The sequence below is a fragment of the Impatiens glandulifera genome, chromosome 2, assembly GCF_907164915.1.
Source record: "Impatiens glandulifera chromosome 2, dImpGla2.1, whole genome shotgun sequence".
NCBI lineage: Eukaryota > Viridiplantae > Streptophyta > Magnoliopsida > Ericales > Balsaminaceae > Impatiens > Impatiens glandulifera.
Genome location: NC_061863.1, coordinates 49,979,880 through 50,047,032, shown reverse-complemented (window position 1 = coordinate 50,047,032; position 67,153 = coordinate 49,979,880). Strand labels below are relative to the sequence as shown.

General features: G+C 29.6%; 6 protein-coding genes and 1 pseudogene across 7 annotated transcripts; 4 read left to right on the top strand and 3 right to left on the bottom strand.

The window, feature by feature from the left end:
* The first annotated feature begins 8,564 nt into the window (after positions 1–8,564).
* On the top strand, positions 8,565–15,502 carry LOC124923804 (probable LRR receptor-like serine/threonine-protein kinase At1g53430). Of its 2 annotated transcripts, none has more exons than XM_047463780.1 (24): positions 8,565–8,717; positions 8,886–9,016; positions 10,437–10,608; positions 10,684–10,755; positions 10,837–10,908; positions 10,994–11,065; positions 11,140–11,211; positions 11,282–11,353; positions 11,466–11,537; positions 11,617–11,688; positions 11,766–11,837; positions 11,923–11,994; positions 12,082–12,150; positions 12,238–12,303; positions 12,390–12,452; positions 12,532–12,570; positions 12,662–12,711; positions 12,784–13,151; positions 13,250–13,448; positions 13,515–13,655; positions 13,731–13,849; positions 13,936–14,146; positions 14,225–14,462; positions 14,774–15,502. In XM_047463780.1, the coding sequence occupies exons 2-24, from the start codon at positions 8,914–8,916 to the stop codon at positions 15,327–15,329; spliced, it is 3,042 nt and encodes a 1,013-aa protein (XP_047319736.1). In that variant the 5' UTR covers positions 8,565–8,717; positions 8,886–8,913; the 3' UTR covers positions 15,330–15,502. The 2 variants fall into 2 exon arrangements, with proteins under 2 accessions (XP_047319736.1, XP_047319737.1); XM_047463781.1 differs by lacking the exon at positions 8,565–8,717 and adding an exon at positions 8,795–8,812.
* A 314-nt stretch (positions 15,503–15,816) lies between these two features.
* Positions 15,817–17,458, bottom strand: LOC124926195. Its single transcript, XM_047466379.1, has 3 exons — positions 16,592–17,458; positions 16,382–16,499; positions 15,817–16,300 (listed from the first exon to the last, which is right to left on the bottom strand). Exons 1-3 carry the CDS (start codon positions 17,374–17,376, stop codon positions 16,073–16,075), a joined length of 1,131 nt encoding a protein of 376 aa, XP_047322335.1. The 5' UTR covers positions 17,377–17,458; the 3' UTR covers positions 15,817–16,072.
* Positions 17,459–18,840: 1,382 nt separating this feature from the next.
* Positions 18,841–21,303, top strand: LOC124926077 (protein transport protein Sec61 subunit alpha-like). Its single transcript, XM_047466243.1, has 6 exons — positions 18,841–18,981; positions 19,337–19,691; positions 19,769–20,351; positions 20,432–20,556; positions 20,646–20,781; positions 20,859–21,303. The coding sequence occupies exons 2-6, from the start codon at positions 19,348–19,350 to the stop codon at positions 21,096–21,098; spliced, it is 1,428 nt and encodes a 475-aa protein (XP_047322199.1). The 5' UTR covers positions 18,841–18,981; positions 19,337–19,347; the 3' UTR covers positions 21,099–21,303.
* A 16,997-nt stretch (positions 21,304–38,300) lies between these two features.
* LOC124923631 (protein DELAY OF GERMINATION 1-like) lies at positions 38,301–40,623 on the top strand. Its single transcript, XM_047463593.1, has 2 exons — positions 38,301–38,761; positions 40,259–40,623. The coding sequence occupies exons 1-2, from the start codon at positions 38,330–38,332 to the stop codon at positions 40,511–40,513; spliced, it is 687 nt and encodes a 228-aa protein (XP_047319549.1). The 5' UTR covers positions 38,301–38,329; the 3' UTR covers positions 40,514–40,623.
* A 4,356-nt stretch (positions 40,624–44,979) lies between these two features.
* Positions 44,980–46,249, bottom strand: LOC124924839 (annotated as a pseudogene).
* Positions 46,250–46,733: 484 nt separating this feature from the next.
* Positions 46,734–47,229, bottom strand: LOC124924838 (2S seed storage albumin protein-like). The gene has a single exon (XM_047464828.1). It carries the CDS (start codon positions 47,214–47,216, stop codon positions 46,734–46,736), a length of 483 nt encoding a protein of 160 aa, XP_047320784.1. The 5' UTR covers positions 47,217–47,229.
* A 7,949-nt stretch (positions 47,230–55,178) lies between these two features.
* Positions 55,179–56,373, top strand: LOC124924837 (protein DELAY OF GERMINATION 1-like). Its single transcript, XM_047464827.1, has 2 exons — positions 55,179–55,715; positions 56,125–56,373. Exons 1-2 carry the CDS (start codon positions 55,179–55,181, stop codon positions 56,371–56,373), a joined length of 786 nt encoding a protein of 261 aa, XP_047320783.1.
* Positions 56,374–67,153: the final 10,780 nt, after the last annotated feature.

Genomic DNA, 67,153 nt, shown 5'->3' with positions numbered 1-67,153 from the left:
TTCTTACATAAGACAACACATATAAAATTAAAAAAATTGAAACCTTAAATATTTGACGTAATGGTGTTGTTGTAAACTTTGGATGTATAATATTTTGATCAACCGGTTGTATCTCAGCAATACTTAGTCGATGAAGGAACTTTAGTACCATTGAAATGTATCGAGATACTGTTTGTTTAGAGTGACCAAATGTTATTCCCACACAAGACATACTATGACCATGTGCTAAATATTGTAAGGTCATCAACACTTGTTCCTCAACTCGAATTGAAGATCGTAAAATAGGCAGCCCATACACTTGTACAAGTTGTTCTATAAGTAGTCTAAGACAATGAGTCTCCATTCTAATCATGTTTAGACATTTCTCATTGTTAGACATTAACACTTGTACAAGTTCCATCCTCGAGTAGATGGATCCTTCATTGGGCGTGTTAATGAATAATTGAACGTGTCTCCCAATATCTCCATCAATAATGTTAAGAAAGATAGATCATATTCGTCTAACTCTTGTGGTAAATTAGAATGATCCATTTTTTCCTGCAATATAATGAAAATATAAAAATTAAACTATATAATTATAAAATACATTCATAGATTAACATATAATAATAATATATTAATTATAAAGGTGACACATAATTAAACAAAGTACTTAAATACCTTAAAAAAAATCATACATAATTAATACAATAGTGGTTAAATAACAAATACAACAGATCAATAATCTGGTGGTGGTAGGTAAGGATAGTATGGTGGAAAATTAAGGTCACGGGGTTGATGACTTGGGAGATCTTTACTCATTGTTCTTGGACGAATATGCTTATTTTAATCAACTATAAACCGAAGATAGTCTAATTGTTCTTGATCATCAATTGCCAAGAAACTAACCATTAGATCTGGAAGGGCACTGAAAACATTCACTCCAAACCTGTAGAGCTCTAATCTGCTACTAATTTTGTGTACTTTAAGTATTGTGTCTATACACTTCTTTATAGAAGGTTGAGACCCCACCGATGGATTTACAGAACCGTGTGCAAACTGCATACTATCATTCATGTGTTCATACGGTTCTGATATATTCGTGTAGTCAGATTTCTCTTTGTGCTTATCTTTCTCTTGAAAGAACATAGAAATTACTTTTTTGCAATGAGATAACCATGCGTTCTTTTTTTGATGCATTGGATGAACTTGCTTTTTGTTTGCTCCCTGAACTATCATAATTAGACTTCGTACCTTGGCTTTGGTTACCAACAAGTGGGTCATGAAAACCTTTATCAATGGTTTTATCAGAATCGCCAGACCCCTTGTCTATATTTAATGCATGTTCCATATTTTCACCAGTAGCAGCACGATGAGCCCCAAATTTTTTTTCCAACAAGTCATAATCTGCTATTTGTTTGTTTTTTAATTGTAATAGCCCTTTCCAATTCTAAAAAAAATATTCCAATAAAATTAGAATCCAATAAAAATTTATTATGGATTGACTTTCTAACTTCAATTGAAATATTATTACCTTATGTTCTGTCCACCATTCGTTTGAGGTCATAATCTCTTTTATGTCGTTGGTAAATCCGATTCCAATTGATTTTCTAGTCCGGCATATCAAGTTCCATAATTTTTTTATTCTTGAAGTGGTTGTTGAATTGTTCATTTGTGTGATAAATTCGAAATCTCTCCCAAAATCTTTCAGCCAACATTTCACATGTGTGTTTCCAAAGCCCCCCTTCTACAAGTTTTTTATTCTGTTTTTTCAATGACTAATAGTCAAGAAAGTAGGTTGCTCTTTTGAGACATGCTTCCCACTTCGCAGTATTTGGAGCAATACCTTGCCACTTTGACAAACTCATTTTCCTAACTGAAGGGAGGTTATTATTGTAAAATCTAGCATGTAATATTATCTTCATATACTATCCTATCTATTGTATATATATACATCATTTACATAACTTAAATATTCTACCAAATAAATACACAGATACAATATATACATGTATTATTCTTTTCTATAACCTAAATATTCTAGCAAAACAATACACATATTCATATTCTTTTATAAATTACTTCATTCACAGACTGTGTATTCATAATCTTTTATAAATTACTTCATTCACAGTCATTTACAGACAGTGGTATAATTATATATAATAATAATTATTATAATTTCAATAATTATTATTATTTTTTAATTAACTCATTCACAAGCAGTAATTAATATATGTTTAAACTAAAAAATCTCTTTTAACGGAAGTCTTACTAATCAGCATACAAAATAAAAAGCATATGAGAACAAAACAGAAGACTAACCCGGAGTTGCAGCCGTTCACCTAGAATTAGGATGCGACGAAGATCTTAGATTTTTTTAAATGAGTTATTTACAGGTAACTACAAAGTATCAATGAGCAAGTTTATATAGGGTTGACGAATGATGAAAACTGATCATGAAGGATGAGAACGAATCTTTCCTGCTTCATATTTGCTAAAAATATTCACTAATGTCTGATCAGATTCCTGATAAAAGTTGAGTTGAAAGAACTGATAAAGGTTGAGTTGAAAGAACTGATAAAGGTTGAGTGAGTGGAAAGATTTGAGGAGAAAGGAGGATGTGATAATTTTGGATGAGTAGTCTGGAAAATGAGATCTGATTTGGGTTAGAGAGAGAACCTAAATCATATCTGATATAATGAATCAGTGGAAACTGAGATTTGAGAGGAGATGATAAAATAGAAATAAGTAAAAAAAAATTAGAAGGGTGGAAGAAGAAAAAAACTTGGGTTTTTACCTAATTTGGTCAAACATGAGTTTTTTTAGAAGAAACTCATGTATTATCCTTATAACCCAAAGATCAAACGAGGCATTATGCTTAATTTGGATATATATGTGAGAGTAAATGAATATTTGGATGAGAGGCCCATAAATTTAGAATGGTTAAAAATAAAATTAAAAATGATATAAGTATATTTCGAATTTGCAACCGAACTAAACAAGTACAACTTTTTAAACAACTAGGTAAATAAGACTTTATATTTTAAATTCAACACCAAATTTGAGAACGCAGGACATTTTAACAATATAAGTTCAATTTTTTAACTACTTAATAAATATATATATATATATAATTATGCTTAATTTCAAAGTGTCCGAATTGTCGGGTCGAGAGTTGTGATTAATTTAGATATATATGTGAGATTAAATTGATATTTGGGTAGGATTGTGGGTTGATCCTCCATAAACTTAAAACGGTTAAAAATAAAATTAAAAATGTTATATGTATGTTTCGAACTTGCAACCTAACAAAACAAATACAACTCTTTAACCAAGTGTAATTGTGATGTAATTTGTCGAGGGATAATTGGCCGGTATCAATTGAAAGTGGTTAAAAAATATGAATCAAATATTTAATTAACCAAAGTGAGAGGTCATGCTAAATGTTAAAAAATATTGAATCAAATATTTGATTGACCAAAGTGAAAGTGTAAAGTCACGAGATAAGAGGTTCATTCGGAAAAAATATGTGATGAGATAGGTGAGAAGATAAGTTGTTTTACCGAAGTGAATAAATGAAAGTGTTTTGTTTTTTATTTTAATCTATTATTCATGATTTATTAAAAATTTTAAACATTGAATACATATTAAAATAAAACTATTAATTTTTTTATTTATATTTTTATCCGCGTAAATTGGATAGAATCTTTGTATTAACAATTAATAAAATGGATGTACTACAAGGTGATATTTTGAGTTTTATAATTTTTCTATTATAAGTTTTTTATAAAAAAAACACATCTTCCTATTCCATTAATATATTATTATTTTAACTATTAAATGATTTAATTCATCAATTAAAATACATTTATTTTATTTATATTAAGGTTTAAATATAAAAATATTTTAATAATTCATCAAATAATTTTTTTTTATCAAATAATAACAAGAATCTCCTAAAAATTCAATATCAAACCAAACAACTCTAGATAGAATATAAATTGTATTTGATAACCATCATCTTTACCCATTTTTGTAGAAGAGATTTGTATTCCTGTTTTTAAAAGTAATGATTTTATTTGGACCAAAGGTTTTCTTTTTTCTTTTTAAGATAAAACATATATTTTTTAAACATGTCACATTGATTTTAATATAAAATTAAATTAAATTAAGTACAGTATCCTGTTAGAAAGTAATAGTGATGTTTGACATTATTTTTCATCTGGTCAACCAATAAATGTTGAAAATTATGCCCTTGGCAAAATTATTTTATTTTATTCTATTTTATTTTTTGAATTAATTCTTTACAAATTAAATAAAATACTTGTACAATTTTAATATAGACCAACAACGAAACATGTGTTTTATCCGAGTTTGAATACTCGAATCTCCTATCCATGTTACATTAAATATATTTTTAAAAATGTGTTTCATTTTAACTAATTATTACAATGTTTTTACTATTAATATCTTTATATTTCATATAATATTTTATTACTATTTTATATATCTGTGACAAAAATTAATATTTTTATTTTTTATTTTAGTTGAAATAAATTTTAAAATATTATTATTTGTACGTCTATAATATTAACTACCTTTAAATGGGATTTCCAAATTTATTTAACCAGGAAATATGAATTCGCAATAACAAAATTCTAACAAATTAAGTTTCTTACACAATAATTAATAACTTATTTATATAAAAAAAATTCTTTTATATAAAAATAAGTGGATTTCAAGATTATGTGTATTTGAATTATGAACTTTATAGTAAAATAATATGTATATATGTATATATATTTTTGAGAAATAATGAAGTTTTTATTAATAAAAAAATATCAAATACAAATAAAGAAAAACTATTAAAGAAACTAAATTCATTAAAATATTAGAATAAACAATGAGTTATTTTCTCCTTCCGTCATGTCGGCTTTCCGTTGAACAAACTGAATACTGTTCCTGGTTTGGTTTGAATCTCATTTGATAAGATTTAATATGATAAAAGCAAAACAAACAGGTCCTTAATTTGAGAACCAATAGAAAGTCAAAGTTATTGGTAAACCCGACAAAAAAAATATTTATGAAAAATAAAATGAGCAGGTGACAGCTAGCTCTATGATTTTATCTCATCAAAATTGTATAAAAATAATTGTTTTTTTTAATAAAAAATAATTGGTTTTTGATAGAAAGTTAAGCTTAGAACATTGATTTTTATTTTTATTTTTAATATAAGAGAAAAAAATAATAATTATCGATGATTTTGAGGAAATGATAATTATTTTTTTGATAAAAAGAATTAAAGCTATTAATATATATAAATAAAATAAACAATAAAAATTTAAAATAAAGGATTATTTAATATTTTGATTAATGAAATGAGTGATTTAATTGTTTAAAAATAATTGATTAATTTTTTTTTTTTTTTTTTTAAAAATTTAAATCAACTAAACCTTATATAATATTTGAAGAGGCTGTTTTTGAACGTGATGTAGGGTCATACTACATACAACGTTATATAATAATAATAAATAAATGTTTATGGTATATATATATATAATATATTTATTTGTTGACGTGAGAAGTTGACGTAACATGTCTATATAGTCATACTTTTTATTTTTATTTAATAGGTTTAAGTTTGAATTGAAATATTTGGTTTTTTATAATTCTTCTCACTTAAGTTATTATAATGAGGTTATTATTTTATTTTGTTTCTAAATATGCTAACAACTGCCTAGCCGTGTAGTTATAGCTTTTCACTTAAACTTGAAACATTAAGGGTGAAAAATGAAAATAAAAATATTAAAATTTTGATTTCTTAAATAAGATTTGTATTACTTCCCTTAAATAACATCAATGCTCTTAGACAGATTTATCACTTTTTTTTTTCTCAAAAGTGTACCATGTGTTTCAAATCCTTTATAGTAAAAAGTGAAACAAAATTATGGTGTGTAAGTGAAACAAAAAAAATCATATATATTATATTTTGTGTTTTATTAAATAAATATAATAAGTTTATATTATTTTAATAAAAATAATATTATTTTAATAAAAATAATATAGCCCGTCTAAATTAGGTTTTTTGGTTTATTTTGGCTAAAGTGACAAAAAAAAAAAACATGTATGAAATATGGATAAGTTTATTTGGGTAGAATGGATTTTGAAACATTTAAGTCCCTAGTATTGTTAAAAATTATTGAATGTATCACTGAGTAATAGAGTTTAATAATTTAAAATTTAGAAAAATTGGTAATAGTAAAATGATATTTTAAATAGAGGATGAAGTGAGTGAAAAGATTGAAGTGACGAAAATGAGGAGAGAGAAAAAACTAAATTAATAATAATAAAAAAAAAAACTAAATAGGACATGCCCATACTTTAGTTGGTTAGATAATATGTGAACATATTATGGAGTTCAAACCTTGTTGATGTTATTATTATTATTATTATTTTCTGATTTCGAGTATCTTGTGGGTTGGGGTGAACATTTAGTGGATTAATCCAAAACTATTTTAGATTCGAAGCTTCCCTTTCCACATTTTGCGCTCTTGTTATTTCTGCAACTGCAACTGAAACAGAGGTCATGGGAGGAGGAAGTTTTCTTTTTCTAAATCCATTTCGCCAATTAGAACCACAATCGCAAATCGGTCAAAGGAACGAAGTATGCCTATAAGATTTCTTCCATCTCGCAACAATACAATCAACTTCTTATTAAGATAGCTTGCGAGAGATGTTGACATGTAATATATCTTATGGTCCTACCCATTAAACAATGTCCCCTCGTATTTAATTGTTCTATAAAATTCAAAAAACTACTTTCTCAAAAAACAAGTCCAGATTGGATTATAATTATTCAAATTATTTAAATTATCTACATAAAAATATATATTTTCAATTTATTTTTTTTAAAATTACATTTCAATATAATTTTTTTATACTTATTTTTCATTCGTTTAGTTAACAACATTTTTTTAGATTCAAAATATAAATAAACAAAATTAATTATAAAATTAAAATTTAATATTATTTTTTTTATATAATTAAACATATTAAACATTAATATAATAAATTAAATTAAGTAATTAAATTTTCATAATTCAAGAGGTGAGTATTTAACGGACTAATCCAAACCGAATCCGAATTATAAAATTGAATTCACTATTTTGATTTGGATTAAATTCGGATAGAGTTTAATTCATATTGAATTTGAATAATCTAATTAATTTAAAATTATTGAATAAATTTTGGATTATTCAAATCATATTTCATCAATCCATATCTAATTAATAAAATAATTTAAATTACGAATTAAATAAACATAGTCTAAAATTAATACAAATGGCACAAAAACAAATTGATTCTATCCGTTTTGTTGATCCTTGTGAGTGAGGGGTTCTAGGCCTCTAATTAGCCTTTGATTTCTACTATGGCTAAGTTTTTTTTTTAAAATGTGATAATTTATATATATTATTATTTTTATGTCAATCAACTCAATTACATCTTTTAACAAAAAAAAAAAAAAAAAAGAGAGAGAAAAAACTAATGTACATTGGTATATATTATTTTTAAAGTTTACATTTACTTTATTGAACATTCAAGATCAGTCCTTTAGACTTCTTTTACAGTCCATTTAATTGGGCACTCTTGGCCCACCTAATATTTAACCAAATAGATCCAGGTACATTTAACTCCGACTCTGTTTAGCAAATTGTCAATTTATTCTATTAATTGTTTGAAAACAATCATCAAATTGAGGACGAGTCTTTTATTTATTAATTTTTAATTTAAAATAATTATTTTCTCTGATTGTCATTCATATATAAATTTTAGTTTACTAAAAATAAAATTTGTTCTATAAAAAAAAACATAATTTCTCAAAATATAATCCCCACTTTAATCAATAATAAATAATAATTGCTCTGGAAGGGATTCAAATATTAATATTTATCTGAAACAATCTATTTACTTGTTAAAATGAAAATAAAAATAAAAAGCTCCACTAAACACTATAATAATAATAAAAAAATCAAACAAAAAATTGATACATTTTTAATCCACTAAAATATTTAATTAATAAAATTAAATATTAAAAAAATGTATAAATAATAATTATATTATTCCAAACAAATATAATCAGGAAATAAATAAAATAGACTCCTTCTATAATATATTATGGGAAATTTGACTAAATGATTTTAAAAGTGTCCTTAAATGCGTTAAATGTGATAACTTTAACATATTCCGACGAAATTAGCACGTCGAACAGAACGCGAAAGGCATAATCGTCTCGCGATGAAAAACATTCCGATGAATCTATAATTGCATTATTTTAATAGTGTCGTCGCGAGACGATTTTGCCCTTCCCGTCACCATATTGCCTTTCTCATTTTTTTCTTCGCTATGCTTCGTCTTTCTTCCCTTTTCACAGATTATTCGATCGCGAGACGATTTGTCCATCATCCCGTGTTACACGACTGGAGTAATTTTGTTAAAATATTTTAAAGCGATCATTTACCCCTCAATTCATTTATTTAGTCAAATTTCCCTATAATATATACTGCCGCAGCCATCATCGCCTACGGTTAACTAATTTACCGCTTCATTTTTTTCTCTGTAATCATCGTTATATCCTCTCTCTCTCCTTAATTTTCCTTTCTCAGCCCTAAATCTCTTTCCATTTGCTTCCATCGTTACTACTGCCAGAGATCTGTACTAGTTATTAATGGTAGTAGGTATACACTTCTTTTGTTAGATAGATAGATATTTCAATTTCTAAATTATAAACCGCCATTCTTTCCCGATCTCTCTCTTCTACTCTTCCTAATTGGTAAGATCTTTCTATTAATGTACGCAGAAATCAGTGTTTTAATCTGATGATGATTCTCTCTTATATTTCACAGTTATTGGCTGAAGTGTGAACAAAGGAGGATGTTGAAGCTGCTTCTAACTTTATCTTTAGTTGTTGTTTGCTTTTTCCCTAATTATTCTTTCAGATCGTCCGCTCAATTTCTCCCTCTCCCCGATAATGAAGGTACTACTAATGAATCTCTTCTCTGTTTTACCCCTTTCTCCCTCTTGCTTTCCATTATTGAATACTTTCCATCTCTGATTTAAGAAATTTTAGGTTAATTTTTTTAATATTCTGAATTTGGATTTTTCTTCGGTGGTGGATTGAAGAATAAGATAACTAGTTTTCATTTTCATTACATATGAAGCTTTCTTGCTTGATTGATGTTGGATAATCTGAATTAAAAAAATTAAGATATTTTGAGTTTTTAATAGTCTTAATTATTAATGAATTGATTGGATGAATAGTGTTTTTAATAAAAGATATGTTTCATATTTTTAAATGACATTTAATAATTTAATATTAAAATTGATTTCTTAAAATATACTGCCCATGTTGATTTTCAAATCAATCAGTATGATGGGGCCCATATTATTTATGAGTCATCTGGCATTTTGTAGGGCGGCTGCTGCGTGGTCACATGTCCTACAATTAATAAAGGATAATTATTGATATTTAAGCTTTTTTTTTTTTTTATAAATAAAGGGTATATTTTATTTAAATAATTATTAGTTACCTCTTTTGCCTTTTTAACTGTTGGTTTTGATTATTACATGTAGGCTTTTTGGACCGATATGAGTTTGTTTGTTTGATATTGCGTCATTTAATTTTTATTTTTATTTTGTTTGTACGATTAAAAAAAAGAAGTTTATTTGATATTGTGTTATTTGAATGTTTATTTATTTATTTATTTATTTATGAAGAAGTAGAATATTTGAGTCTTTAATTTGTTAGAATTATTATAATATCTTTTTATAATTTTATAAAAATACTATTAAGAGTATTTTCATATTTTGTTTCATAACTAAATTATTTGATGGATGAAAAGAAATAAGATATTGCAAAGAAGTTATTTGATAAAAGTTCGGAAAACCTCAACAACAAACAAGTTCTTATAATGTTATTTTGTATTTATAGTTAATTTTATAAATACGGGATAAGAAGTGGATATTAACCCTAAGTTTCTGAGTTCGAGCCCGTTAGGCAGTAAGTTAAGTGTCTAAGTTAAGTGTCTGGTTAATGGTTAAGTGTGTTTGCGGGTTACATACTTAATCCGTTGTCTTATTTTTTTATTTTATTTTTAATTTTATAAATACAAAAATAAAGTAATAGTATTTTTGATATTTTAGCTGATGAATTGAATGATTTGAATTCACGAAATAAAAATATAGACATTGTACGAGAGAAAACCCAATATCAAATTAGCTCTTGTGTATGTTGTTTGATGAAAAAAACCTTACCTGCTTCAATTTTTAAGAATAGAGAATTTCAACTGAGCAATCCTTTGAAAACCAATAGTTATTAATCTCTTTAACATATGTCTGACTAAGTTCAATGTTTTTGTTAACTGTTGAGCTTATTTGTGTGCACTCTTACAACACAGTTGAAGCTCTGGAAGCAATATCTACAAAGCTGCAGATTAAACATTTGAACATTAGTCGCGACTTATGCATTACGGGTGCTTTTGTAAATCAGACTTTGGGCGATGTCATTATTGTTAATATTACATGCAACAGTAACAATTGCAATGGGTCCATTTGTCACGTCACTAACATGTATGTTACTCGATGACAATCATTAATTGTGTGTGAACTTATTTTTCTTTCAACTTACTCTAGTTGATAGTGCAGACAGTTCAAGGGTCAAAATTTAACAGGACAATTACCCACAGAGTTTGCAAATCTGACTCATTTGCAAGAGATGTAATTAATCCTGCTCATTTCATATTCATCAAAAGTTAAAAATAAGTTACTTGCAGCTGATTCTTCTATCTTCATGTGCAGAGATCTTTCTCGTAACTATATTAATGGTTCTATCCCCTCAGAGTTTGGGAAGCTTTCTTTTCTCAGGACTATGTAAGCTTTGTGTTCTATGCTGCATCTCTTAGTCAACACCCCACCCATTTTAAGATGTAATCAATTAAGTCTTTTACACACACAGATCTTTGTTGGGTAACCGCTTAAGTGGTTCAATTCCTAAGGAAATTGGTGATATTGCTACACTTGAGAGCCTGTAAGTTGTCATGGTTCAAAATTCCTTTTTGAATGTCTTCGTGTTGGTTTTGCCATGTTTGTGAAATACTACAGGGTCTTGGAGGATAATCAACTTGTAGGTCCTCTGCCTGAAAACCTCGGAAGTTTGAGTCAATTATCGAGGCTGTAAGATTTCATTGTCTCATAAGTGAGGTGGTTTCAATAAAATTGAAAATGTATTGTCTTTCTTCTTCAGCCTTCTTTCGGCCAACAATTTCTCAGGGACAATACCAGAAACTTTTAGCAATCTCAGGAATTTGACAGATTTGTAAGTGCTGGTGCTGCTGCCCAAGTAGTGATTGCTCATTTTGGAGTTTTTTTTTGTTGTTGTAAATTTCAAGTTTTCAGTATTATTAAGAGATTTTCCTGAATAAATGCAGTAGGATAGATGGAGGCAGCCTATCTGGGAAGATACCGGATCTGATTGGAAACTGGAAAATGATTAAAAGACTGTAAGAATATGCCCTTTCTCTTCAATAGCAGTTAGATTGTATATGTTTGGCAACTTATATTGCTTTATACACTTGGAAGGGACATGCAAGGAACAGGAATGAGCGGTCCATTTCCTTCTACCTTCACTAATTTGACAAATTTAGAAGATCTGTAAGGGATTAATTCCATCTGAAAAGAAATTTCTGTAGCTCAGATTTTATTCACTTTAAAATAACACCATCTTTCAGGATGATATCAGATTTGACTGGACCTAGCATATCATTCCCTGCTCTGGAAACCATGAAGAAGCTGGAAATATTGTGAGTTTGATTATTATAGGATTATATTTTTCAAGTGCTTTAATCAGTCGTCTTGTTAACTTGTTTGTCGTTTATGTTATAATAGGATCCTGAGAAACTGTAGAATCACTGGTCCACTTCCTCCGTATATTGGTGAATTAACTACACTTAAGACCTTGTAAGTTTAAAATTAACATAATTTCTTCTGAAGATGAGATTTTTCTTGAATTTTATTTAATATTAGTGTTTTTTTTTTCTTGTGCAGAGACCTGAGCTTTAACAAGTTGACTGGTCCTATTCCAAATACATATCAGAATCTAGATTTTGATTACATGTATGGCAGCTAATAGTGTGTCATCACAATCCTTAAAATCTATTTTTCCTAATTTCATTATTTTGACAAGGTTTTATTTTTATGTAGGTTTCTAGCCAACAATTCCTTGACTGGAAACGTACCGGATTGGATATTCAACAGCAAAAACAGAATGTTAGTGAATTTCCGACCAATCATTAAAATCTTTTTCAGCATATTTGACATGCTCGTCTGATATTAAAAGCTCGATATTCTTGTAGTGATATTTCTTATAACAACTTTACGGGAGGGTCATCTCAAACAGGTTGTCAGTCATCAAGCGTGTAAGATTTTTCTCTTCTATGCTTCAGTTTTTTATATAAATATTGTCTCAACACCGACGTTTTATATGTTTCTCAACAGGAATATAGTTTCCAGCCATTCTGGAGCACCAAGCAACTCGTAAGTTCTCCATCAGATTAGACTTGTGGGCGAGTTTCTTACTTAAGTTCTCCTTCTTGCAACCATTTATTATATATAATGTATTTTGTAGAATTGCTTGGTGCATGGGGAAGGATCTCACTTGCCCCCAAAAAACTAAATGTTAGTATTAATAGTCTCTCTATTGGTTGTAAATACCAAATACCAAATACCAACAATGTTTGGTTTGTGCAGATCATTCATTGTTTATTAATTGTGGAGGGAATCGGATAACTTACGAGGGAAACAGCTATGAAGAAGATTTATCACCAGAGGGACCTTCTTATTTTTACTATTTACAAAATTGGGCTTATACCAGCTTAGGGACATTCATGGGCAGGAGCAAAGATGGACGATATAAAGGAGACAATTCATTTGCCTTAAATATAACTGATGGAGACATCTATCAAACTGCTCGCCTTGCCCCAACTTCGCTCAGATATTACGGACTCTGTTTGCGACAAGGCAGTTACAGGGTCCGACTGCACTTTGCTGAAATTATGTACTCTAATAACGAAACATTTAGCAGCCTTGGTGAACGCGTCTTTGATGTTTCAGTCCAAGTAAGTAGTTGTGTTGTAGGGATTAATTAATCCTATGTTATAGTAATATATGTTTTTGATGAAATAATCCTAATCCATTTATCTGTCTTGTTTCTTAGGGAAATTTGGTTTTTAAGGATTTCAACATTGCCAAGTTAGCAGGAGGAGTTGGGAAGGCCCATGTTCTGGAATTTAATAACACCCTTGTAAATGACAGCACTCTTGATATCCACTTGTACTGGTCAGGGAAAGGGACTACAGCAATACCAGATAGAGGGGTTTATGGTCCTCTTATATCGGCCATCACAGTAACACCTAGTATGTTCCGACTTTCTTTTTGACTCTTGTCATAAACGGATTATGATTTTTTACTTTTTTTGGCAGACTTTAAGGTTGACACTGGAGGACTACAAGCCGGTGCCATTGCTGGTATTGTGATTGGTTCTGTTGCTCTCCTCCTTGTGTTGATATTGGCTGTTCTATGGGCAATGGGCTGTTTCAAAGGGAAACAACTCGATGAAAAAGGTGAGCTGAAATTGCACGAATTTATAATATCTTCTGTTCTTCATAACTCCATCCATCCATATTTTTATGTTGCAGAACTTCAGCTGCAAGACCTTCAGACTGGTTATTTCAGTCTGAGACAAATCAAACGTGCGACTGGTAATTTTGATCCCTCAAACAAAATTGGTGAAGGTGGATTTGGTCCAGTTTATAAAGTAATCCTTTTCTTCCTCAGATGAAATAATGGTTTAAATTGTTGAAACATCTATACATCAAGCATGATTATGTTTGATTCTCTCAGGGTGTGCTATCGGATGGAGGTTTAATTGCTGTAAAGCAGTTGTCTTCCAAGTCAAAGCAAGGAAATCGTGAATTTGTTAATGAGATAGGAATGATATCTGCCTTGCAGCATCCGAATCTTGTTAGGCTTTTTGGATGCTGTATTGAAGGAAACCAATTATTGCTCGTATATGAATACTTGGAAAACAACAGTCTTGCCAGATGGCTTTTCGGTAATGTTGTCATTGTTTTTTTCCTACATATTATTGAAAAGATTCACATGATGATGATTATTATTACTGTAAGTCCAGGCCGTCAAGAGAATAAGCCGAACTTGGACTGGGAAACAAGAAAAAAGATATGCTTAGGCATAGCAAAGGGCTTGGCATATCTTCATGAGGAGTCAAGGCTAAAGATTGTTCATAGAGATATTAAAGCTACTAATGTATTGCTCGATAAGGATCTAAATGCAAAGATATCGGACTTCGGTTTGGCCAAGCTTGACGAGGAGGAGAACACTCACATTAGCACCCGAATTGCAGGAACAATGTTAGCCCCCTTCCTTTCTAGTCTTAAAACAATTTTTTCCTTACAATCTAAATGATGAAAAATTCACCATTAATGACACTCATGTTAGAACATTAGAAGTAATACTGAATTTGCGAAAGTATACATGAATCCATAATCTTACAGTGAATTAGGTCGTCCAAACCTTATATGAATAACCTCTTACTTGACTTTAGCATGATCATTTGTGGTGCTTAACATCACATGAGTTGAGGAGATAGCCCATAATTGCTAGTTTATCATACTCATACCAACATTTTCTTCAAATTTTATAAATTTTTCTTTCATTTCAGAGGATATATGGCTCCAGAATATGCGATGAGGGGTTATTTAACCGAAAAGGCAGATGTTTACAGCTTTGGTGTGGTTGCGCTAGAGATTGTCAGTGGGAAAAGCAACACCAATTACAGACCAAAGGAGGAGTTTGTCTACCTTCTTGATTGGGCTTTTGTCCTACAAGAGCAAGGAAACCTTTTGGACCTTGTGGATCCAAGTCTTGGTCCAAACTATCCAAAGAAAGAAGTCATGGTGATGCTGAACATTGCTCTTCTTTGCTCCAACTTCTCTCCCACGCTAAGGCCAACGATGACTTCAGTTGTGAAGATGCTTAAAGGAGAAAGCCCCATTCAGGCCCCACAAATCCGACGTAGAACACCCGAGGAGGACAGAATGTTCCAGACATTTGAGAGGCTTTCACATGATAGCCAAACTCATGCCACATCATGGGCGGCTCAAACAAGTCAAGTTAGAGGGACAACGTCCACTAATGGCCCATGGACGGATTCAGCAGTGTCCAACCAGAGCGAGAACTTGATTGAACTCGATTCTTCCTCAGAGAAGTTTATCTGATTTATGACAAGGTGGGTTACATGATACATTTTTATCTGTTTCTTTTTGTCTTTTTGAAAAACCAGTGTTTGTTCCCTTAAGGAAGCTGTTCCACTTTAATCTGTCTTATAGAGATTTTGTTGTTGTCACATAAAATGAATGAGTATTTCTGATTTATTCTGCAAGAGCTTTCACAAGTCTATGATATAATTTTTGTATTGGTTGAAATCATTTTCAAGTCACCTTCGCAACAATTTTCAAGTACCTTTCCACTTCTAATGTCGCAATTTTAGTCACTTTGAATAGTTATGACTATAAAGATGGGATTGAGTCCACATTTGGTAGCTTATTTGTAAGAGGACTTGGAAATAAGCTCGAGACTAAAACACTCATGCAAATGGCTCCCATATATACATATATTAAGAACATTTGTTTGAAGAAACAATAAATATTGTGTTGTTACTCATAACTTTTTTGGTATTTAAACGGCCCAACTGAACCAGAAGGCTTGGTTTCAACAAAAGGTCATAACCATTCATAAGTTGAAGATTACTGTTAGGTGGTTAAATTCATGTTACAAAAATTTGTCCCAACAACTCAAGAGCCAATTGGGAATTCTAAGCACTACAATATGGTATGTATAGATAGATATTAGATAGATGAACCATAATACATCAAATTAGCCAAGAACAAAATTGTAGAATCTAGCTCTCAATTACCTGAAACAAACACAAAGTATGACCTGGGCAGCATAATCTCCAATCTCATGCAACAACTGTCTGGCGACGACTTAGATTCACAATTTCCTTGAATAATCTGTTAATACCAGCCTTCATCTCTTCAGGTACCCTCAACTGTGAAGGAACCGCCTCCAAACCGTAAATAGTGATCACCCGCATCACAACAACCAAATCCAAATGATTGGAATCCCAACTCCATACCTTCTGGTTTGCAAAGTTGCAAACTGGCTTCAACACACATTTACTGCATACCTGACAGACACCACAAACCACAAACCACATATCAATGAATATGCTTATATAAGTTTCCATTAAAAGGGATAATGAATTTACACTAGTTTCGTCAATTCCAAAGAATGCCCGCAATCTTTTTGCAGAAAATATAGTTTTCCTCCCTAAGGAAGGGCATCCAAACAGAGCCACCTTCTTCAAATCACTACCTGAAATCCACCTGCACATTATATATTCCAGAGGCTCAATTCTCAAACAGAAAAAATATGTTTGTGGAAAATTACAAATAGCTAGCTAGCAGACTGTTCTTACATGGTTATTTCTTGGTTATTCCGGCCGAACTTCTCAGCCGCATGTCTAATGAATTTACGTCCATAACTATTCTCAAAACAGGTGGCGTCGAAGTTTCTTGGCATGAAATTCGCATCATTGAAATACCCTTGTTTGTACAGATATCTAACAAACAAGATCATGTCAGGTGATAGTTCTTTGTGTATCATCTCATCCTCTATCATCAAAGACCTGGAAGCATCTAAATACTCTCTTCTCTTATCCTCAGGCACAAACAAAGCTCTCAAGCTCTTAACTTTAGACACACTCGTTGAATCCCCTTCATCATTCTTGCTCATAATCGAAGAATCCACATTACCCCTTTCAGGTTTCTTCTCTCTAACCATCTTCCTCTCGCCAGCGAACAAACCGCTCAAAGTCTTAACTTTGGAGTCATCAGTTGAAGCCCCGCCGTAATCAATTTCGGGTTTATTACTCTCACTCTTTGCTTTCTTCAACATTCTCACCTCATACTCCAATTTTCTCAAGCTCTTGCTCAAATCGTTGCCGCCCTCTTCGCAGTCACTTGGGTCGAGCCTTTCTGAAAGTCCCACTGCTTCCTTGAAGAGAACGTGAAGGGGCTTCTTTGCAGTTTTAGTTTCTGATTCCGTCTCCGATTGAGACGAGGAATAAATGGGTCTGTGGAGAATCAATTCAGGGAGGCGCTGAATGATCAATGAGGGAGGATGAGATGTTAAGTAAGATGAATTCAGGGGATTTTCGAGGGCTTTGAAATAGTGAAAGAGTGAGGTTTTGGAGAAAAACATGCTGATGAATTTAAAAAAGGTGCAGTTTTTATTGCACTACTTCAGGGGATGTGAACGAAACTCAAAATGGCTGCCGGAAAGAATGGGGTTTATGGACTCTGGCCGCCGCAGGTTTCAGAATAATTGTTTTGCCCTCGAACTATTATCATTTGCGATTCTTGACCTTTAACTTTGTCTTTCCTATTGAAACAAACATGTCTTAAATGAATCCAAAATTTGGCCAAATGGCACTCGCTAATTGGCTGCTGCTTCGTAACAGGTGTGCCACGTGAGCAATCTTTTCTCTGTATCTCTCTATATCTCAATTTATTAGAATTACTTTATTTTATTTTATTATTTTAATATTTTTTATTAATATTATATCTTATTATTTTTATATAATATAATATATAATAATATGTTATACTCAATATTTATTTAAAATATAATTCATTTAAAATATTTTAATAATTATAATATAATAATAAATAAAAATTATTATAATCATCATATTTTAAAATAATTTTAAATCTTGTTATGTTTTTATGACCTTTTTTAAAGAACTCATCAATTATAGTCTTTCTAAATTATCTATTTTAATTTAAATAAATTGGTTTTATCAGGTTTATTTATGAAATAAAATCACATGCAATTATTTATTAAAATAGATTTAAAAATATGAAAAATTATTAATTTTATAATATGAATATAACTTATTATAACATTTAAATTTTAAAATTATATATTAAAAATTTTACAAATATTAAAGATAAAAATTAAATATAATTAAAATTATGACAATAATTATATTATATAAAAATATAAGTAATTAGATTTAAAATATATTTAATAATAAGTTATAACATTAATTCAAAATAAAAAATAAATTTAAACAGTAATGTTAGTTTGTAAAAAATAAACAAATAAAAATTAGTTTGGAGGAAAGATAATACAATTTTAAAAAAAAATTGGAGGGTTTATAACATTTAACTTTATCTTTCTTATTTTTAAGACTTCCAACTATATAGGATAGAGCTTTAATTTAGAGACTATGACATGGTTTGAAATTATATACGAAAAAATATGTAATTACATTCATTATCTGTATCCCACTTATGAAATGACATATATACACAAAAATAAATCATTATCTCTCTTATTTATTGATTTTTTTTTCTCTATATATATATTACACTTTCTTCTTAATGATACATGCACTAACCATAAGTTATATTAAAAAGTCAATTTCAAAAGAGTTATTAAGATGAAAATAATAAAAAAAATATAAAAAAAAAACAATAAAAAAAAGCCATTTAATCAAATAAATGTAAGATCGAACCCATAAATAACATCAACAAGTTAGAGCCCGATAAAAATAACTAAATTTGAGCCCAATACAATAATTGGGGCTTGAAAAAATGAAAAAAAAAATCTTAAATGAATCCAAAATTCTGACAGCGTCATTTCTCGAATGGCGCTCTCTAATTGGCTGCTGCTTCGTAACAGGTGTGCCACGTGAGCAATCTCCTCTTTTATCTCTCTATATCATCTAGGAAGGAGTCTTTAGAGGAGCTTGAAATCCAAGGAGCTGATTCCTTTGACGATAACAAGAGATCTTTGACGAAGGTAACGATTTCGGGATGCGATTTCTCGCACTCCCCATTCCATGTCATTTTCATTCTGTTATGTTCCTCTCTTAAGGATTCAAAGAGAGAATTCTGCGTTTATTTTGGTACCCATTTGTTCAATTCACGTGATTTCATCTCTGGTAGTTGTTGAAATGGATAAAAAACTCATTTTTCCAGTTCTAATTCTCGATCGATCATCAGGGTCCTCGAGTATTTTGTTTGATTTTTGTTTCGAGATGACTGTTTCTGTGTTTCGAACCCATTCTAGATCGATCTACTTATTTTTCACGTGAACAAAAGCTTTGTGATTGATAGATACTAATAATCGATAATCAAATGGATGTTTGGCGCAGGTTAAAGAAAGATGGGAGGAGGGTTTAGAGTGCTTCATCTTGTTCGACCATTCCTTTCATTTCTTCCAGAAGTTCAAAGTGCTGATAGGAAAGTTCCATTTAGAGAGAAGGTCATATACACTGTGATATCTCTATTCATTTTCCTGGTTTGCAGTCAGCTCCCTCTTTATGGTATACACTCCACAACTGGGGCAGATCCATTCTATTGGATGCGTGTCATTTTGGCTTCCAATCGAGGGACTGTTATGGAGCTTGGGATCACTCCCATTGTAACGTCTGGTTTAGTGATGCAACTCCTAGCCGGATCAAAGATCATTGAAGTGGATAATAATGTCCGTGAAGATCGTGCACTCTTGTAAGTATGAATGAACATTAGAATTGCAATATGTCAGAATCTTACTGATAAAAATGATCCATTTTGTTTTGTCTCAGAAATGGTGCGCAGAAATTGTTGGGAATCCTCATAGCTGTTGGTGAGGCAGTAGCTTATGTTCTATCTGGAATGTATGGAAGTGTTGGCCAACTTGGAGTGGGCAATGCCATTCTAATTATCTTACAACTCTGTTTTGCTGGTATAATCGTTATATGTTTAGATGAATTACTCCAGAAAGGATATGGACTTGGCTCTGGAATTTCTCTTTTTATTGCAACCAACATTTGTGAGAATATTATTTGGAAAGCATTTAGCCCAACCACCATAAACAGCGGGCGTGGGGCTGAATTTGAAGGAGCTGTTATTTCTCTCTTCCATTTATTGATAACAAGGGCAGATAAAGTCCGGGCTCTTCGAGAGGCTTTCTATAGGCAGAATCTTCCAAACGTAACGAATTTGCTAGCAACAGTGTTGGTCTTCCTCATTGTTATATACTTTCAAGGTTTTCGCGTTGTACTACCAGTTAGATCAAAGAATGCCCGAGGCCAACAGGGATCTTATCCGATCAAACTGTTCTACACTTCCAATATGCCAATTATTCTCCAGTCTGCACTTGTTTCTAACCTTTACTTTATTTCACAGGTATGTATTAAACTTGTGCTGACATAGTATATTTTATTTGAAGTTGAACTGCTTGATCTGATTTTGTATGGTTTGTGCAGTTGCTGTACAGGAGGTACAGTGGAAACTTCCTTGTGAATTTGTTGGGCAAGTGGAAGGAATCTGAATACAGTGGTCAATCAATCCCAGTTGGTGGTATTGCATATTATATAACTGCACCGTCAAGGTAAATACTAATTATAGGATCATAAGATCGATCTTTCTTTCATCACTATCTCTTTCTTTCTAACTAATGGTTTGAGTTGTTTTTTACAGTTTGGCAGATGTTGCAGCCAATCCATTCCATGCACTATTTTATATCGTGTTCATGCTGTCTGCTTGTGCTTTGTTCTCCAAAACTTGGATTGAAGTGTCTGGATCATCTGCTAAAGATGTGGCAAAACAACTCAAGGTAAGCATTACTGCTGGTTTTTCAAATTGAAATTGAAAGTATGCATACATACAGACTTTGATAATTTGTTCATTCAGGAACAACAAATGGTGATGCCTGGGCATAGAGAATCGAACTTGCAAAAGGAGCTGAACCGATACATTCCAACTGCTGCAGCTTTCGGTGGTATGTGCATTGGTGCACTGACAGTTCTTGCTGACTTTATGGGAGCAATTGGATCTGGGACAGGTATCTTGCTTGCTGTCACCATTATATATCAGTACTTTGAGACATTCGAGAAGGAGAAGGCTACCGAGCTTGGTTTCTTCGGTTTCTAATGAACTCTTCTAGCTCTAGTTCTAGTTCCGGTTCAATACAAGATTAGAAATAGCAGATTTTCTGGAGCAGGTTCAGGAGAGAAGCCCAAGTAGAATCTCTTGCTAACACAATGCAGAGATTTTAAGTTTTTTTTTTAAAATATTGTAAAGTTTTGTCTCTCTTGATCAAGACTTTGAGACTCTCCTAAAAAAGTTACTCATTACATATGTTTTATTTATGTCTTAGTTGGATTTTGATTAATTGGAAAAGAAAAATTGGGAGTAAGTTTAAGCCCAGAATATTGATTGTTTTTGTTACTTTTTATTTTAATATGATGTAAATATAGGGCAAGTTGGTTGAATTGAGACTGTGGGCACTAGATCTAGCCATAAGTAATTCAAGATGGTCCACTTTTGTCTTCCATTTGAGCCCCAAAGTATGCAACATTTGAATTCAACTTTTTATATAGAAATTTAGTCAAGATCAAGTTTTTGTTCAATCTTTCTAAAATAGGAGTTAAAACACCAACTTTTGTTCCATTCCAACCCAAAGAGAATCCTCCTAGGTAATCCTTTTGAAATTGTTGATTGGGATTTTAAGAATGTAAGCAAAATGAAGTTTGTTTTTTAGTTTGGGAAGCTAATACACCTACCTCACATAAGCAAAATGAAATTGTAGCTCAATTGGAGTATTAACTGAGAAGGTGAAGGATTATTTGCTTAGGTTAAACTTTTGCCTTGGAAACAAATAAAAAATCAACTATACAATTCATAAAAGAGTGACATTCCTTAGCAATTTCTTCTTAGTTACATTCCTAACAATGAGGGACCTTTCATAATTTTAAAAATATATAGTTAATAGTTACATGATTGAACATATAATTTAAGACTCAAACAAGTTATTTGACCAACTATATTAATTTTTAAAAGCCATAATATTATTTATCTTAATTGTTTTCTTAAAACACACAAAAATGTATTTTAGAAAAAGCTTTTAAATAAAATTGGCTAGGTACCCTAGTTGCATTACTTAATATTTCTTTGTTTATACAAAGTTAATTCAAAATTATTAACGAAATCAGAATCGATTTTTCTTTTACTCCGGGCACAAATTATGAAGACTTCCCTTTTCTTATAGAAAGGTTGGTAGAATATGTCTGGTGTAATCTTTATGAAGTTTCTCTCGTAATTTAATTAATTTAAAAATAATATATATATATTTTTAAATAAGAATATGGTCATTTTGAGACATTTAATGTGAATCTGTGAATTTTTGTGAATTTTTATCATAATTAGTATGTATCTCGTGCATTTACACGAGTAATAATATAAAAAAACCGTGAAAAAATATTACGGTAAAATTTTTATGGGCGAGTCAACCCATAATTCGACCTAAATATCCATTTACTCTCACATATATCCAAATTAACCACAACTCTCAACCCGACAATCCAGACACTTTAAAAATTAAACATCATTATATATATGTAAATTAGTTAGTTAAAAAATTGAACTTATATTGTTAAAATGTCACACGTTTATCAAATTTTGGGTTGAATTTAAAATATAAAGTGTTATTAGCTTAGTTTGTTAAAAGGTTGTACTTGTTTTTGTTAGGTTGCAAGTTCGAACCATACCTATAGCATTTTTAATTTTATTTTTAATCGTTTTAAGTTTATGGCGGGTCAACCCACAATCCGACCCAAGTATCCATTTACTCTCACATATATCCAAATTAACCACAGCTCTCGACCCGACAATTCTTACACTTTAAAAATTAAACATCATTATATATATAGATTGATGTGCAATGAAATAAATGAAAAAATTAACTTTTTTTTAAACTATAAATATAACTTTCATGTCAAAATCCAATACTAGTAACAAAATTGGTTATATATGAACAACTCTGGTGGATACTAGTTTTCAAGGACATAATTTAGGATTTTAAGTTGAGATTAACTTAAAAGGAAAAACGAGATTAACTTAATAAAATAACAGGAAAATTATGAATAAAAATTAGTATAAATTAGAGAGATAAATAATAAATTAAATTTTTTTAAAAAAAATTAGGGAATTATGTCACATCTTTACCGTAAAAATATATGTGTAAATATATATATATATATAAATAAATAAATATATATATATATATATATATATATATATATATATATATATATATATATATATATATATATATATATATATAAATAGAGGAGTGATAGAGAGAGAATTTGGTGGGGGAATTTGATGAGGGAATGACTTGACATCACCTTCGGGTTGGAAATGTAAAAGTGGGAGGAAAGAGAAAAAAGAAAAAATTATTTGATTTTTTTTTATTTTTTTTAACGAATAAGATTATGCCAAGTCATTCTCCCACCAAATTCCATCACCTAATCATTTCTCATATATATATATATATATATATATATATTTTTGGGATGACTTCAGCCCACCTAAGCTCTAACATATATCCGTTACTATCAGTATTAGAGTCGACTTTGGGATAAGCCCAATAAACCCCAAACTAAGACAGTCCACATCTGATGACAGCCTATTTAATAAAAAAATATATTATTAAATTTTAATAAGCATAAAAAGATTACCTTAGTGATTTAGGTAAAAATCTTATTACAATGTTACCTAGTCGTATAATTTTGAAAATGAAACTTTATGTCCATCGACATTAATATGATAAGAAACCAAGTAAATTCAACTAATAATCAATTTGATCCGCTTCGATGAGAATTTCCCTGTTCCCAAACTTCATTTGGGTTTCAACTTTATCATAAACTTTATTAGTGTAAATTAATTTCAGGATAAAATAAAAAATTACCTTATGTGTGTTTATTTATTAATTATAGAAGTAAAAAATAATTTGTAACTTTTTGGATAATTTAATTGGGTCAGTTTTGCAATCAACGAGGCCCAATTACGTGAAGTTTCAACTTTTCAAATTACCAATTTAGATAATAGATGGGCCTTAGAAAGAGTCAGGGCCCAGGGACGGAGTAGGTCCCCGTTTGGATGCTGAAACTGATCAAAAGAAAGAGACGGAGAGGGAGACTCCGAAAAAGGAAGCTAATGACTGCGGAAGAGTTCGCCGGTCCGCCTGGTCCGAAGATCACCCGCCTTCTATACTTCGTCGGCGCCGCAAGTAATCTCTCTCTCTCTCTCTCTGTAAACCGGCGGCGGCCTCATTTACATGATTTGATTCTCATTTTTTGTGTCGATCTGCAGTTATAGTCACTGTAGCTGCAAATAAGTGGAATGATTACGAGAAGCAATCAAATGAGAAACGCCAGCTGCAGTATGATAATGATGAAATCTCGTCTCAGCAGAATCCGTCAAATACGGTACATAAAGCTGTCGAATAATTCTCTTGTACTTCTAGAGATCTGAAATGGAACTCTCAATCTCTTTATTTTCAATTTAATTCTCTGCTCTTGTTCATGTGAAATAGAAAGGCTAAACTGACATTAAACAGATAATTTTAAATTCAAGTGAATAACTGTGTCTTGAATTTGTTGATGACGAAACATAACAAACAGGGAATAGTTATAGGCTTATAGTCTCTGCCTCTGTTTGTTCTTCAGATTTGATTGAATGAGATAATTCTAGGTTTTGGATTACAGTATATGTTTAGATATCATATGAATGAGATTTGATTGAATGACAGACTAAAATGACATCTTCTTTTTCTTCTTTAGTAGGACATGAATGCTTTATGATTGATCATTGGTTTTCTTCATCAAGTTTTTCACTTTTCTTGTGATGATCATGTCACCATTGATTGGTTCAAGAATTAGTTTTTGTTGATTATAGTACTACTTAAATCGGATCGATTCATCCTCTCTTCTAGCCTAGCTTAGGTCATGGTTGAGTCGGTCAGAGTCTGATTAAATTGGTTGAGTTTGTTTATAGGCTATTTGTTTAACCGAAACAACCAAGTGAAGATCATGCATTTGCGTGGGCAAAATAAACCATTTATGCGATAAGTTCAATCGAAACACAGACTGTTACTTGATCATAGTTGATTTCAACTACTATTTTTTTCTTCTCAAACCATTGTTCATTAATGTGTTTTTTTTTTTTTTTTTTATAAATAGATAGATCTATATAAAACCCCAAACTCTGTTACTCTAGTAAGGTTGATAATTATTAACTTAAAAACTTCTACTTTGTGAAAAGAGGTAGGTGAAGATTTGTAAACTTGGTTAAATCATTGAGCTAACCCTAACTTGATCAGAGATGTTTATATAAATTTTTGCTAATATATGTAACCTGTTCAGTTGATTTTCTATCATAGAAAAAAAACAAATTTTGATATATTTATGCATATATGATATTGTTTCTCTTTTAAAAAAATAACATTTATATTTGTAGCACATGAGTAGATGCTACTAATTTATTTTATGTAAGTAAGTTAAAATGTGTATGAACATAAATAATATACTAATTAAATTCCAACTATAAATGTAAGTTAATATGAGTAGATGCTAGTGGACTTTTTTTTTTCTCTTCTTCCCAATTCATTAAGAGCAATTCCAACTAAACTTCAAACTTAAATTCATTTTGAGTTTTAGATCTTCTCTCACCAAATCATGACTCATATTTGCGTCTACTCGAAAATGAAACACAAAAATATGACCTAAATATATTTAGGTCATTGTTCTATTTCCAAATTTATATTTAAGTTATTTATTTATAAATTATATAAATATTATATAATTATTTTAGATTTCATTATTTTATTATATTTTACATTAATACATATAATAATTTTACAAAATGATATTTTTATAAGCATATATATAATTTTTATAATTTTATTTTACTTTAATATATATATATATAATAATAATAATAATTATAAAAATTACAAAATACATTCACATTAAACAATTATAAATTTATCCCATTAAAAATACATTAAAATTTAAAACTATTATTAAATTAGTCATTACACTTTAAATCAGCATAAAATAATAAATAAGTACACTATAAATTATGAAATAAACAACTATTATTTAATAATCTGACAAATCAGCAGCCTGCATTCTCCAAAATTATTGAAATATTGACTAAATGTATCAGTTTGAAATGCATTCGATTTGACTTGTTGAGCTCTTCTCTACTCCAACATATGCACAAACCCTGAGATGTTTTATAGAATTTACATCTTGAAACAAAATTTTATTTTATTTCTTTAGTTTTGCATTTTTAGATGGAATTGCAATTGGTCATTAGTCTTTTTTAAAGCATGAAGTTTATTGTTCTGTTCTTGCATGGTGTTGATGGTCGATGATGAATCATATATCATCTTTCTTTTCAGTTTGGATTTCTTCACTCCAATATGTCTCTCTAATGGAGAATCACCACCAACATTATAAGAAAATGAATAAATACTTGGTGATGCTTGTCTCACTAACTCGGGAGTTGGGTTTTCTGACTCTGATGAGGGATATTGATCAAATAATTGTTTTTTCTTGGCCTCTGTATTATCATCATCTTTAAAATTTTCAATTTTTTAAATTATATCCCAAACATGATCATATTTCCAGGACTTGAATTTAGGATATTGTGTAAACAATATTTTTGCTCTATCTCTATGTATCTACACGTTATAAAAAGATTAATCAAATTTATATAAATAATAAAGTGATAAACAAAAATTACATTATATAAAATGTGGATACTTATTATATCTTTATTTGAAGTAACACTTTGATGCATATTTTCTACTACTTTTATGCATGCATGTAGTCTTTTAGTTGTTTTCTTGATTGTTTGAATTCGTGCTTGCATAGATCTTTTGGTATAAACCTCCCAATGCTCAAGTTTTTTTTCATTGAACGATTATTCTATACGTGACCAAAATCGATCAAATGATTGGTACACCCCCCAACGACCAGGTCTTGAGAAATTTTCATATAAACCTGACATAAAAGAATATCTTCATTGTGGTTATATGAAGCTGATCAGATCAACATTCTTACAACAAGTTAGATATGATAGAGAATATAAATGATGTTGAACATCTCATATCTTGTTTTATAGTGAAAAATCTTCTACTTTCACACTTCTCAATTTTCTGAATTAAAATGACTATTCAATACAAAAATTCTCACATCTATAAAATTTTTGAATTGAAATGACCATTCACCACAAATATTCTCACATTTCTCAATTTCTCAAATTAAAACCATTCACTACAAATATTCTCATATCTCTTAATTTTCTGAATTGAAATGACCATTTATCACAAAAATTCTCACATCTCTCAATTTTCTGAATTGAAATGACCATTCACTACAAAAATTCTCACATTTTTCAATTTTCTGAATTCTAAATTAAAATGACCATTCACTATAAAGATTTTCATCTCTCAATATTTTCAATTAAAATGACTATTCACACAAAGATTCTTACCTCTCTTAATTTTCTGAATTGAAATGGCTATTCACTATAAAGATTTTCACACATTTCAAATACACTACTATAAGAGCATCCCCATCTCTATATCCATACATAAGTATAAATATGTGCCACATCAGCTATCACATTAAAAGTAAATTATACCTATCAATTTATACATTTATTCCCCAACCATCTCAGATACAATTATTACTATTTTAGGGTCCCACTATTCACATCATCTAATTCATACAATATTTTTTAATTTAATAATTCAAGTAAATTTTGTTTCATTTTTAATTATATTAATTTGTTTAAATAAATAAAAAATATGATCATATGTATAAAAAAACTGTAATAAAACGATCATATTTTCAATTGAGGAAAGAAACGGTCATTTTTTTCAAATAAAAGAGATCCACATTTTATCAATTAAAAAAAAAATTAAAAAACAACAATTTTACATTTTTAATCAAAAAAGTAAACAACATGTCAGGTGGGGAACCACTTTTTGGCTTGCTTTTCTTCACAATTATACCCATACTCCCATTCATGTACCCATGTACAATTTGTCTCCACATCAGATTTTCACCCACTAATGGAATGCTCTAAATACATATCCTATGTTCAAACTATTGATATCTCTCAATTTTTCTGATCATGTTTTATTCTCTGAAATGAATTTCAAATTTGACAATTCATCTTCCTTTTCTGATGATTATGATAATATGTTAATTATAAATATTTAAAAAAAGAAAAAAGAAGTGACATGTCATGTTATTGCTAATAACAACATGATCATTCAACAACTTCGCAAACAACAAAACCACCAAGCCTCGCATCGGGGTTCTGTTCCTGGTCTGGTCATATATTTATCAACCGTGATCGATAGGCTGCTCATAGTAGATTGTACAATAATTATTTTTCAGATAATCCATTATACAATGAGGTCATGTTTCGTAGAAAATTGAGAGGTGTTAAAGTGAAAGTGAAAATGAAAGTGAAAGATTTTTCACTATAACATCCTTTATTCTCTAGAATAAATCTCTATCATATCTAACTTGTTGTAAGAATATCGATCCGATGAGCTTCATATAACCACGATGAAGATATTCTTTTATGTCATGTTTATATGAAAATTTCTCAAGACCCAATTATTGGGGTGTACCAATCATCTGATCGATTTTGGTCACGTATAGAACAATCGTTCAATGAAGAAAAACTTAAGCATTGGGAGGTTCGCACCAAAAGATCTATGCAAGCACAAATTCAAACAATCGAGAAAGCAACTAAAAGAGTAGAAAATATGCATTAAAGCGGTGCTTCAAATGAAGATATAATAAGTAATGAAGATTCTTTTGGTCGAAAGTCCCATGGTTTTACTCATTGATTTGAAGAGTTTTTCCACGTTAAATTCTTGGTGTTCTTGTCATTTATATTTCTGTATATATTTATTGTTTCTCGCTCTTAAATATCCAATTAAATAATTCCCAACACCCAGGTCATCAGAAACTGTTGCCTACAAGTTTGAGAGAATGTATATAAAAAAGTAAGTTGAAAGCTATTTGCACGGATCCAACACGGATACGACAAATTTTGAAAATATAGGATACGATACGTTTATGATACGACAAATTATATATAATATATATATATAAATTTAATATTTATAATTTTTTTCAAGAGGCCCAAGTGTCCATTTACTCTTTTTTGTGGGATCATCACTTTGTAAAGTAAATTACTTGATGATACAGATTATGAAGGTAGTGAAATTTGTTTCGGTTGAGCATTTTTATTTCTCAATTCTGCTTCATTCAAAAGTTGTTCCATATGATTGATTTGATCTTTTATAACAACCGCACATCAACAATTCCAATGCCTTTCATTTTTAGTAAATGAGCTTTCACTCTTGAATATGATCCTTGTGCATATATTACATTACCATGTAACATTTCCTTCACCTGGTCCTTTCCAATATTTGTCACAAATTTCTATAGTGAACAATTATCATCCACCTCCAATTTCTCATTTAGAATATTTGTCATTACGAATATTCAAAAAATTACCTATTTAAATATCCAAAAAAATACTATAAGAAAAGAAGAATGAATAGAGACAAACAAATATAATACTATTTCCACTTTTGAAAAATAACCTAATATATATACAACATTGCAATGCTAGATTTTGCAGTGTCATGCAATGTTATGTAATGGTGGCGACTGTGAGTGGTCTGTGGTCTGTAATTAATTTAAAGTAATGGACCTTTATTGATAATACTGCATTTATAATATAATATATATGTCTATAGTATGGTTAATTCGATGTTACATGTATATACACTACCTGTATCCCACTCATGAAGTGACACCTATACACAAAAGTAAAGTATCATCTCTTTCATTTGTTAATTTTTTTTCTCTTTGTATATGTGACATTTTTTAATGGATACATGCACTACGAGTACATGTAACATTGAACTAACCCTATAGTAGATATATCATATTATATATATATATATATATATAATATATATTTACATCACGCTGTATAATATAATATATATATATATATATATATATATCTAATATCTACAACACTGCATTTAATATATATATATATATATATATATATATATATATATATATATATATATTAAATGAAGATCACAAGAAATAAAGAAATAAAGGTACCAGATAGATAGGGAAGGCGACTGCTTTCGATCTAGGCGGTGGCAACTTCAACGATTTCGATCAAAGTCAACGACAACGGATCTCGATCGTCTACGGCGGCTATCGATTGACGATGACGGAAAATAATGGACTAATGGAAGTTTCCGAAAGAGACAAACTAAGAAAATATATTATCGGGTTTAGGGTTTTACTTAGGGAGGGCAACCGAGGAGAGGTAAAAAGTTTTAATTAGGGTAAATATTGAAGTCCCTTAATTAGGGTATAAATGTAGACATATGATGTAGACATATATATTATATTATAAATGTAGAATTATCAATCAAAGATCATTACTTCAAATTAATTACAGACCACAGCCCTAACACTACAAAACATTGCCAAACCTTACAGTGTTGTATATATATTAGGTTATTTTTCAAAAATAGAAATAGTATTATAGTAATTTTTTGGATATTTAAATAGGCAACTTTTTGAATATTTGTAAGAGAAATGACTGAGGGAGAAAATTTGAGAGAGGGAATGACGTGACACAAACTCATTCGTTGAAAAAATAACAAATTTTCTCTATCTTCTTTCTCCTCACTCTTCATTTTTCCAATCAGTGATATGGTGACACGTCAATTCCTCTCACAAATTCCTCCTATCACTCCTCTATTTGTAATGACAAATATTCCAAATGAGGGATTGGAGGTGGATAATAATTGTCCTCTATGAAAATTTGTGACAAAGATTAGAAAAGGACCAGGTGGAGGAAATGTTACACGATCATGTAATATATACACTAAAGTGTGCAAATGATCATATTCAAGAGTGAAAGCTCATTTATTAAAAATGAAAGGTCTTGGAATTGCTATTATGCGGTTGTTACAAAAGATCAAGGAACAACTTTTAAATGAAGCAGAATTGAGAAAGAAGAATGCTCAACCGAAATAAATTTCACTACCTTCATCATCGGTATCATCAAGTAATTTTACTTTGCAAAGTGATGATCCATCAAAGAAAAGGAAATGAACACTTGGGCCTCTTGAAAAAGTTATAAATATTAAATTTATATAAATATTATATATATATATATATAATTTACCGTATCCTAAACGTATCGTATCCTATATTTTCAAAATTTATCGTATTACCGTATCCGATACGATACCATGGATATTCGTGCAACATAGGTCCAAAGTTATACCAGCATCTTAAGGAAGCATGATGCCAAGAATATGTATGTCAAGATCAAAATCTGGTTATTTCTTCATAGGACTGACTATTAACATAGAGATGAAATATGGGCGAAAAGAGCTGCTTCTATTAGTAACGATAGTCTCGTAATGAAACCAAGCGAAACATTGGGCCTGAGCCAGAGAAAAATAGGGTAAAACATATTAGAGTTTTCAGTTGTGGACGAGAGTGGTGCGATGATGTCTTCGTCGATGATCTTTATGTTGAGTCCGATTGTGAACAATTTGAGGTTCGAGGAATTGCTCAAGGCCCCGGCTGAGATGTTGAGGAGAGGAAAACATGGAACCATTTACATGGTGATATGCGATGGCGGAATTGAGTTGGTGGTGAAGAGGGTGAAGGATTGGACGATCAATGGTAACGACTTTAGACGAAGATTGAAGAGATTGTGAGAGGTTAAACATCCAAATGATTAAAAATAGATTACGCATATATAAAATTTTATTGAACATTGTTCTTCAATAATTTTATATTCAACATTTTTCTATGTCCAAAATTATAAGACACAAAATTTCAATTTATAGAGCCAACATAATGAGTGATATCGCCTCAATTGTGTTTGTCACCATACATTACAACCAAATAAGCTTATATTATTTCTATTGAAAAGAGTAGACCAAATAATTAAGAGAATATGCAAAAATGAAATATTTCAAAAATAGTATTTCTATAATTTCAAACTAAAACTATATTTTTATTTCCCAAATATCAAGTAACCCGAAAATATTTCTAATTCCCAAACCACAAGTCACAAAAATATCAATCACTATAAAACCAACATTAGTAAGTGATATTATTCTCATTCTTTTTGTACTTTTGTGTTTCTATCCACGCTGGACAACAAAATATGTTAATTATATATTACTTTTAAGACTAAAGCAACTAAACAAGAGAGTATGTAGAAATAAGGTATCCTCAACCGTAGTAATATAATCATTTATACTTAATATTTTTTAAGTCCAAAATCACAATCTCAATTATATTGTCTTATAATAAACAAGGAGAATATGTAGAAATAAATTATTTTGAAACACAGTGAGTTAAATGATTTGATATTTAATATATTTCACAAATTTAAAATCACGAAATCTTAATATTATAGAGCCACTCAATTAAGTGATATTGCCTCATAATTTTCAAAATATTCTGTGTTTGTAACCTTATTGGACAACAAAATAAGCTTAACAAATTAATTATGAAAAAAAAGTAGATCAACTAGTTTGAGAATATGCATAAATGAAATGAAGTATTCACAAACATAGTGTTTTTTAATTACAAATTTGATTATATTTCTCGAGTCACAGATCGAAAGACACGAAAATCTCATAACTAGACAACTAACATTAGTAAAATGCCTCAATTCCTTTTGAACTTTCCTTTGTGGTTTTATCCATAAGGGTCAACTAGTTTGAGAATATGCATAAATGGAATAAAGTATTCTCAAACATAGTGTTCCTTTAATTGCAAGTTTGATTATATTTTTCAAGTCACAAATCGAAAGCCACGAAAATCTCATAACTAGACAACTAACATTAGTAAAATGCCCCCCAATTTTTTTTAACTTTTCTTTGTGGTTTTATCCATAACGGTCAACTAGTCTAAGAATATGCATAAAAGAAATGAAGTATTCTCAAACATAGTGTTTCTTTAATTGTAAGCTTGATTATATTCTAAAGTCACAAATCGAAATCCACGAAAATCTCATAACTAGACAACTAAAATTAGTAAAATGCCCCAATTTCTTTTGAAATTTTCTTTGTGATTTTATCCTTAAGGATCAACTAGTCTGAGAATATGCATAAATCAAATGAAGTATTCTCAAACATAATGTTTCTTTAATTGCAAACTTAATTATGTTTCTCAAGTCACTAATCAAAAACTACAAAAATCTCATAACTAGACGACTAACATTAACATTAGTAAAATGCCCAAATTCCTTTTGAACTTTTCTTTGTGGTTTTATCCATAAGGGTTAACAAGTCTGAGAATATGCATAAATAAAATGAAGTATTCTCAAACATAGAGTTTCTTTAATTGCAAGCTTGATTATATTTCTCAAGTCACAAATCGAAAGCCACAAAAATCTCATAACTAGACAACTAACATTAGTAAAATGCCCCAATTCCTTTTGAATTTTTTTTTTGGTTTTATCCATAAGGGTCAACAAAATAGACTTATCAAATTATTTTTAAAAGACTAAATTAACTAGGTAAAAGAATATACAGAAATGAAGTATTCTCAAACACAATTTTTCAATCATTTGATATTTAAGCACAAAATCAAATATATCGAGTCAACTTTTTAAGTTATATCGCCCCATATTTTTTGAAATGTTTTTTTGTGTATGTACTCACAAAGGACAACAAAATAGATTTATAATATTACTTTTGAAAAAGATAAACTCAAGAAAATATGTAGAAATGAGGTATTCTCTAACATAATACACTTCTAACACTTGAAACTTAATACTTCTCTTAAGTCCAAAATCACAAGGCATGAAAATACCAATCATTATAAACCAACATTAATAAGTTATATTGTTTCCATTCTTTTTGAAGTTTTGTTTTTCTATGAGGACAATAAAATATGTTTATTAAATTATTTTAAAGACTAAAACAACTAAGAACGAGAATATCCATAAATTAAGTATTCTCAACCGTAATGTTATAATACTTTAACACAAAATCAAATACTATAGAACCTTAATTAAGTGATATCACCCCCGTATTTTTCGAAAAATTCTTTGTGTTCGTAATTTCAACAAAAATCAACAAATTAAATAAATAATATTACTTTTGAAAAGAATAGATCAACTAGTCAAGAGAATATGTAGAAATTAAATATTCTCTAACATAATACTTCTATAATTTGAAACCTAATACCTCTAAGTCCAAAATTTCATGCCATGCAAATACCAATCACTATAAAACCTACATTATTAAGTGCATTTCATTTTTTTTTTAAATTTTGTGTTTCTATCCATGTAAGGAAACAAAATAGGTTTATCAAATTATTTTTAAGACTAAACAATTATTTCTAAGAAATGTAGGAGTCAGGGGTGTTATAGTTGGTATTAGAGACACCCCTGACTCTTACATTTCTTAGACCGAGTGAGGGATGTTTTAAAATGTTAACATACATAAACGGAAAACAGTAACATATGTAGAAAAGTTGTATATATATAAGTGGTGCTACAAAAATTCGGTATTTTAAAACCAGACACGGTCCTTTACAACAAAAATATTTAAGATATGGTCCATTGTTACAAAAACTACGGTCTTTAAGTGCTAGACCCTAAAAAGTACTCAATCTTCAGTCTTTGTCCCTCCCTTCACACACATTCCCTGCACCTTTCCCCGCTCTAAGTCTTCCTTCATCATATCCAATAAAATCTATTGTTGTGTACCTACACCACACAAGCATAGTGAGTCTAAAGACCCAACAAATATTTAAAAGATTATAGAAAAGACATTTAGAAACTTCTTGGTATTGAAATGCTGGTTTATAAAATCATTTCTCATAGTGATGGAATAGTAACATCTTGAGCACATATTTGGACCCTTGACCTTGAGAGATGATTCTCAAAGTGAGGTATCCGTTTTGAGCACATATTTGGAGGGCACTCTTCAGAGTCTATCCCTAAAGTCCACAACCTGGTTAGACACATTCTATGTGGGTAGATCTTCTGATAGCTCATGTTCAGAAGTCAGTCCCATAATAAGCAACCAATATTTTAGAATCGGACTACTAGAGCTCATGTTGGCTAGTCTTCCTCCCATATATGTCAAAATCAAACATCATTATTCACTATGGTTTCCATAAAAACATATCATACCTTGAAAACAAATTATACCTTGGAAAAACATATTATACTTTGGAGAAACAAATTATATCTTGGAGAAACAGATCATACTTTGAAACACAAATTTATACTTTGGAGAACATATTATACTTTGTAAAACAAATTATACTTTGTAAAACAAATTATACTTTGTAAAATAGATTATATAAAGCTGGTGTGGGTTTTTAGAGATGGGTTGAGAAAAGAACTTGCCTTAGACGATCTTACTAAAGTGAATAAAGTTCTTCAATGGCTTCTAAAGTATGCCTTCTTGCTTTTTTAGTAAAGAGGAAGATATGATAAAATGAATGAATATGAGCAGTATATATATGACTCAATAAGGGCTGATCATCGGTTGGTCGTAGTATGGGTTAAAAAATTATTTAATGAAAATGGTTGGTCATGGTCTTGTCATAGGCATGGGTTGGACAAGTTGATAATGAAAAGGGCTGGTCATAGCCTTGTCATAGGCATGGACTGGACAAGATGATAATAAAAAGAGTTGGTCATAGCCTTGTCATAGACATGGGTTGGACAAGTTGATAATGAAAAGGGTTGGTCATAGCCTTGTCATAGGCATTGGTTTAATAATTGTTTAATGAAAAAGGCTTGTCATGACATGGGGTGACATATGCATGAGGTGGCAGAAGTATGGGTGACTAAAGTATGAGTTTGCACAAGCATGAGGTGACGTAAACATGGGTTAAGTGAAGCATGATGTGACATAAGCATGAGGTGACAGAGGTATGAGTTAGTTAAATTATGAGTAAGGCAATAATATCCTTAGTCGGACCCCTCGGTCCTAACTCAGTTTTTTCTCGGTCTTGATCCTTTGATTTTCATCGGTCCTAAACCTCTGCTCTTCCTCGGTCTTAAGTTTAGGCCAAAACCGAAGATGCTCGGTCTAAAGTGAATTTTTGGGTGTGACATCTCTACCCTACTTAAAGGAATTTCGACCTCGAAATTAAAACGTACCGAATAAATCGGGATACTTTTTTTGCATGTCTTGCTCAACCTCCCAATTTGCCTATTCGATGGAATGATTGCTCCAGAGAACCTTCACCATGCTGATCTCCTTATTTCTCAACCTTCTTATCTGCTTGGAAATTATTTGGGTTGGAACTAATTCTTCATAAGTCAAGTCAGGTGTCCACTTCATAATGTCATGATGAATGACATGGGTTGGATTTGAAATATACTTTCTCAGGTTGGATACATGAAAAACGTTGTGAACTGTATCAAGATTTGGGGTAGGGAAAGTCTATAAGTAACCTCACCTATGTCCTCTAGAATTTTAAAGGGTCCAATGTACCTTGGGTTCAACTTGCCCTTCTTCCCGAATCTGATGATACCTTTGTAAAGGGAAACCTTCAAGAAAACGTGGTTGCCTCTGTTGAAAGTAGATCTCTCTGTTTCTTGTCAGCATAGCTTTTCTGTCTACTTTGAGCTGCTAGAAACCTCTCCCTAATTTTTCCCACTAGTGCCACAGTGTTAAATACGACTTCTGGCCCAATATCAACTCTCTCGCCTACTTCATCCTAGTGTAGAGGTGTCCTGCACTTCTTCCCGTACAAGGCTTCAAAGGGTGTCATTCCAATGGAAAGTCTGAAAGCTATATATTGTTGTATGTGAATTCAATCAAAGGCAACCTTGATTCCCAATCACCTCCGAAGTCAATTAAACAAGCCCGCAGCAGGTCTTTCAGAGTTTGGATCACACTTCGGATTGACCATCGGTTTGAGGGTGGAATGCAGTACTGAAGGACAGTTTCGTGCCTAGACTCTTGTGAAGACTTTCTTAAAAATGTGAAGTAAAACGTGAGTCTCGGTCTGATACTATCCTTGTTGGTATGCCATGCAGTCGAACTATCTCTTGCAGGTACATCTCCGTATATTGTGTCATTGAAAATGTTGTTCGAATTGGTAGAAAATTAACGAATTTGTTGAGACGGTCCACTATGACCCATATGATATTCATCTTTTGCAGGAAAATGTCTCTAACAAAATAATTCGGATAGTAAACCGCGATACAAATTATAATTATCATCATCGGTATTTTATCCATCTCATCTTGATTGCTGAAATACCATATGTTTTTATAAAAATTAAAATCGTTGAATACAAATTGAACTTGTTTGATATTTGTTTTTATTTTTATTTTTATTTCAAACCTAATATTTTATATTATTTTCACTTTATGTCATCACTCATTCTATCCAATTAAATATCTTTATATCTTTATATTTTTATTTAATATTTTCTCTCTCATTTATCTTTCTCCAAATATAGTCTCGTCTATCTAAAAGTTCTAGAAAAGTCTTTAAACTGTATATCCACAAGTTAGAATGGTCTAGAAACTGTCTATACCAAAGCTAGAATGGTCTAGAAAGATCTTTAAATTTTAAAGAATTAAGGTTTTACTCCAAACCCAAATAAAACCAGAAAGATGAAATAAGTTCAATTGTGTATTTATGTCATACCCTCTACTTCTCTTCATTCAAATATTTTGAACTAAAATATGTTTTTTTTTTTAATTATTGATTTAAAAAAACATAATTAAAATAATGAAACAAGGTTTGTTAAAAAAATAATAAAAGCATTATTCTGATTCGGGTTTTTGAATAAACTAAAAAGGGAAAAAAATAATGATTGATGATGATTTTGAGGAGGCGATGATTATTTTTGGTAAAAAGACTTAAAAAGTATTAATATGTATGAATAAAATAAAAATTAATAATTTAAAATAAAAAATATTTTAGTATTTTTTTAATGAAATGAATAACGTAATTGTAATTATTGAGAAGTGATTGATTGAAAATTTAATTTTAAATAAATTTTAAAAAAAAAATTTACAAAGTAAGTCCTAAGCCTTCATTCCTACATATTATATTATATTATATTATATTATATATATATATATATATGTATATCGGTCATTTGCAATTATTTCTTTGTGAACGAACGAACCGGATGGAATCATCAGGTGGTAGCAATATTGACGACAACGAAAACTCCGCCGGCGGCGGAGACCACGGCCGGTTCAAGTACTGCTACGCTAACTGGATGGCACAACAAGAAGATGACCTAGAACTACTCTGCCGTACTCTGTCCTCCGACTCCGATCCCCATAATAATGACGTAAATCTGCTGGCTGCGGTGGAATTGGTGTTGGGTCATCTCCAAGATTACCTGGATAATCGGTCTCAGTCAGCTCGCTGCGAACCGCCGTGTTTGTTCCAACCATCGTGGTCCACGGATTTCGAGAAGTCGATCCACTGGATGGGCGGCTGTCGAGCCACCATGTGTGTCAGGTTGGTGTATGCGCTTTCTGGGTTGGAGGTGGAGGAGGCACCATTGATGGAGTATGTTCGGGGAGGGAGGAGGAGAGAGAATCTCGGCGAGATTTCTGATCATCAGTTTAATCTCATCAAAACCCTCCAAATTAACACCATCAGGGAAGAAGACAACCTCTCTGCTCAAATTGCTACTCTGCAGGTATATATATACTATAAATAACACGCCGACAATTTGGTGCACATAAGATATACTAGATTGAATTGTGTCATGTTTTTAGAGAAGATAATAAGGGAAAAAAATTAATCCAAATCCATTTTTTTTTATCCTAACTTTGTTGGGTTGTGTTTTTTTCTTCTATAAATCTGACAATAATAATATAAGAAATACTTTATTGACTTGACTTTTCTTAACTCCTCTTTAAGGACTATGTTTTAATCATTTGGAAAAAATAATTAAAAATTAAAAATTTAAAACGGAATAATGATTTATTGGATGAGAGGAAGAATGGATTTATTTTTGTTGCCAAAATCAAACCAAGAGCTTGTATGATCTTTGGGTGTTTTTTTTTAATAAAGTTTGGGTTTTTTCTAAATAACTTTGTTTGATGGAATTAGTAATGTTTTTAATTTTTTTTTCAATTATACCCTCCTCTCTCTTATTTAAATGAAATAATTTAATTTATATTAAATTAAATTTTAAAATATAATAATAAAAAAAATTACAGATATATTAATATTAATTTTTATTAATACATAAATAAAAAATTAAATAAATATTAATTTTATAAATCACTGCTATTATAATTTTGAATATTATTTAAAATAATATAATATATTATAATTTTATTTATATTGTGTATATATTTTTATTTAATATAATTAATATAAAAATTTTATATAAAAATTTTATAAGATAATAATTAGAATATTTATTTAGAATAATTATTTAAAGTTAGTTTATATCAAAATAAAATTAAATAAATTTTTTATAAATATTTTATTTAAATAAGATATATTTATAAATTAATTAATATTTTTTATTTGAATATATTTAACTTTATTTTCTAGTATAATTATTTATTTAAACTATTTAAAATTTAAATTTATATTAGATAATATATTATGTTATAATTTTATTTTTATTTAATATAATTTTTTTAAATGAAATAAGTTATTAATTTATTTTATATGAAAATAAATTTTATAATATAATCAAATAAATATAAGAGATAATATATATTTATAAATGAATTAATATTTGTTAGTCAAATATATTAATTTTATTTTTTAATATAATTATTTATTTATTTGAATTATTTAAAATTTAAATATTATATTAGATAATATAGTGTGTTAAGTTGAATTTGTATTGAGTTTTAATTTTTATTTAAAGTAATTAATAAAAATAATATTAAATTTAATTAGAGAGTAATTTTCATATTTAAATGATAAAATTATTTAATTTTATAATTAATAAAATATTTGAATTTTAGGATAAAAATTGAATTTTATCTCAAAAACTCTTTCATCAAATGAGAGGCTGAGTCTATTTTCTTTTGTTCACAATTATTTTGTCAACCTATTTCCTCTATTGACTTATTTCATTCAATTGCAGATATTATCATTTATTTAGTAAGATTAAATATTTTGATATTTTAGTTAATAGTCTTTTTAAGACCAGACAAATTGCTGTTAGGGACATATTGAAGATCAACCTTTATTGAGAATTGGCAATTGCTCGAGGGGAATGGGAGAGTCTAGCAAATATGAGGTGAAGAGAGCAATGGAGAAGTTGTTGAAAGAAGTGAACAAGCTGAAGATGGACACAATCAAAGACCTGCTTATCAATATTTTAACGCCAATTCAGGCGGTCGAACTGCTGATCGCCTCAAAGAAACTTCATCTCTTACTCCCTCAATGGGACAAACAAGACCAGGGACCAAATCCTTAATGCCATGAAGAAATAGAAGGAAACTACTAGCATCTCAACCAAATAAATGTCCCTTCTACAAATAAGAAGTAATATCATCACATATACAAACAGGACGGCAATGGGTTAAAATAAGGGAAACTGTGGGAATAAATTTTAGAGAAATATTTTGGGGAGACAATTTATGAGAGAGAATGACTTGGTGCTGATTGCTGAAAAAATAACATATCTTTTTTCTCTCTTTCCTCACACATTTTCATTTTTTCAATCAATAAGGTGATTTCAAGTTATTTTTTGAATTTCCCTCACCCAAATTTCCCATCAGAAGAATGTCAATTTTATACACCAAGTTGTAAGAAGGTGTCAAATTTACTTATAAGTATCAAAATTCCATTTATATGTATGAACTTGTCCAAAATGTGTCAAATATATTTAAAATAACAAAAATGTTAAACGGTGTTAAAATTTTTGCCACATGTAATATCCACATATTTTTTATTTTTTTAAATTAACATTACTTTAATTATTTTTCCATTTAAACAAAACTTATTTTTACTTTCTCTCTCATCCCTCCACAACTCTTCATTTTTTTCTAACTTTTCTCTCTTTGATTAACTTAAGTTCTTTTGGATTTTTACCTTCTTCTAACCTTCAAGTACTCCTTAACTGAACTTTAAATAGTCATCATCGTTGGTGGAAGTTTTTGTTGGCCGATTCCTAAATCATAGACGTTGTGGCCAAAATCTTCATTAGTCGAACCCTAAATCATTGTCGCCGTTAGCGGACACTGCCGAATCAAGGTAAAATCTCCCTTAACCGACTTGTTTTAATTTTAGTTTTCATAATACTCACCCTGTTAAACTTTATCAGCTCCCAGACGTAACCCCCAAATCCAAGTCTTTCTCAGTTAAACCTTACACTATCATCATCATTGGTTGAAACATTCATTGATCGAATCCTAAATTGTCAATGTTGTGGTGAAGTCTTTGTTGGTCGAATCATAAATTGTCAGTGCAGAACAATTTTTATAATTAATCAATTAAATAATATTATTAATAATAAAATTACTCATAGATGGAGAAATGAAGAGAGAAATATTTAAAGAAAATGATAAGTTGTGAGGGTAAAGAAAGAGAAAATAAATAAGAAAAGATTTTAATGTTTTGTTTGAATAAAAAATAATTAAAGTAATGTCAATTTAAAAAAATAAAAAATATGTGGATATTACATGTGGCAAAAATTTTAACACCGTTTAACATTTCTGTTATTTTAAATATATTTGACACTTTTTGACAAGTTCATACATATAAATGAAATTTTGATACTTAATAAATAAATTTGACACCTTCTTACAACTTGAGTGTAAAATTGACATTCTTCTCAATTTTGAACCATTTTTTTAGAACAATGAGTTTCACAGTTTCGCTTCTTCGTATGATTAATCCCCACAAGTTAAAACACATAACTTGTAAACACACTTAATCATTTGACTAGACGCATAACTAGTCGTCTGACGGGTTCAAAACTCATCTTGTTGCCGCTTGCGAATGCCAACTTTCTCATTAAGGGTTAAACCCATAATATCCACTAAATACATAACTGATCTTTGTGTTGGTATTAAAAGAAAACAAAATAGACTTGTCAAATTACTTTTGAAAAAAATATGAGAAAATAAAAGAATATTCACTAATGAAAGTACTTTTAAACATGATGCGATAATATCAAACTTAATATCTCTCAAATTTTAAAACTAACCTTAACAAACAAAGTGATATTGCTCCCAATTTTCTTTTTGTTTATATCTGCATATGGCAACAAAATAAATTTATAAAATTATTTTTAAGAGTCAAACACTAGACAGAGAATAGCACTTAAGTGCTTGTTTGAGAAAGTGGTTTCTTGGGATTTATTTAGAGGATTTTGTTTGATTAGAAGTGGAAAAAAATTAATTTTTATTTATTTTTGATTAAATTGCCTTTTATTTTTCTAAATTATTAAATAAGTATTTTAAAAGATAAATAGATTAATTAAATTAATTATGTGATGGTTGAATTTTAGAATAAAAACTGAGTTTTATCCTAATGGCCTATTCATTAAACAAACCCTTAAATATATACAACTCATGCAAACTTTAACATGGAATGTAGATCAATTTCCAAACAAGTAGTACTTAACACTAAGTAGAAAACTAAGCTTTTGTAACTTATGGTGGCTACCATTTTCTTTGTTTTTTTTAATGTAGGAAGATCATGCTTTTGCGTGGGCAAAATAAACCATTTATGCCATAAAAATTAAATCATAACAGAATGTAAACTTGATCATAGTTGATTTCAATTCAACTACTGTATTTTTTTAAAACAATTGTTCATTAATGTGTTTTATTTTTATTTTTATAAATAGATAGATCTATTTTAAACCCCAAACCTTACTTACTCTATTATGGTCGATAATTATTAACTTAAAAATTTTTACTTTGTAAAAAGAGGTGAATATTTGTAAACTTGATTCAATCATGGTGTACACATTCATTTTTCACCCCCTAATTTTATAGTTTATGTTTTTAATAAGTCTGAGCCTATAAAATTTTTCGAATTCATTCACGGGCTTATTACACGATCTATTTTAAAACAATTGAGTTTTGGGAAATAATTTTTTTGAATTCTTAATAAGTTAAGTTAGTAATTTTTTTAAGTTACAACACTTGAGGAAATTGTTATACTTGGAATATTCAAAGTTGTATTTAAATTAATACCTTGAATATTTATAAATAAATAAAGTCATACAAAATATATATATTAACGTTTTTTAATTTAAAAATAAAGATTCGTATGTATGATTTTTTTTTTATTAGATTAGTTGTTTTAAATTGTTAGATTAGTTGTCGATTAGATTAGTTGTTAATTAATTTTTACGATTTTATTTTGAATAAGTTAGTTAACATTTTTATTATAATTGTTAAGTAGGAATAATTAAATATAAACTTGTTTATTTGTTTTTTTTAACAAATTTTTTTATAGGATGAAGCGATGTTTAAAAATAAAAGATAATGAGTAAAAAGAAGTGCCTTAAGTCAAAAAAGAAAAAAAAGGTGGCTAAAAAAAGGGAGGAATTTGCAAAGGAGGAAGATTCAGCTGAAGAAAAAGCGTGAAGGCTTGATCATTTTTTTTTTATTATTAATTAAAATGATCAAGGATTGCATCATTATTAATTAAAAGCTTAAATCATATTGTATGAAAATTTGACATTTAGTGACATGTCAAGTAAGTGGAGATTGCTCCATTTAAAAAAAAAACATTTGTACATGTTTAAAATGATTTCTCTTTCTATGTCAAGTGTGTTAAATAAGCCTTTGGGCACTAAGGTTACATAGTTTTGTTTATAAATACCCTTCTTAACACATTTTGCACAATAAAAACTTTTTTCATTCACTAACCCCTTAGGCTGCCTAACCAAAATTCTGATTTTCATTCTCTAATGCCCTTAGCCTGTCCCTTTGGAATTTCCTAGCAACATATATCTATGAGTGCATGACTCTAACCAACTAAGTTATTGTGGTTCAACGAAAATGAATCGGTAGGTAAATGATGAAAAATTATTATTTTATTTTTAACCGTACAAATGTACGAAAACCTCACTAGTATATATAATCACATTTAACTATAGCATAAATCTTGAACTTACAACATATATCTACGAGTGCATGACTCTAACCAACTAAGTTATTATTTACTTTTAAGTTTTATATCCCTGATCTTCTAGCCTAACGATAACTAGAGATTAATATCCCTAGTCTGTTTTCGAGTCCGTCAGACGAATAACTTGCGTCACGTTAATAGTCGCACTCCATAAGTGAAGCGGACCCTAGCGTTTTGATTTTTTTATATATACATTTTAACTTCAACCAAATATTTTTATATACATAATATTTCATTTATTTATTTATAAATAACACGTAAATAATAAATTAACGGCGTTGAAACTGTTAGAAAAAAACCTTATTATTTTATAATTTTAACATACAATGATACAAACTTATAATATTTTTTATGGTTTAATATAGTAAGTCATGTGAAGAGAGAGATTTATAGTGTTTATATATAGATTTCAAAAATCTTAGTTTGGGTTTCTTCTCAAAATATTCAAATATACCAATTTACATTTAAAAATGTGTTATTTTCATATTGACTAAATATATTAAACCCAATTTTGTTCCTTTTATTTTAGTTCAAGACTTAAATCCAGTAATAAATAAGTTTGTTTAAAGTTTAAACATCAAAGCCAACCCAAAAAAAGCTGGGAAAATGGAATCAACGAGTGATAGTACTGATTAGAAATAACAAGCTTAAATATGGACAAATTAAGGAATGTAATTCAAGCATGCACACATGTATTTCACAAGTGGGATATCAGTAAATCAGTGTATTCTTTCTTTTATATCTATGCCAAATAGTAAATATGTTCATGGTCCACTCCAGTTATATTTTAACTGGATCTATATATCAACGGTGTCTCGAGGTCTGGGCGAGTTTTATGTACATGTCCGATATTGTTCCCAATTGATCTAAATCAAGACTCTCGAACTCTTCCATCACCAACGAGACATCTTCCCAATCCCATCTCCTTCAACTTGTATATGACAAATTCAGCAACTCTGTTGTGCCAAAAATAAGCATAACATAAGAAAAAAGACAACAAAATAAACATTTTAAAGACATTTATTCAATCATACCATTATTACCCTACAACCCCATCATTGTCAATATCAGCCCTCTCTATATCATTACTTGTCATGTTTTTCCCAAGAAAAACATTTGGCCAATTCCCTCTGTCTCCTTTCAGTGTTCATCTCCGCAATACAAAGGAAAAAATGTCCAAAGAGTAACGATTCCTATCAAAATTCAAAACACTCCGAAAATACGTCCATCTTGTGTTGAGAAGCTCTTATCTCCATACCCAAGAGTTGTAATAGTAGAACAAACGCAATAGAACCATTACCAGAAATATTGTCCCTGTAACTAGCTATCATCACCAACAGAAAGGAAAACACCATAAGACATTTGTATTTTGCTTTATTGGCTTCCATTTCCATTTCAATTTCTACACCATCAACATTTTGTCTATTATTATGATGATGCAATGTCTTAACCAGCAGAGCTTCTTGTTTCTCAACCAAGTAATCAGCTGCATGGCTTAGCATAAAACCGACCAAAGCCGTCCCAGAGAAGACGAAAACACATGCAAGAAGCTTTGAGGGAACACTGCTAGGAACAAGGTCACCATAACCAACCGTTGTCATAGTCACAATACAGAAATAAACAGCATCAAGAATCCCATTTGTTTTTTCTCCTGAAATTTGATTTCTAACGAGGTAGTAACAAATTGTGCCAATCCCCATGTAGCCAGATAAGAATAGCGTTACTTTCCTAAAACTTGTATGGATTCCTCCAGTCAGTTTATGAGGAAGACACTTATCATCATCATAATCATTATGATCAACTCCCTTGATTTCAGTGTCACTTCTGCGAATTCTTCTTCCTTGAAAATATCTGTTTTTAATGGTTTGAGGTATCTGATCTAATGATCCTGAGAGCAATTGCTATCAGCCATCATAATACTAAGAAACCCTGAAATTAGTTTGGTTTTAAACTGTAAGCCAAATGTTACAAAATGAAATTAGATAAAATATTGTGCATCAATGTTACGATTATCTATGGAAGAAAATCATTGAACAAAGAAATTTCAGTCACTCCCATTCATTTCCACCAAGTCCCCTGTTTTTCTTGATTTGTTCAACTGTATGAATTAACATATCCCAGCTGAGAATTACTTTCTGCAGAAGAGTTGGAGAAACATGTAGCTTCTCTCACTACTGTAAGTGAACAATTTGAATGAAAGAGATGAAAGTTAATACATAAAGAATACATTTTTATATATAAAAAGTTTAATTCACATTTAAACTCACTAGCATATTGAAAATAATTGGTGGGTTCGACTCACTGCTTAATTTGTCTAGAAACCTCTTCTCTTCTCTTTGTATTATTATTATTATTGATACTTCAGTTGTTGTTAGTTTCTTATATAGAAAAAAAAAAACACACATTTGCTTATTTATTATTATATAGACTGAGAGAATACATAATATCTGCCCAATCTATATATAGCTCTAGGAGACTAGGACAGGACACGACTGAATCCGTCTAATCTTAATTATTTATTACTATGGATATGTTTTGGTAATTGATCAGAACCATCTGGGGCTTCTTTCGAATGTGCAGCTTCGTGGGCTCACATCGCATCTTGATGGAAGTCTCTCTGCCTCCTCGACAATCTTCTTCTTCTGCCTCTGCTCAGTCTGGCCTCTTTCTTCTCCGCGTGTCTGTTGTTGTTGCTGACGGACAGCTTCTTGTAGTCCCTTGCAGCGGCATTGCTCATTGAGGTTCCTTAGTTGCTGGCAGCATTGATCTAGGTATTGATCCTCATCTTCGTTGTTGTCGTCTGTGGACATTGCCAACACGGATGATTGTCTGCGGAATTTCTCTTTAAGGTGCATCTGGCAGTGGCGGAGCTGTTGCTGTCTCTGGATTTGTTCTTGACATCTCTGTTGTGGTCGAGCAGGGTTAAAGTCTTCCTCCTCCTCTACCACGGTCACGGTGGTTCTGAAGGCAGTTGCCACGTGGGCAAGAGCGAAGAGGGCTAGAAGGGCGAAGATTGTGAGCTTTGCCATGATGTTGATGATGGAATTGTTGGTAATTAGATATGATAGATATGGTTGGTACTGATGAAAATGGAAGGAAGGGGCGGTGAGTTTATATACATGTTCTAGTTTATGTGCATGGTGAGAACGTGGAGCAGATCATGAATCAGCTGTTGTGCATGGAAGACAGCTTCTAACCTAACATGTCATTTTTTCAGGCATCCATCTCTCTGCCTTTTTGGTAGCTTGCTGACAGGCACCCAGACATTAGTACAGTTGATTCATTCACAAATAAACGATTCTTCAAAATTAAAACGCCAAGCCTTGTTTTTATTTAGGTTGTTCAAATAACCCAACAAAATCAATTATCACGTCACTCTCTTTTTCAACTATCAAATCAATCAATTCATTAACCAAAATACTAAAATACTTTCTATTTTAAATTATTGTTTATTTTATTTATATATATGAATACTCTTTAGATCTTTTAACAAAAAAAAATATTATTATTTTCTCAAAATCATCACCCATAATCATTATTTTCTCCGTATTTAAATAACCTAAAACGAATAAGGCTTCTAAAACCCATTAGGAAGCTAATAATAAAAAATTGGTTCCACATCAATTTAGGGCTAGATTGATCTTTGGTTATTAATCATTTTATTAATTAAAATATCAAAATTATTCTCTACTTAAATATTTCATTTTATATTATTACAAAATAATATTAATATATATATCTTATATTTATTTTATTACGTTATAAAATTTATTTTCATTAATTTATAAATATATCTTATTTAAATTAAATATTTATAAAGAAATTTATTTAATTTATTTATATAAATTAACTTTAAATCATTATTCTAATAGACTTATTTGATTTTTGGTTATTATCTTATAAAATTTATTTAATATAAAAATTTTATATTAATTATATTAAATAAAAATAAATACACAATATAAATAAAATTATAATATATTATATTATCTTATATAATATTTAAATATTTATAATAATGATTTATAAAAAATTATTCATTTAAATTTTAATTTATATAGTAATGAAAGTTAATTTTAATTTATATATAGTTTTTTTTAATATTTAATATGTATTTTATTATACTTTAATATAAATTAATTTATTTTAAAAATGTATTATTAATTGGAGAGCAGGGAGAGAGGGAGGTATTATTGGTATTAAGAATTAAAAAACTAGTTTTTTCCTAATTTCATCAAATAAGGTTATTTGGGATAAAATTCCAATAAAACCCTAATAACCCTTTCCTCAAACAAGCTCTTATTCTAATTTACTTGGCTTGCAAGTGTGTTGGACCTCTATCTACAATTGATATTGTCGGAGATAATTTCAACTAGGAATGACAATGGGTATCCGTATGTCTGATACTTGTGGGTACCCGATAGTCGAATTCAGGTATTTTAAATCGGGGTCAGAGTTGGGGTCGGGCATGAGGAGAAGGAGAAGGTACCCGGTCAGGTACAGGGTCGGGGATGGGGAGTCTGCGAAAATCAAACCCGATACTCGGCTATATTAATATTAAATTTTTTTTATTAAAGTTTAATGTGACTTTCAAATGTTTAATAATTACAAATGTATTTTAAATACAATATTTAATTTAATCTTATCCACACTTCACTCCAAACATAGTCATAAATACACTACACTCCAACTTTAATTTTTTTATATTTCCCAAAACATATTTCTCTACATAAATTTTCAACTTTAACTTTTATTTTAATAACAAAATATTACTTTCTCTCATCATTCTTCGTACTGTATTTTTTTAATGTTCATTCTACTTTTTCTTCACTATAGTTTATCTTCTTCAAAATTTACAAAAATTATGAGGTAGGTAAGTAATATTTCTATTTGTATTTTTAATATTTCGATATTACTAATGTTAAAATTATTTATTATGTGTTTCTTTTTCTTCAATCTTTATAATGTTATAAGTATTTTAATCGGGTAATGGGATACTCATCGGGGATCGGGTACTTGACGAAATCAGGGATATGTATAGAAATAGAGATAACCGTCAGGTTCAGGGTTAGGGGTGTTCAATATTTGCTCTGAACCGAATATCCGACCGAATTCGAATTCACCGAATTCGAATAAACCGAATTCGAATTTCATTTTTGGTTTTCGAATCGAATTTCAAACCAATTCGAATTCAAATACGGTTTTCGAGTTTGGATTTCAACTCGAAAACCAAACCGAAAACCGAATTCATTTTTTATTATTTTTTTTTCTATTTTTTTTCCAAACTTAGCTTAAAACAGAGTTCAAAATAATCAAATTATATTAAAAGAAAAAGAAAACAAAAGCATTAGTGGTCTAGTGGTAGAATAATATCTTGCCGTGGTATAGACTTGGGTTCAATTCCTGACTGGTTCTATTTATTTTGAGTTATACAATTCCAAAAATTAAAAAAAAAACGAAAAATTCGGTTTGAATTCGAGTTATTTGAATTCGGTTCGGTTTTTGAATGGACTAAAAAAAATAAAAATTCGAGGGGTCGAATAGTGAAATGAAATCGGGTTCGGGGATGAGTACTTCACTACCCGTCGAGTAGGATACATGCTGTTATCCCTAATTCCAACCACACTAGGAAATCGTGGATAAGGCCTCTATCTACTATTTTAATTCGAGTCGGAATTGATTGTCCCATGTTATTGACATTTATTCTAGCCCATTTTAAGGTTTTAGCCAATGTCGTTTCATCAATATCCAGAATCACCATCAAAAGTTATCCATCTTTGTAATTGTTTTAGAATTCCATAAATGAACAATAGACCAACACTACGAATCTATGAAGATTTTAACTCTTATAGGATTAAACAACACCCGTGAATTTGCTCCAATTTTGAAATTTGACTTCATGTCCGTAAAAATGCCAAATTGTGCCAGACACTTTAACTTTATCTATGCGGCTAGCAAACTTGATTAAATGGAATGAGCCACAAAAATCTTTAATCTCAATAGGACGCTCAATCAGAATAACCTCTATGGCCCAAGATTGGTGATCATCTACAGTGGGGCTAACCCCGTCCTAGGGTTCGTAGAGAGTCACAAGACTCGACTCGTGGGAGATGTTATCAAACTCGTTTGTCTCTGTAATATTATCGTTACAGCTGAAAACGTAATTTTCACAATACCTTCTAAAATTATGTTGTAAAATGACCCCTCTACATCGAGAGAAATGATGATCTGAAATGTATTATCACAGCAACGCTTAATTCTGCAAAAGTAACCGTGTCTATTTGAGCCGACCCATATCGATAAGTCTTTTTTTTATCTGAATCTTCCCATTTTGTGGAAAGGTTTTGAGGTCTCTTGGATCACTTCGCCAATAATCTCGCATCAGTAAGACTTAAGTGCTTACTTTGAGAGCAACACAAACCCTTCTCGGTGTATATGATAACTATTTTGTGTTATCGTTTTTTCTAGCTCAATAATTTTGTCACCAAATCTGATGGGATGACATCAATGTCCAAGTGCAGAGTTTTTGATACCCTCTGAATAAGAGAAACCCTCTCCAACTTGGGAGCCAACTAAGGGAGACAAAGATTTTCTAAGGGTTTCAATGATGGGTTGGGTTGGGCGACTGATTTAGAGTTAGGGTTATGGTGGGATGCCGATTTAATGTTAGAGTTAGGGTGGACATTCAATTTAGGATTATGATTAGGGTGGATAGTCGGTTTAGAGTTTATGGTTAGTGGGTTGGGGCGGGTAAGGAATAAGGAAGTTATGTAAGTGTTTGGAATGGAGTTTATGTAAGGAATCACCAGAAGTTTAAGAGTTCCCGTTGAACCTTCGCCTCATATTGTTCTCAACCGATATAAATTTATTGCTTTTTAATTTGACACAAATATTATTCATGTTTAGAAATAAAAGGTTAAATTCTTCTTCTCGAAATTCTACGCGATATCATGATTTAGATAACTTCAATTTTGGACATTGTTACACTTTGTTCAGTCAAGTAAGCTCGATTGAGCTTTGTTGGGGAAAATTGCGGTAGTCTAATATGTTTATCAAGATCTTATTTTAAGTGTTATTCGCAACGAAATTCTAACTGATGATGATAGATGTATGCTGAAAAACATTATTATTGTGAGTCATTGCCGTATGTGTTATAAGGAGGTGAAGACACATTCCATCATCTTTTATATTGTTAGGTTGTCCGCAAAAATTTAGATATTTTGTAAAATTTGATTGGATTAAAATAGGTTATGTTAAAGACCATCAATGGCTATTAAGGGACATGCATTTAAACTCTAAACCATGAATCGAGGCGGTTCAAAAAGCGAGACTTACAATATGTAGCTATGTCCTTTTAATTTTCTAGTTGAATATCTGGTTGGAAAAAATTGATAAATATTTAACAACCAAAATAAACCGTTAAAAATCATTCACAATGTCATTGACATAGAATTGACTATGTCGGAGATTATATTCGGAAAATTTATTGATTCGTTTGAGAATCTTATCGCTCTTTTTGAAAATCTTTAAGCCAACTAATTGTATTTATATTTACTGATTTTTTTTCATGTTATTTTTAACCTTAAATCTTTAAGTTGGCCCCAAGTATTATATTGTTTTTCTTATAAGAAAATAACATTTATATTTATAGTACATGATGAGTAGATGCTATTAATTTCTTTTAGGTAAGAAATGTAAATTAATCTGTGTATGAACATAAATGATTTACTAATTAAATTCCCACATTGAACTTAAGTGGTGCGTTTATTTTTTGCTAATTCATTAACTGAAAGTTAATGATTGTGAATAATCTTTTTTTTTTTTTTAAATCTGCTCCAAAAATAAATATAATAAGGAAATGCATGTTGTTTCTCCATGCTGCTGACCAAAAATGCACTGTTGTTTCATATATAAGCCCGTGTGTTATTTTTGTCATATACAACTTGTATTTATGTGCTTGAGTAAGATAGACAAAATAGTATGTGCTACTTTATTCATTTTATAAATTAATAAGTTGTTAGAGTACTGGTAACAATTGAGTAATAAGTTGTTAAACTAGTATTATTATCAAACATATTAAACACAATTACTATAAATTATGAACATTCTCGTTGATGCAAATGAAAAAAAATATAAACAAACAAAAATTAATAAAAAAAATTATAATTATATGTATTTAATGTTTAAAATTCTTAATAAATTACGAATAATATATTAAAATAAAAAATACAACACTATGTTAGATTGCAAGTTCGAAACACACCTATAACATTTTTAATTTTATTTTTAACCGTTTTAAGTTTAAGGGCGAGTCAACCCACAATCTGACTCAAGTATCCATTTACTCTCACATATATATCCAAATTAACCACAACTTTTGAACCGGAAATATGAATACTTTGAAATTATGCATCATTAATTATATATATATATATATATATTATTCAAATATTTTATTTAATAATATGTTGAATATTATCACATCACCTAATTGTATGTAATGAATAAATTACCCTATCAAAATTAATATATTGAATAATGATGTATATTGAGGATGCATAGCCAAAACTCAGATTTGTAGTATTTATTCAAATTTAGATATAACTATAAGTATCAAAAATTTAAGTCAATCAAATATATATTACATTTGCAGGGCTGATCCAAAGTTGAGAGAGACCTTATAGTCATTGTTTTTTATTTTTATAATTGAAAACATTAATAGCTTTTATTAAATTTAACAAAAATAATCCAGTTAAATTACTTCAATGTTATAATAATTTTAATTAGGTAAGGTTCAAACTGTCTTTTACCTATTAAATATTGATGCATCTAAATCATTTAAAACATATAATAGATTAGTAGTATATAAATTTTAACATAAAAGTGATATTATTCTCTTAATAACTTTTAAATAATTCATTAATTATATATTTAAATTATCAATTAAAATATTAAAATACTTTGTATTTATTTTTTTCAAATATTATTTTTGTTAAATATTATTACCATTTAAATATTTTTTTATCTAAAATAATTATATATATATATTTTATATTTCTCTAAAATAACTTAAGTGTCATGTCGACCAAAATGCACATTCAAACTGTCGTCGTTGGTTTATTAAATTTCAAAACATCGGTTTGATCGATTCTGAACGGTTAGAAGATCGGTTTAATTCAATTTTAGTCCATTTACAAATTTGTTTAGATAGATTAAACATATATATCAAGCACAACTAAATACATTGAATTTTAATTTTTTTTTATTAAACATCACACTAACACTATGAGTGTGAGTCAACAATTTTAAAATTAAATTTGTCTAATAATTAATCCTTAATAGTCTACTAACAAATCTTTACAATGGTATTATTATTTTAAAAGTGTATTATCACCTGATAACTATAATATATGAGTGTTTAAGATTCGATTTTTGTTATCGTTTTATTTAAACATTTGATCGATGTAAACGTTTTGAGCGATTTTAGTGGCAGCGAATCTACCAACCGAACAATACTGTAAAAAAAATCATAATAAATTCGATTTAATATTCAGTCTAGTTTGAGCCGTTGTTGATTCGGTTTAATCAGTTTAGACGGTTTACTTATACCTTAATTCTATATATTCTCACTTTTATGTGTTATAATTTCTTTCAAATATCTTTAAAAAAAAATGGTCATAAATCTTTCATATGGCAGAATATATGAGGCATGTTCAATTATGGTGATTGTTTTGGCTTATATTCTTATATAATAGACACCTGTATCTTATAAATAAATAAATAAATAAATAAATAAAACTCTCAGAGTTTTGGATGCAGCCTTCTTTTCTTGTCGTCACACCTCATCCATATCAAAATTTTCAAAAGTACTATAACTGTCTACGTACGTACAATGTAGACATCCTCCTAAAATAATATTTTTTCTCAATTAAAATTTAATATTACAAATATAATATAAAATAATTGTTTATCTATGGTCGGTAAAAATGTTAAGGACCATTCTTTTCTATGAAGAAACCTCTGGGTAGCAACCGACTCTTATTGTAGTTTTCTGAAATTTATTTTTGGAATAAACCATTAGTCTTGTTACACGTTCACATATTAATGGATGACAATGCAACGAATTAGACAAAGAAATACAGCTCATTCTATTTCAAATATATTTTTACTGGTTTCGAAAATTTTAGAAAGAAAAATCAATAAATATAGTGGAATGTGTAATTTATTAAAATTCATAATATTATAAAAAATAAAAAAACTTACAACTTTTATAAAAAGTAAAAAAATTAACATATTATATATATAATTGTGTATACTAGGGTTCAGATTGAAATCGAACCGATGTCACAAATACTATATTCGTTCAACTATCAATTAAACCAAAAATCGTCTCAAACAGAACCATTTCAGGATTGAAAACCCGTGATAAAAAAATTATAATTAGCATTCCCAGTGGAAATACCATGTGCTTTAAAAGTTAATAAATACAATGAGCTTGTTATATTTTCTTCCTTATTTTCACTTTATATATTATTATCACTCATTTTATCTGATTAAATATCAAAATAACTTTTATTTCATATTTTATCTCTATCAAGAAGTCTCGTCTATCTAAAAGTTCGAATGATCCAGAATGATCCAGAAAGATCCAGAATAGTAAAGAATGGTACAGAATGGTCTTTAAACTTAAAAAAATAAAAGATTTTATGCCATACCCAAATAAAACACACCAAGATTAAACAAGTTGAATTATGTATTTATGTCTTACCCTCTACATAAGTACTCTAAACAATAATGTGATTTTTTTAAAATTATTTAATTAAAATAATGAAAGAAGATTTGTTTTCCAAGAAAAACTTTATAAACACATAGGTCGGTCCCTCATAGGTCCTCCCTCCCTCCTTCCTTACATATTATATATATATATAGCAGCTCCAAACAGAGGCCATTAGCAATTATTTTCTGTGAGAACTAACGCGATCGAGTTTATGATGGAATCATCAAGTGGTATCAATATTGACGACGACACCGGAAACCTCACCGGCGGCGGAGACCACGGCCGGTTCAAGTACTGCTACGCTAACTGGATGGCACAACAAGAAGATGACCTAGAACTACTCTTCCGTACTCTGTCCTCCGACTCCGATCCTCATAATAATGACGCAAATCTGATGGCCGCGGTGGAATCGGTGTTGGGTCATCTTCAGGATTACTTGGATAATCGTGGGTCTCAGTCGGCTCGATGTGAATCGCCGTGTTTGTTTCTTCCGTCGTGGTGCACGGATTTCGAGAAGTCGATCCACTGGATGGGTGGCTGTCGAGCCACTATGTGTATCAGGTTGGTGTATGCTCTTTCTGGGTTGGAGTCGGAGGCTGAAGCGCCGGTGATGGAGTATCTCCGGCTCCGGGGAGGAAGGAGGGAGAATCTTGGCAAGATTTCTGATCATCAGTTTAATCTTATCAAAACCCTTCAAATCAAAACCATCATGGAAGAAGATAAACTCTCTGCTCAAATGGCTATTTTGCAGGTATATACCATACGCCGACATACTATACCAGATTGAATTGTCATGTTTTGGAAAAGACAAGGGTGTTTTCGTATATTAATACCAAAAAAAACAGGTTTTTCTTAAAAAAATTATCCAAACCCAAAAAACCATGAAAGAAAACTACCTCCTTGTTGGTGGGTTGTGTTTTATTAAAATAAATCCTCTCCCACCCACATGACATAAGTCTATTTTTTCTTCAAAACATTATTTTGTCATGATTCTCTTACCTCTTTTGACTTATTACATCGAATTGCACATATTATTTTATTTTATTTTGTATGTTAAGTTTTTCAAATAAAATATTTTGATATTTTAGTTATTAGTCTTTGTTCTAAGTCACAACACAAACACGGAACAATTTGATTGCAATAATAATATACGATATTAGGGGCGCATCGAAGATGAGCGGCTATCGAGAATTGGCAATTGCTCGAGGGAAATGGGGGATTCGAGAGCAGTAGAGAAGTTGTTGAAAGATGCGAACAAACTGAAGATGGACACAATAAAAGAGCTGCTTACCAATATTCTAACACCAATTCAGGCAGTGGATATGTTGGTGGCCTCGAAGAAACTTCATCTCTTCCTCCCTCAATGGGACAAGACCAGGGACCAAATCCTTAATGCACCAAATCCCTGAAACAAAACAACACAGACTGAGCCATAGATCATGTTACATGATCTATATATACTCTGCATGTTTTTTTGTAGTGTTTGATCATATATAATACTAATTATGTTTAAGTCTCTGGCTAAGTAAGAGTACTGAATATTATTATTTGTAATATATACATGTATCATTTAAATTGAGTATAGTTGTAGTAATAGTATTTTTTTTAAAGAGGATAATCATATAAGTAGTCAATTAGACAAATTAATTATGGTGATGACACATGTGCCCTAGTTAATTATCCATATATATAATTAAGCCTGTCTTTCTCTTAATAAATGGCATTGGCCTCATTCTCCTACTCTCTAAGGCCTAAGCTTATATTTATTTATTTATAATCAAGCAATTAGATTCAATTTATTTATATATTCCTATTATATAGTTTGCTGCCATCAATTTATCAATTCATATTATTAATATTTGCGGCTGACAGGTGGAAACTTAGAAATTTAGGATTAGTATACATCTCTTATTACTGTTAGAGAGAGTTAGCCTCGAGTTTTGGACTGCCCCAGTCCTGATAGAAAAAAATCGATATATTTTTGTTGCCCTAACTATAGTCTAAAATATTGATAAAAAAAATTCGTTTTTGATGAGATTTAAACCTATAGCCATATAAATTTTATATGTTATTATCTTTGAACCACAAAACTATAAACATTTTATACTTAAATTTATAATAAAATTCACTAAATAACCTACTATTTCTAACTTAGGGGCAGGGCTTATTCCAGGACCGGCCCTAGGACAAGAGGAACCCAGCCCTATTACAAGAGGAAATTTATTAATATATAATATAGTAATAATATGAATACAACTTTTAAAATCTTGTTATATTATATAACTGTAAACTTTTTTCTTAATTTGTTTACAATAATGAATATAATAGATAATATAAAAACTTTTAAGCAACTTTAATCACTTTAATCCAAAAGATTTTGTTATTTATTTTCTATTTTCATTTCTTTATATAACATATTTGCAATAATATCCTCTAATTAATCCATTTTTCTTAATTTATTTATATTCTATAATATTACTTATGTTGTTTACATTTTTTTAAGTATCATTGTAGGAAGATAGGATGTAACATTTTGAAAATTGTTCAAATTGAGAAAATGATAATATATTAATTAACCTTAATGCAACTATATTTTTTTACTTTTAGCAGAGGATTAGATCGAGTAACAGGTGGTCTATAGTTAACCAATATTGAACACCATTATTTATTTATTTATTCACTTTTTTTAGACAAAAAAAATAGAAATTTAATTATTTAAAAATCACGATTATGGAATTATTTAAACAAAGTTCCTATTTCAATCTATCCCCAGAGGAATTAATTTATTATTATTATTATTTCAATCCTATCTCTAGAAGAATCCTTTTTTTATTACTATTTAATTATTTCAACCCTATCTCCAATTGGGTAGGTCATTGCTTAAATTAGAAGCTCGTAAAGGCCCATTTACAGGCCTAAGTTGTAAAGGCCCATTTACAGGCCTAGGTTGTAAAGGCCTATATGAAATTTGTTCGATGGTCCTCACTATATTATATTGCTTTATAGTTTATACTTTGTTGATTAATGACACCAAAGGGCCATTTTATCATTCAAGTCTTATTTTTTACCTTCTAAAATGGACCCATATTATAAAGTTGCAAATGTTTACTTATGTTATTGATATGTGAATGGGCTTTATTTACTTGACAAGAACTAGATTTCTCTTTGTGTTATTATTTGATGTTAGTCTTTAAAATTTGAAAGTTTTAGATTAGATCAAAGCATCTATTCTGGTTAACACTTGTTGTAAAAACAGCAGCCTAAAGGACCCATGAAACCAGTTACTTGATACAAGAATATCAAAACAGAATAACAAAACAACCTTAATAATCAAACTTTGAAGGAAAAATACAAGAAAAATCGCTACAATGTAGCTTGTATATCAATGATTTTTGTACCCAGGGTCGGCCTTGGGATAAACACGACAAACCCTCGAATTAAGGCAGCAGACACTCTTAGGACAAACTATTTATTAAAATTAGTAAGATATTTAGTTAAATTTATTATAATTTTAAACATAAAATATTTTAATTTAGTAGTTGAAGATAAAAATATAGATTTTTTTTTATAGGTTCGAATCTTATCCAAAACTATTTTTTATTAATTTTTTAAACAAAATCTGTGAAAAAAAAGGAAAGAAAGAATATGGACATTTTTTCTAGCGTGGGCTGGACTCCATATCATGCTTCCATTTGACTATTTTTATTTTTGGCCCAATCCTTGTTGATTAATGTGTGTTGGGTTAATAAAATTGATATGAGGCAATGGGCTTGAAATAATTTTTTTTTGCTAAACCCAATACATTTGTTTTAATAGCAACTCAATTTCAAACCTCTCATTTCTTTAATAAAAATTGGCCTCTGATTCCGAGCTGAAAAATAAATGTCTTGACTACAACTAAAATTTTCTTTAAAATCCCAAACTCTATTAAGATTGATAATTAACCAACACTTGTTTAGTTAAAATTGTATGAATTGTGTTTCAAAAATCAAATGTTATGGGGTTATTCTCACTACAAACACTTGCGTTGAAGTGGATGACATAATTGTGAGAGTTGTATTAACTTTTTAAATTAAAAAAAGAAATATCTGAATGCGAATAATAATCGGATATACTTTTGCTTTGAAAAAAAAGGTAATAATTCAATTACTTGAATTGTCAAGTGAAACTTTAAACTAATTTTCTCGGCTTATAATATTAAGTTGTTATAATAGTTTAAACAAATTCGTAATTTATAAAAATTCAAACAAACATAAATGTTTAAAATTTTGAGTAAATAAGAATGACAAGTTAGACCGATTAACCATATTAAACATAAACACAAATACACACAAACAACGCTAGCAATTCAAATAAAAAAAATACTATCAAATTTATACAAATATTTAACAAATAAGCTGAATGAAACCATTTGTTAAACCATTACACTCACCTTTAAACACCAATGTTTATATAAAATTTTGTACATGCAACCTATCTTAGCAACACAAAAAAAGATATAACAATTATTTTTCATCCTATTTTTTTTTTAATGTAAAACATATAAATTAATCTTAAATGAACCTGAATATATAATAATAAACGAAAGTTTAAATGATCGTGAATCTGGTCCCAAAATCTGCTCCAAAAACATAAAGGTAAATAAATTTCGAAATGGTGTGTTTTTCGATACTACTGACCTTATATTAAACCCGTGTGTATTTTTGGTCATATGTGTTCTGAAATAAAACAGCTTGTATTTTGTATTTATGGTTGTCATTCAAAATAATTTGACCAGTTTGATTCATATTATAAATATGAATAACTAAAATGATATATACCTAGTTTTTAACGAATAAACTAAATCACTTAAAGGATAAACTGAATATGAAATAGAATCAAGATTAGTGATTAATTAAATAAACTAAATATTATGAATTATGTAAGCAATAAATTGAACTAAATAAAGGGTGAGAAAATGTTGAATCAAACAATGAGAATTGCATGTATGGTGTAAGTATATGATATTAAATAATAGAGTAAATGCATAATTGAATGCAGCCAAAAACCTGAGTTTTTCATAAGTAAATAAATGCTTGTTTGTGGTTGTGATTATTTATTATTAGATAGAGAAATAATGTGTGGTGATGAAGCAGCTTGTCGTATCCTTAAGACTATGATGGCCCACCTTTTATTTTCTTTTTCTTAAGGACACTTTTTTAATTTTTTTTTTTTACAAACATAGGATTCTTGTTCAAACCCTATGTAAAACAAAAATTGATAGACAAAAAAAATATACAATCTTACATAATTAACACTCATTGAGGTTGAATGTCCTTATATATATATATATTTAACTTTAAAATGCTTTAAGTGATTTTTGACAATTGATTTGTGTTCTCTGTTTTATTTTTCAAACAAAATGATCCATCAAAAAATTACATGAATATAAAACTATTTTCTATTGAGTATTATATATGCCTTCCAACAACTCATAATTGTGCCATAGTGGTGGACCATAGCATTTCCCAAATATTAAGTACAAAAGAAAAATGAAGTAGAATATATATAGTCTCATTTGAGTTCAATCTTCTTGCAAAATGACTTTAGAAATTCATATTAATGAGCCTTAACGTAATAATTTATTTTTTATGACCAATCTAGGTTCTTTAAGAAATTGTCTCATAAGGTGTTACTGATAAGTAGTTTGCAGCCAGAAAATAGGTATCTTAAAAGAATTTTTAATTAATATTTTTTTAATACATTCATGTATTATTTAAGAACATTATAAATATAGATAATTGTAGCATTAAAAGTTATAAAAACTAGCTAGTTTGCTATAGTTAGTTATAGAGTTTAATGTTAAATACCATGTCTAGACTCATAGCTCATTGTTAAAGTGTAATAAGAATATCATAAGTTTGAATTTTTACATTCGAAAAAAAATATATATTATAAATACCGTAATTTGATTATAAATCAACAACCTAAGTAGTACTAGCCTTCACATAGAACTCGCCAAATGATTGAATGGTTGAGATGTGGGCACTTAAATCAAATAGGATTTAAAGATTTTACGATTTTAGAGAATATTATCGAGTCCGAGTTTAAGTAAACTCTTAAATATGTAAATTCTTATCATTTTACTAGTTTATAAATAATTTCAATTTTACGATTTTATATTATTTAAATTAAAAAAAAATTAAATTTATATTTATAAATTAAAATAAAGTTATTACTTATTCAAATAAATAAATGAATATAATTATTTTATAAATATAATTTTATTTATAGTGTTATTTATTTATTATTATTAATAATTAATTTTATATTAATTATTTATAAATATAAATAATAATATATAACTAATATTTTTCAGATTAAACTCTTACGAATTTCAAGTAAATTCTAAATTTATGAGTTTACAACTGATAAACGATTTTGCGTAAAGTCTCGATTTTATAACCTTAAATAGACCGTAGGGACATTTGTTTCAACAAAATTCGTCCTTTAAGGTGACAACACTTTATATTACAGTTCACTCTAAAGATAGACTCCTCATGAAGATGTTGACCATTCCACCTTTGTCACTTCATTTTCCATTATGAAGAACTATTGTCATTTTAAAAATTAAATGAAAACGACCTACTAGGGTGACTTAATGAACAGGCGTGGGTGAGACTGAGAAACATTCCACCGCACTTTTGTAATGCCAAAACACTTGCCTACCTCATCAGACTCATTAAAAAGTCGCTTTAGCTCGATCCCGACTTTGACTCGTTTGAACGGGTCATGTTTGCCCGTATTTGCATTGAGATCGACTCATCGAGTACAAAATTGGAAAAATTCGAGCTAAGATGTCGAAATGAAAACATGACCACCATTGAGGTCATGTACGAACAACCGGAAAAAGAGGACGGAGAAAAGAAAAAGAAGCCCGTGGCCACCCACGAACAAGAGAATGTCAAGGTGGTCAAGAAATCCTATATCAAAATCCTAAAAGCAAATGAAAGCCACAACAAACACGTGAACGAGAACCAAACCGATCCCGATCCACCGAGCCTAAAACCGAGGCCTTTTCCCACTAATTAGGTTCGAAAAGCTCGGCATCGACGTGGATGATAGAGAAAGTCAAAGCATCTCAAAAATCATGAGCTCCGAAACCAAAGAAATGAAACAACTTAAAAGAAACAACTCATACGCTCAACTTCAAACTCAAGCTTAAAAGGAAAAAAGTGACAAGAGAAGCTAGCGAAGACGAAGAAGCCGAAACTCTATCCGAAAATATATCTCAAAAAGACCTAAGGGTGACAAGAAAGAACAAGGGCAAAGACAAAATAGACGAGTCCGAGGAAATCTACCCCCATCGTCTTGTTTTAGTTGATTGATTGCTAGTTTCATTCCTTATTCATTTTTGTATTAGATTTCATATCTGTGTGCGTTTCTTAGGCCAACTATGGATTCCTCATGGTCATCATGTGTTGACTTTGAGAAAAATTGTTGTAAGCTCAATTTCAGCTCTTGTACTCCTTTTACAATTTTTAGGTCTTTTTAATTAACGGCGTAAGTCATTTCTAAAAAAAAGACTAAAAGGTCACGAGTTAAGTAGAGGGTCATGATTGTAGGTTATCATTTTAATTATCCTTAATTAAAAAAATGTTGAAATCCACGACCAATCGAAGTTGTTGCGGCCATTCCAAAACTTACCTCAATAAGGGAGACACTAAAAGGCTCGGGAGGCCTTATCCTCATAACTTGTTGTCGCTGAGTGTTTTTCTGAGGACAAATGATAGGGGCAATGAAAGTAAGACCATGAATCCGACGTGACATGTCACGTCGACCATTTAAAAAAAGATATTATATATTTTTTATATTTTGTTTCTATTCCCCCCCCCCCCCATTTTTTTCACTCTATTCTCTTCAATTCCCTCTTTAACGTCTCTTCAATTCCCTCTTTAACGTCTCTTCAATTTTCTCTTCGTCTTCGGCGAATGGTTTCTTCCTTTCAGACTATTTATTTGGCGTCTTCTTCAGTCAGCGATTCTGACTATTTATTCTGCGTCTTCTTCCTTCTTCTTCAGTAAGCGATTCTGATTATTTCTTCGACATCTTCTTTAGTCAACGATTCTTTCTTCTTCAACTTAAAAGTTCGAAATGGTAAGTTTTCAAGTCTCTTCTGTCTACTATTCGTTTTTGTTTCTAAACCTATGTCTCTTCGTCTTGATTTAAAGAGAAGCTTATTCCCGCATCCATCAACCCACCAAGGTAAAATCCCGAATCTACATGTATGAATTTTTAGGACGTTTTTGTTTAGCGATTAATGTTTAACGATTAACGTTTTTCAATTAGGGTTTTGTGATTAACTTTTTAATAGATTTTTGGTTAGAGTTGGTAAAAATGTGCATTTTTGGGATTATGGTTTAGCGATTAACGTTTTTCGATTAGAGTTTTGCGATGCAATTAACTTTTTAATAGATTTTTGGTTGGAGCTGGTGAAAAAGTGCATTTTCGGGATTAAAATGTCCCGAAAGTTTCCTTTTCGGGACGTTTTCTCTCGAAAATAAAAACTTTTGGGGTCGTTGTTTTCAAATAATTCCCAAATCTTTTCATTTTCGGAATGTTTTCTCCTGAAATGAAATCTTTCAGAACGTTTTTTTTCTTTTTATCAGTATAACTATTTATTTGTTTAGTGAGTTTCATGGTTCATTTATATGTTTTTTTAGAGTATATAAAAGAGGCAGCAACGACTAACCCTCCCCCAAAGAGAACTATCCTAAAAAAATAAAAGTTGTCCACAACTCTTGGCACAACCAATTCTGAAGTATTTTTGCTTACCACATACATTTTTGGTCTCTAACTTGCTGACCCCGAATCCATTTAAATGGACATAAGATGTGTAGATTTTACGAACTTCTTATTCGGAGGAAAATTTCATTTCAATATTGGGAATTTGACTGTGAAAGGTCATTTCAAATTGATATTTTGAACTAAAAATAAGTAACTAAAAAAATATGTCAATTTGAACAATTTATAAGACAAAACATCCTAAAAGTGTCCATTTTCTCTTAAATTTTCATATTTTCGGGAAGTTTTCTTTCGAATTTTCACATTTTTGGGACGTTTTCCCCGAACTTTCACATTTAGGGATATTTCGGGATATTTATGTCCCGAAAATGAAAATTTTGGGACGATTTTATCCCGAATATGCACATTTTCGAGAAATTTTGGGACATTTTGGGACGTTTATGTCCCGAACTTGCACATTTTCGGGATATTTTGAAACATTTTCTCCCGAATATGCACATTCTCACCAACTCCAACCAAAAATCTCCCCAAATATTTGCACCAAGTCCAAACAAAAATCTTCTACATCATCAAGTTTCGTCTCAAAAAGTTAATGCAGTTCAGTTCACACGAGAGAGATTCCCACATCAGATTCCATTACAGTGTTACCGGATTTACATCAAATTTTTGAAATGAAATCTTAAAAATAGGTTTTCGGCAAATAATCGGTACCTTTCGGGCTCAACAGGCGATTTGTTCAATGCTTCATCAATTACGATGTTGTCTTTGCTAGTTTCTGAACATGAATAAGTTCATTATCATACAAATAAAAATTAAAGTAATTTTTTTTTGTATAACTAGATCTGAAAAACATACATTGATTTAGGGTTTTGGGTTGGAAAAAGATTTTCGCAAGAGTTGAGAGAAATAATTTGAGTATTAGCGTTTGGAATTGAAATTATATTAAATAATATATATTTTTCTCTTTTTTTCATATATGGCAGACCACATCGAATTCGTGACATTATTTTCGTTGTCCCATCGCTGCCCCTATCCTTCATCTTTTTTGAGATTACGAAGAAGGATTGTTAGTTTTGATGAGGGAGCTTCTCAAGAAATTTGGGGCGAACTAAACATTGATCAATCGGATCGTAAAAGATCTTAAAAATTCTAATAAAAGGCGAGAATATGAAGGTAATAAATAACCAATCAAAACATGAAAGTAAAACACAAAGTTTTACACAGGTGTGAGCTATAATATTAAAAAAAATGATGTTTAATTTTATTCTATTTGTTTATATTTGTTTGAGATTTTGTATTTCTGTGTGTAGTTTCATTTTGGATAATTTGTGACAAGTAATGGTCACAACCTACTCTACATGTTATTTGTAGGGACGGAATTATAACAACAAAAGTGTCTTACTTATTGAAGAAAAAATATATATAGCTCAATCTTATTTGAATAATTTAGAAAAATATAAAATAATAATAGTTCTTGCTGCTACCAAGGAACTCGGGAAGTAGAAAGTGAGCCCACAAACCGAACACCGATCAAATGTTTATGTTTGTTAGTGTATATGTATTTGAAATTTAATAATAAAGTTTAAATATATTAAAAGATGAAGATAATATCAAATCATTACCATGGGCGAAAAAATAATAATGAAACAACCTCTAGTTTTTGTGCGAGGTAGTATACATATACATATATATATTATTTTGAAAAACATAATTAGTTTGTTATTTCATATTTAGTTGAAAGTTACATATTATATAGTTTAGGTTTGATTTTAAATATGTCGCAACTTTTAAGTAAGTTATCTAGTGTAATAGGTATGAATTGCATCCAAACTAAATGAAAATGAAAAAAAACTCTATATAATTGAAGTTCTAAAACATGTTTAACACACTTAACAATTCAATAAACTAGAGAATAACACATGTCCTAAGTTATATCATTATCAATTGTCCAATAAACACGTTTCAATAATTATTCTTTATTTACTCTGTTATCCTCTTTACGCGGTTTATTTGTCTGTTCTGTAAATTCATTCTTTATTTATTTTGTTATCCTTTTATGTTGTCGCTTGGTCTCTCGTGATTGTGAATGAAGGAGGTGGATTGAATAAGTTGAATCAAACCATATCGAAATGTATAATTCCATTTTTGGACATGAGAATTCTACTTACATACAACTCATAGTTTGGGGGATAGCTTAGATCTCTCGATCCATCTTTTTTTGTCTTTACTCACACCTCCTGCTTAATTCTTTTGGATATGTTTCAAGTCTACATAATAAATTATTATTTTTAATTTTAAATAAAGAAATATTACAATAATAATATCACAAACTTCATTTAGACATAGATGAGCAAATATAATATTGATAAACTTGAGTACAGATTTAGCTATAATTAATGAATATAAAATGTCAGCAATCCTTCACAAAGCTAATAAAATGCACTTTTATAATTTGGGATGTATTATTCAAATAAATCTTAATAATTCTAAACAAACAATGAGTTAAATACATAAATACATGTACAAATACAATGATTTAAATATATATCTATAATTATTTTAAAATAAATTGTAGTTGAATCTCAGTACCTCTTTAAATCTCATCATTACGTTTATATTTCCCTACTTAATATAAACTTAGTTGTTGAATGTGAAATAAAAAATTATTATATCATTTATAATTTTTGAATTATATTTAAAATTATATGTATAACTATGCTAATTTAAACATGTTCATGATAATATTTTTTTTAAAAATTTTGAGGGAGTGAATTTTTCTTAGGCCTTAAATGAAAAGGTGGAGTAATTAGTAGTATTAATATGATGATAATGTAAAATTGATCTTATATAATAAAAATAATTTTATCTTCTAAAATAACAATCAATTAATGAGATTCAAATTATGTATATGATCTTTAGATTTTTTCGCTAACATGTATGGATCTCATTTCCTCCATACATGTATGGATCTCATTTCGCTTCACACGTAGAATGTGAAATAAATAATTATATTTTCGTTTTATTTGTTCTTTTTTATGTTATGATTTACGAATTTAATAACATATTGTGTTTGTTTTTATTTTTACTTATTTTCATGCTTTGTTATTTTTTTCTCGTGTCATAATATTTACTTAAACGGTTATTATATTTTTAATATGCATTAACTATTTAAAAAATAATAATAATAATTTTTCCGTGTTATGTTATATTAAAACTTTGTTTTTTCATTTTTCTTTAATTTAGATTGAGACATTATGAAATAAAATTATATATGAATGACCCATTTTATTATATTTGTAGAGAATTTAGAAAGATATATTATAAATATTGGATTCTTACAAAATTAAAAAAACATCATTTTTAATTGTCCAAATTATTGAATAAGATAATCATATGACATTTTTC

What these genes read in the sequence shown, in the direction of transcription:
- LOC124923804 (XM_047463780.1), top strand. Translation starts at nt 8,914, where the DNA reads ATGTTGAAGCTGCTTCTAACTTTATCTTTAGTTGTTGTTTGCTTTTTC. An exon ending in CTCAGGAATTTGACAGATTT is followed by an intron (nt 11,354 to 11,465) that starts GTAAGTGCTGGT and finishes GAATAAATGCAG; the next exon opens with TAGGATAGATGGAGGCAGCC. An exon ending in AATCTAGATTTTGATTACAT is followed by an intron (nt 12,151 to 12,237) that starts GTATGGCAGCTA and finishes ATTTTTATGTAG; the next exon opens with GTTTCTAGCCAACAATTCCT.
- LOC124926195 (XM_047466379.1), bottom strand. Translation starts at nt 17,376, where the DNA reads ATGTTTTTCTCCAAAACCTCACTCTTTCACTATTTCAAAGCCCTCGAA. An exon ending in AATAACCAAGAAATAACCAT is followed by an intron (nt 16,500 to 16,591) that starts GTAAGAACAGTC and finishes TATAATGTGCAG; the next exon opens with GTGGATTTCAGGTAGTGATT. An exon ending in TTGGAATTGACGAAACTAGT is followed by an intron (nt 16,301 to 16,381) that starts GTAAATTCATTA and finishes GGTGTCTGTCAG; the next exon opens with GTATGCAGTAAATGTGTGTT.
- LOC124926077 (XM_047466243.1), top strand. Translation starts at nt 19,348, where the DNA reads ATGGGAGGAGGGTTTAGAGTGCTTCATCTTGTTCGACCATTCCTTTCA. An exon ending in CGTGAAGATCGTGCACTCTT is followed by an intron (nt 19,692 to 19,768) that starts GTAAGTATGAAT and finishes GTTTTGTCTCAG; the next exon opens with AAATGGTGCGCAGAAATTGT. An exon ending in ATGTGGCAAAACAACTCAAG is followed by an intron (nt 20,782 to 20,858) that starts GTAAGCATTACT and finishes TTGTTCATTCAG; the next exon opens with GAACAACAAATGGTGATGCC.
- LOC124923631 (XM_047463593.1), top strand. Translation starts at nt 38,330, where the DNA reads ATGGCACAACAAGAAGATGACCTAGAACTACTCTGCCGTACTCTGTCC. An exon ending in CTCAAATTGCTACTCTGCAG is followed by an intron (nt 38,762 to 40,258) that starts GTATATATATAC and finishes AATTGCTGTTAG; the next exon opens with GGACATATTGAAGATCAACC.
- LOC124924838 (XM_047464828.1), bottom strand. Translation starts at nt 47,216, where the DNA reads ATGGCAAAGCTCACAATCTTCGCCCTTCTAGCCCTCTTCGCTCTTGCC.
- LOC124924837 (XM_047464827.1), top strand. Translation starts at nt 55,179, where the DNA reads ATGGAATCATCAAGTGGTATCAATATTGACGACGACACCGGAAACCTC. An exon ending in CTCAAATGGCTATTTTGCAG is followed by an intron (nt 55,716 to 56,124) that starts GTATATACCATA and finishes ATACGATATTAG; the next exon opens with GGGCGCATCGAAGATGAGCG.